Raw genomic sequence first — 72,089 nt, 5'->3', positions numbered from 1 at the left:
TTGGAACTCCCACATATGAGCTCTATTCGAAACATGGTATTGGCCCCATTGCCTTTAACGAGGCATGGACCCGATACACAAAGAAAGATGGTGTTCTAAAATGGCCAGAAAATGGTAGTTTTGATCCCGATGTGCTAGATAATTTAGAAACAGTTCTGTTCAAAAGAAAAGCCCGGCCGGCAATGTTTGACTCTTTCCGCCTTTGGCGTAAGGAAGCCAAACAGACAGAAATTAAGCAAGCAAAACGAGATAGAAAAGCACAAGGTATGACAATTATACAGGCTGCCCAACAATTCAAAGATGATGAAATTGATAATGCGACTGAAATTTCAGAAAGACAGCATCGCATGGCGATAGATAAATGCTATCCGGTGTTGCCTGATTCCCCTTCTGAAAACAAGAAAGAAATAGAAGAAGATCCCATAATGCCCCATTTATTGAGGTTGCCTCCGCCCTATGCACAAAGTGCCAATGCACCCCAATTGTTACAGCCTGTTCAGCCGCCAGCGATACCTCCGCCTGTTCCGGCTCTTCCGCATTTGCCTCCTCCAGTATTACCGCCTTTGCCGGTTTTACCGTTAACTTCAACTTCTTTGCCCTCATCTCCTGATCTTAGATCTCCTTTGCCTTCTGCTCCTCCTGTAATAATCAGTTCTCCTCCTGTCAGTTCTCCTGATACTTTGTCTCCAATTCTTATGTCCAATTCTCCGTCTGTGCGTAAGCGTCTCACAGACACTGTCACTGGTATTCTATCTTCTTTCTTTGGAGCTTTAAATGTGTCTCCGGCTTTTGTTCGAAGACAGTCTCGTAGTCAGTTCCCAGATTTTGAAGAACGAGAAAGGTTAGACTCTCTCGCACGTAAATGGATCAAAAAGGGTCCTCAATACAGTGTGCTTGATATTATGCCTACCTTCTCACAATGGAATGCGCCTACGCAAAGATATGTTTTTAATGCAATGTGCGATACTCTCATTAAAGAATGGGAAGACGTGAATTCGAGTCCGATCCCACAAGATCTGTTAGATGTTCAGACTGATTTTGATAAAGGTCTTATTGTGGGTTCTAAGGTTGAGAAAGATGTAAGGACACTTATTTCTTATAGATCCTTATTGCTCTCTCAGGCTTTCCTTGATTCTGATCCGTCGGTCAAATTGACACTGAAAAATAATCCCATGAGAGAGGTTCCTCCAGTATGGAAGGGAGAGGTTGCAGGAGTAGGTGCTAATCCAGCTAATTCTGCACATTTTCAACGTACCTGGGTACATGTCCCCTGGAAGAGATCTGAAGTTTTGGCCCTTAAGCAGACTCTACCAGATCCTCGTAAAAACCCTGCAGGTTATTATAAAGAATTATCACAAACAGTTGATGCTTGCATCATGAACCTAGCTGATATGTTAATGGGAAATGTAGTTCCACAGACAATATGGGCTAAGAAGATTCGTAAAGAGGATCACGCCCAGGAACTAGGTGCTACTTGGGATATTATAACTACCACAGACAGAGACCAAGTGGGTGGTGCAAAGCCTGAAGCATTGATTTCAGAACTCCCTGGCAGGATTATTACATTAATGAAAACTATGATGCTTGCATTGAGAGTTAATCGGGATAAATTAGCAGCATGCAAACAAAAGAAAGATGAAAGTGTCTCTGATTTCTTTACTCGTTTCGAGGAGACATTTATTGATCACAGTGGTCAAGATATGGCTACAGAAGGTGGACAGCGATTATTTGTGGACAAATTCGTATTTAATTTGCTTCCCGAGCTGTCATACAAATTGAAAGATTCTGAAAGTTCATGGGCTGTTTCTTCTTCTGCCCAGATATTGGCTACTGCACAATATTATGAAAACAGAGATAAAGAAGAAAAAGAGAAGCAAGAGAAAAAGAAAAAAGAACTAAAAACAAAGGTTATCTTGCAACAAGCTTATCCTCCTCGCTATGCTCAGCCTCAGTCACAGCAGCCTCCGCAGTTTCAGAGGTTGTATCAAAAACCTGAGCCATACATTCCGCGACCTTTGTTAGGACCTAATCAATGTGCCTATTGTAAAGAGGAAGGTCATTTTAAGAGTAGCTGTCCGGTTTTATTGCAGCGCAATGGAACATTATCTGCTCCACGAGGTCGTTCTGGCCTCCAGTCGGCAAATAGAGGCAGAGGTCGAGGTGTGTTGACTCAAGAACAGCGTGTCCTTCCTTCTCCTAATACCATGAACTACTTTGATCAGCAGAATGTTAGGTCTACTCAGTACTACAATGAAGACCATTATCTTGAAAACAGAAATGAAAGTCTTCATGCTAACTAGGACAGCCATGGACAAAGTAAGGGAGTTGTGTCGGTTCCAGTAGATCAGAATGGACCTTATGTTAACGTCACTACAATGGGTGTTTCAGAGCCATTTCTTCTAGATACTGGGGCGATGAGAAGTTCTATCATTCATTCTAAACTCCCTGGGGCACATTTGTCTGGCTTAACAAATGTTTCTGTAGGATTTTCTGGCGCCCCTGTTCGTAATCCGGTTTCTTGCCCTTTACCTATTTCAATTGGCCCTTACGATTTGGAAGCTTCACTTCTGTTGACGAATGGCTGTGGTGAGAATCTGTTGGGTCTAGACCTATTGAAAAGAATGCATGCTACGATATATTGTTCTTCTTCTGGTGTACATCTTACTTTAGGACAGAAATTGATTTCCCCAATGTATTTGTCCAAAGATCAGTTTCCCCCTGAATTGCTTTCTCTTCCAGCAACACTTTGGGCCACGGGTCCGAATGATGTGGGTTGTCTTGAGATTCCACCTTATGTTGTCACTCTCAAGCCCAATGTTGAATTGCCGCGCATCCCGCAGTATAGAATTTCCACTGAAGGTGAAAAAGCGCTTTTAGAAATCATTCATGATTTGATCCAGAAGGGTGTGGTTGAAGAAACAAGAGGTAACACATGCAATAGTCCTATTCTCCCTGTTCTTAAACGCACTGATCCTTCTCAGCCACCTGTATATCGTTTCATAATTGATCTGCGGGAGGTAAACAAAATTGTTGTACCACAATTTCCTGTTGTTCCAGATATCACTGCTCTGTTGACGATGATACCTTCCACAGCGACTTGGTTCTCTGTTATTGATCTAAAGAATGCCTTCTTTAGTATTCCCATTGCAGAAGAGAGTTGGGACATTTTTGGCTTTTCTCTTGGAGGCCGAAGCTTCCGGTTTAAGCGCATACCCCTCAGGGCTATTGTGAAAGTCACTCTATTTATAGTCAAGCTTTAAAAATGTCATCTTGATACTTTTCATTTGCCGTCTGGTGCAGCTCTTATCCAATACATGGATGACTTGTTAGTCGCCGCTGATTCAGAAGATATTTGCAAAAATGTCACTGTTGCATTGTTACGCCATTTGTTTAATCTGAATCATAAGGTTTCACCTTCCAAATTACAATATGTCTGTCGAGAGGTTACCTACTTGGGTCATCTCCTATCAAAGGAGGGGCGGCGATTAACACCAGAACGAATTCAGGCAATTACGCAAATGTCTGTGCCATCCACACAAAGGGAAGTACGTGCCTTTCTGGGTATTACTTCTTATTGTAGGCAGTGGATCCCTAACTTCTCTCTGTTGGCTAAGCCTTTGTTGGCACTCACTTTGAAAGATACGCCTCAGCCCCTTCCATGGACAGATGAGTGCCAAAAGAGTTTTACCGACTTACGTACTGCTCTGTGTTCTGCTCCTGTATTGGGTACTCCTGATTACAGTAAGCCTTTTACACTCTATGTTCACGAGAGAGAAGGTTGTGCGTTGTCAGTTTTAACACAGCAATTTGGGGACAAACAGCGGCCATGCGCCTATTTTTCGGCTACATTAGATCCTGTAGCTAAAGCATTGCCTAGTTGCCTCAAAGCGACAGCAGCAGCAGCAATTTCTATTCGACAGTCTGCTGGAATAGTGTTGGATAACACTCTCATTGTTATGGTACCACATGCAGTGGATACCTCACTAAATAGAACAAAAACACAGCATCTTACGTGTGCTCGTTTAACTGGATACGAGCTGACACTTTTGGCTAGTCATGTACACATCAAACGATGTAATACCCTGAATCCAGCCACTCTGTTGCCCCTTCCAGATGAGAAAAGTGTTGAGGAGCAACATGACTGTTTCTTCCGCACTGAGGAAGAGACAAAAGGAAGAATTGATTTGAAAGACACACCGCTAGAGAATCCGGATGGAACTCTATGGGTAGATGGTTCTTGTTTTAAAATGCCTAATGGAGACACTTTTTCAGCCTATGCTGTAACTACTTTGCATACAATTGTGGGAACAGCACGCATCAGACACAATTCAGCTCAAGCAGCAGAATTGATAGCTTTAACGAGAGCATGTGTATTGTCAAAAGGGAAGAGAGTGAACGTGTACACCGACAGTCAGTATGCTTTTGGTGTAGCGTTCAACTTTGGGCGTCTTTGGAAGGAATGGGGTTTTCTGACTTCACATGGCACCAAAATACAACATGGTCAGTTAGTGACGGATCTCCTTGAATCACTTGCCTTACCCACCCAAATAGCGATTGTGAAGTGTAGTGCACACAAAAGGATTACAGATGATGTTGGCCGAGGAAATGCATTTGCAGATGAAGTAGCGAAAAAGACAGCGAGAGATGTAACAAGTCGAATGTATGTGGCGGGTCCTGCGAATTGGGTTAGAGAGAAAGGAATGTATGAGGATACAGTGGAAAGTGTAAGAGTGATTCAGAAAGAGGCTTCAGAGAAAGAGTTAAGCAAGTGGAAAGAAAGTACCGGAATGTTGGATGAGATGGGTTGTTGGGTGGAATTATCTGAACACCAACGTTGGCTGTTACCAGATGCGTATGTACTTCCAGTGGTTACTATGGCGCATGGTCCAGCCCACTTAAGTTCAAAGGGTATATGCAAACTTCTGGCTCCAGTGTGGCAAAACGACCAAATCCCAAAATGCGCAGACAATATAGTGAAACATTGTATTGTTTGTATAATGTACAATCCGGGAAAGGGAACCCCAACTCCAGCAGGTCACTTTGCTCCTCCAACATATCCATTTGAGGTGTTGCAAATCGATTATATTCATATGGAGCGATGCAACAACCTTAAATATGTTCTGGTGGTAGTATGTGCCTTTTCAAGATGGATAGAAGCATACCCTTTAAAAGACAACACAGCCTTGTCCACAGCTAAAGCTCTATTAAAAGAGTTCTTCCCCAGGTTTGGTTTGCCGCGCATTGTCTGGAGTGACAATGGGAGTGAATTTGTTGGCCAAGTCATGCAAAAAGTGTGTGCAGGTCTTGGTATCAAACAAAAGTTCCATGCGGCAAATCATCCACAGTCAGCGGGTTTAGCAGAATGTTACAACGGTACATTAAAGTTAAAACTAGCGAAAGTTCAGGCTAGTACAGGACTCAATTGGCCGGATGCTTTGCCATTAGCTCTACTGTCCACCAGAACTGCAGTACACTCTCGTTTGGGACTTAGCCCTTACGAAGTGGTTTTTGGATGTCCGGCCAACGTATGGGGACTCCCTCGCCCTAAGAAATACTCAGACTTACCATATCCAATGTTGATTGACTACTTGTATGATCTTACGACTAAATTGCGTGGTCTCCATCAACAGGTTCAGAGTGCTTTACCAGAGGCTTCCACCGACCCAGGTCATTCCATCCGACCAGGTGACTGGGTCTGTACCAAGAATTTCCAAAGGACGAGAAATTTGGAACCGAGGTGGAGAGAGCCCCGAATGGTTTTGCTCACCACAAGAACAGCAGTTAAAGTCGAAGGAAAGAAACATTGGATTCACGGCTGTAGGATCCAAATTTTAGAATATGATTAGCACAGTGTAACTAAAACTAACTTATTCGACTCAGCCCTGTGAGAAGGCCCTTTTTGCATCCATTTAGTAAGTACGGCGGAAAGGGCCGAAAACAGAACCGCGGCCATCTTGGCCCTCAGCTCTCTCTATGTAAAGGAGCTACAATCACGTGGTTCCCTGAACCCATATTTTCCTCGTTCAGCAGACACTAGTTTTAGAAGACAGGCTGAATTGTATTTACGACCGAGAAGCAAGGTCACATCTGCCAAAAGGGAGTACCAAGCAAATTCCTTCTGAACCTGGGAAGAGAAGGGAGTCACCCGGTCGACCTTCTATTCTTAAAGATAGTAGCCCTTTTTGTAGCATTGAAACTAGATATAGGATGAGCTCATTAGGAGCGCCAAGACTGGCTGGTACTTTTCCACTTATAAGGCTTTGTATGTTGCGCTGTAATGTATAAAAGTATGAGTTTGACAAGGAGCCAGCAGTCTTCCTCGGCACACCCCTTGGGTGAGGATCGACGAGGCTCCTCTATGTAGAGTTTCCTGTTTGGCCAATAAATGCTTGAACCTTCTACGTTGCCAACTGCTCGTTATTTGACTTACATTGCGGGCCACCGGTAAGTGTGGCCCTTGGGACGAAAACTTGGATACAACAGTTGGCGACCACGAAGGGACCCCGTGATAGGGTCCGGCCTCCCCCGTAATCGGGCGGTAGGTCCGAGGGCGTTTCGGTCGGGTGGGCGGAGAACGAGCTCAAGGGTTCTGCTCTGCGCGCTCGAGCGGGAAGCCCTCTGCTGCTAGTCACCCTTCACCGGGGTCCTACGGGCTCAACTCAGGAAACGGACCGGGTTGGTCGAGAGGAGTTGGTAGCGAAGAACAGACATTCGTACCAGGGTGCACCCGGTGAGTAGAATTTTGATTTGAAGCACTGGCTGCAAGCAGTGCCCGTTTTGGTTTTGAAACACGCGAGGTGGAGCGTGGAGTGGTATTTGAAGCACAGGATCTAGGGCGGTGCACTGATTTTGAAGTAGGCACTGAGAAGCGGTGTCACTGTTGGTTTGAAGCCCGATTGGTATGGCTGGGCATTGATTTGAAAAGTACATGTACATATGGTATGGTTTGATGGGCCCCTTTTCTGACTCGATGAACCGCGCGCGGAATATAGCCTGATTGCACCTGGGAGACTCACGACCCAAGCCGGGTAGCCGCGAGACATTTCCTCGGTGAGGCACAGACCTCCCCGGGACAGGCCTCAGTGGTGAACCGGAAAGGCAGTGAGAGGATCCATGGTGTAGTCAGGGATGTCTATTGTTGGAGATGCTACCGATTAGTGTGGGACTGGCTCACTAACTAGGTGGAAAACGTTGTAACCTCTTGGTTGTGGTTTATGTCATTTGTGTTTGTATTGGACTAATTACCATGCCCTGTTTTAGTAAGTTGAATTGTTTCAGCTGTTGCTGTCGGACGGGTGACTCTCGGCTAGCTGAGAGTCAGCCCGCCCCGCCGGAAGGCAGTCCCAGCCACTATATGTATGTGAAGCATGGAATTACCCCTTTATTGTTTTGTACTCTGTGGCATAAATATACTAAAAGTAATGAAGAATTGCAATGGCCAAAGACTGGCTCGTTTGACGAGAAAAAGATTGCTTTCTTGCAGGAACAACTGTTCTCCAGACGCAGCCGCCAGGCTATGTTCGATGCCCTGGGTTCGTGGCTGAAAGAATCCAAGCAGCGCCGGATAAGGGAGGAGAAGAGATCTAGGGCTAAGGCAGGACAGAATGTGACCCAGAAGGCCATAGCTTATGATAGGTCTCGAGCAGAGAAGGGAATAGACTGTATGAACCGTGAATTTCGATTGAAGGTAGATAAGAGCTATGTGACTCGGCACAATGCTGAAGATGAGATAGAGGACTTATTGGATATACGGCCACCACCTCCTTATGTGCCGCAACGGCTGTATCCGGAGGTGACTGGAGTCTCGGCCCCAACCATGGCCACACCCTTAGGAACCTCGGGGGCCTCAGCCCCTCCGGCTCCCCCAGCCCCCCTCCTTCGACAGAGCTCTCCCGACTGTCCACATCTGTGTCGGAGGTGATTACTATGTTACCAGCCCTGTTAAATGCTGCAGCAGCTGGGACAACACAGCTGCCACCCAGGTCAATGACTTCCCCTTCTGCCTTGCCCTCCTCCTCCGCGAGTACTACGCCAGTAGCAGCTGTCACCACTCCGACACGTCCGGTTCCTTTGGCTGAGGGTAAGAGGTTGTTTACTCGTTCGGCCTTGGGAACCGAAGAAAAGGACGCTATTGCTGTGCAGGCATCCTAATGGATGCGGCAACCCATTTATTTATTATCAGATATTTGGAGCACCATGAGGGATTACGAGCCGGTAATGCAGCAGCATGCATTAGAACATATGGCAAACCGCCTTATATCATTATGGGAACAAACACACACGGAGGGAAGGGCCCCGGCCATATTATACGATATTGTCACACAAGCCCATAAATCCCGCCTTACCCCCGAAGAAGTGTATGGGAATGTGCAGACCCTGGTGGCGTATAGAACCCGCCTGCAGTCCACTAATCCTACGGGGCTATCCCAGTACCCTATGCGGGAAGTACACCCCATCTACCATCCCGAGATCACGGAAGTGGTAGATGCCCAGGGGGTAGTTACTCGTCCCAGAGTGGAGGCGCGTTTCCAGGAGCAATGGGTGTACACTCCCTGGAAACGTAGTGAGGTGTTGTCACTAAAAATTCAGCTACCAGATCCCAGGAAGAATCCCACCGCGTATTACAAAGAGCTTACTGAGGCAGCTTCCTCCGCAGTAATGACGTTGGCAGACATCGAGCTATTCTTCGCTCTACTAGTACCGGTGGACATTTGGCGCCAGGTGCATGATCAAGACCATGTAACCGAGTTTGGGGGGACCTGGGAACAGCTAAGGGGATGGGATAGAGACCGTAAACCAGGGAATAAGCCCCGGGCGGAAATATTGGCCCTTCCTGATAGGATAATAAATTATATGCATTCACTGATCCCTCCCCGAAAAGTGGACTGGGATAAGTTAACGGCCTGCAAGCAGAAGAAGGATGAGAGTGTATCTGATTTCTTTACGAGATTTGAGGGGGTTTTCATTGACTTCAGTGGACAGGACCTAGCCACTGAAGGGGGGGTACGGTTGTTCGTGAATCGATTCGTGACCAATCTGTTGCCAGAGGTGTCGGCTCGATTACAGGCTGCCGAAAGCACCTGGACAACAACCACCCCGTCGACAATATTGAGTATGGATCAATATTATGAACATCGGGAGAATGAAAGTAGGGACAAGACAGAAAAGAAGTCGAAGGACTTGAAGACTCGAGTATTGTTACAGCAAGTAGAGAGAGGACGGGGAAGAGGTAGAGGGTCACAGAATTTTGCTTCGAGAGGGGCGGGTCTGCCGCAGACGATGGGACGGACAGATTTGGGCATAAATCAATGTGCCTTCTGTAAACAGGAGGGGCATTGGCGAGCCCAGTGTCCGTTATTATATGAACAGAACAGCTCTCCGAGAGGACGGGGAAGGGGACGTTTCTATGGACAGTGAGGGGGATCTACGAGATCAGAGCATTCGGCGACAGGTGAGATAGGTCAGAACTGTTTTGATCACGGTCAGGGAAGACAGTATTTTAATGACGATTATGTGGTAGGCGAAGGATCAGGTTATTCTCAAGCATAGGACAGCCAAAGACAGAGTCAGGGGCAGGTGTCAATTCCAATTAATCAAGCTGGACCTTACGTTCATGCACGATTACTGAATGCATCAGGTAAGTTTCTAGTTGACACTGGGGCCATGAACAGTTCCGTTTCACGTGCCCTAGTCCCGGGGGCTGCTCTGTCTGGCCAGAATAATGTGTCTGTGGGGTTTTCTGGAACTCCGGTGGTAAGCCCCATCTCAGAACCACTTCCCCTTACCCTGGGGCCGGTATCGATAGACTCACCTTTTCTTTTGACCTCCCAGTGTGGAGAGAACCTTTTAGGCATGGACCTATTGAAAAGATTACATGCTCACATCTATTGTTCCCCAGAGGGGGTCTACCTGACCATAAAAGACCCTTCTCCCCTCTCTGCACAATGCTTCTCTAAAACAGAACCTTTACCACCAGAACTGGCGAACATTCCGGAAACCCTCTGGGCGACCGGAGACACTGATGTGGGCCATTTACGAATAACCCCAGTATCGATTACCTTAAAACAGGACGCCCAGTTGCCAAAGATTCCCCAGTATAAAATTGCCCCTGCTGGGGAACGGGCTCTAATGGCTATCATTCATGATTTGATAAAGACTGGAGTAGTGGAAGAAACGGCCTCTAATACATGTAATAGCCCGATTCTTCCGATTCTTAAACGAGCCCCGACACAACCGACTCCTGATTATGCTGATACCTATCGATTCGTGATTGACCTTCGAGAAATCAATAAGATCGTGGTACCCCAGTACCCTGTGGTACCTGATATTAACTCCGTCCTGACAATGATTCCTCCAACGGCACAATTTTTCTCAGTTATTGATTTAAAAAACGCTTTCTTTAGTATCCCTATAGATCCAGACAGCCGCTATCTTTTCGGCTTCTCATTGGGGGGCCGTAGCTTCAGATTCTGTCGCGCCCCCCAGGGGTTTACAGAAAGCCCCAGTATCTATAGTCAGGCACTGAAGAGGATACTGGACACCTTGAGTTTGCCGCCAGGTAATGTATTACTCCAGTATGTCGATGATCTCCTGGTGGCCTCTGATACTGAGGAAGGCTGCCGGACGGCAACAGTGGAGTTGCTGCAACATTTGGCAAAACATGGTAATAAGGTATCATTGTCGAAGTTCCAATATTGTCGACCGGAGGTGACCTATCTCGGTCATCTCCTGTCGAAGGAGGGAAGGCGATTGACCCCGGAACGTATTGCATCCATTACTAACATGTCTGTTCCTCGCACGCAACGTGATGTCCGTGCTTTGCTTGGCATAACCTCTTACTGTCGCCAGTGGATTCCTAACTACTCTGTCATCACTAAACCTTTCTTGTATTTAATCACCAAAGATGTGCATGAACCCCTACCTTGGACTGATGAGTGTCAAATGGCTTTCCTTTCTCTAAAGACTGCTTTATGTTCTGCTCCTGTGCTGGGCACCCCGGACTACCGGAAGCCTTTTGTGCTCTATGTGCATGAGGTGGACGGTTGTTCACTTTCAATGTTAACACAGGACTTTGGAGGTAAGCAAAGACCCTGTGCATATTTCTCAGCGGTTTTGGACAACGTCGCCAGAGCACTTCCCAGCTGCCTGAGAGCCACGGCCGCAGTAGCGATGGCGATCAGGCAATCGGAAGGGCTAGTCCTAAATACGGATCTCACAGTGATGGTACCACACGCTGTGGAGGTATTGTTAAACAGAACTCAGACGCAGCACTTAACCAGTGCGCGTCTTACGGGGTACGAATTGACCCTGTTTGCACCTCACATAATCATTAAAAGATGTATGACTTTGAATCCTGCCACGTTGCTACCCCTCCCCCCGGGAGAAAGTGGCCAGGATGTACACGATTGCATATTCCGGACTGAAGAAGAGACAAAGGGCCAGATAGATCTAACAGACACCCCCTTATCAGAACCCCAAGGAGAATTGTATGTTGATGGCTCATGTTTTAAATTGCCCAACGGTAATACGGTTGCGGCCTATGCAATTACCACCTTGCGGACCGTGGTAGAGGCGGCCAAAGTACCATATCTTTCCGCCCAAGCGGCTGAATTAATCGCACTACTTAGAGCGTGTGAGTTGGGAAAGGGACTGAGGTTGAATGTCTACACTGATAGCCAGTACGCCTTCGGCGTGGCCCATAGTTTTGGGAGGTTGTGGGCAGAACGAGGGTTTCTTACGTCTCATGGTGACAAGATAAAGAATGGACAATTGGTCGAACGACTGCTGGCCGCATTACCTTTGCCAGAAGCCCTCGCCATTGTAAAATGTAGTGCCCATAAGGCTGTAACTGATGATGTTGGGAGGGGTAACGCTTTTGCAGACAAGATTGCTAAGGAAATGGCCCAGTCAGATACCCCCTCCATGTTTGTAGTTAGTCAGTGCAGAAGGATGGTAGAAGCAGGCATTTTTCGAAACACTGTAGATAGTGTGAGAGAGTTGCAAAAGGAAGCCACCCCAGAGGAGCTGCAGTATTGGCAGGAGCAGGTGGGGCGGTTAGACGAGAATGGGTGTTGGACGGATTTATCAGAAAAATGCAGATGGCTGCTACCGAATGCATTCGTGAATGCGGTGGTGGCCATGGCACATGGTCCCGCTCACGTCGGGGTCCGAGGCATGTGTGCAATGTTGGACCCTGTATGGTACAACGTTAATATCCAGAAAACGGCTAGAAATCTGGTCCAGCATTGTATGATCTGCCTCCAGCATAACCCGGGGGGTAGTACCCCTGTGTTGTCAGGGAGTTTTGCCCCACCTACCTTGCCTTTCGAGGTACTCCAAATGGACTATATACAACTGGAACGGGTTAACAACCTTAAATATGTTCTGGTGGTAATCTGTACCTTCAGTAAAAGGGTGGAAGCATACCCCACTAGAGAAAACACAGCTATAGCAACTGCCAGAGCCCTAATAAAGGAGTTCTTTCCCCGATACGGGTTACCAGTAATCTGGAGTGATAATGGGACACATTTTAATGCCAACTTAGTTCAGCATGTATGTAAAGGTTTGGCAATTCGACAGAAGTTCCACGCCGCAAGGCACCCACAATCAGCAGGCCTAGTTGAGAAATATAATGGGATCCTGAAGCTAAAATTAGCTAAACTACAGGACACGACTGGCCTGAAATGGCCCGATCTTCTGCCCTTGGCCCTATTGTCTGTAAGAACCACCCCTCATTCTCGGAGTGGGATTTCCCCTTACGAGGTGGTTTTTGGGAGACCAGCCAATGTATGGGGGGTGCCCCGGCCTAAGTCGTTTAGGGATATTGAGTATCCTATGCTGGCCGATTACCTTTATGCTTTAACTAAAGATCTCCGTTCTATCCACCAACAGATTTCAGCAGTACTGCAGCCTCTGCCGGAGGGCCCCGGACACAGCATCGAACCAGGTCAGTGGGTCCTAATTCGGAACTTCCAGCGAAAGTCGAGCTTGGAACCCCGCTGGACCCAGCCACATCAAGTGCTTCTGGCCACGAGGACGGCGGTAAAGGTCAAAGGGAGGCAGCATTGGATTCATGTTTCCCATCTGAAGCGTGTCCCGCTTCCTTTGCCCGAGGATTGCCAGGACCAAGAGGAGAACGAACGGAACAGAGGTGAGCACGACGCCGAAGAGCCGCCCTCCCCCGAAGCCCACGGAGAAACAGAAGGGCAGGGGGACAGGGCCACGAGTTCGGGGTCAGCTGTGGCAACTAAGGCCCTGCCTGGGGATCAAATGCGTGACCAGGAGGGCCACACACCTTGTTCCTTCTCTGATCCCACTGTGCCCGTTTTGTTCATAAATCCTGAAACCCCTGGTCACACTCGATACCACCTGCGGCCCCGCAAACGGAATGAGATCCCCCGGTCCGGCTTACCATAAAAGGTGAAGTCCGAGTTAAGGGACCTAGGGGATCACATGAACACTGGACTGAACTCGTGGAGGGCGCGGAACTATAAGTGATAGCCCTGTTCAGAAAGAAGATAGAGACATTGATAGCAAGAGGGGCCCAGGTAATCCTCCTCTTCGACCAGAGTTGCGTCAAGTGCAGCTCCCACGCGAGAAGTTTTTTGCACCCTTGATTTTTCTTTTTTTTCTTTTGATACTTCTACTGTTTTGGAATGCTAAGAGTCTGCCTGTGAGGCTCTAACTTGGACACAGGAAGGAAGCACCCTCCGGCAGAATGGACTGCGTATAGTTTTTCTTCTTGTTTTCATTGTTTCCCAAGCTTAGAACTGGACTTTTAGTGCGAATGTATCCTTTTGCTCGCTTCGCCCTTGAAGCAGAACGTCCCATAATTCCCCGCCCTAGATATGTACATTTGCCAATGTTTTCCACATGGAGTTTGCGTGCCAAAATTGTGTTTATTTCTATAATAGCTGTGTCATTTCTATTATGTTTAGGGTTGTTCATTTATTTAGAATTCCGCCACCCAGTCCATACCTTGGTGTTAACTACCCCCACTCCTCAGGAACACCATTTTCAGACTTTGGCCCCCCACAAAGAAAGGCATCGCCAGACTTATGTACATAATGCCTTCATCGAAATGTTGCATCAGACTCACAGTTCCACGAATGTCACCGATTGCTGGGTATGTGGCCTCCTCCCTTCAGTAATGCATAAACATGATTTGTTTATATCAATGCCGTTGTCACATCTAGGGAGCTGTGAGGCTTGGTTTAGATTGTTGTCTATGATATATGAGCATTATACTGTAGATGCGCATAGATTCTCGGAGAAAGATTATGAATTAATCTTGGCCTACATAGAGAGGCATCAGGGATTCACTCCCAATGCAGAAGGCACTGATGGCACTTTAGATCCAACAGCCTGCATGAATGTGTACATGGACCATGAGAATGATACTTGGTTAAGGGATGAGGTATTAGATTTTGTATCCTTCAATTTCACCGAGTACTTTAGATATTTTAAGGAACGCAATGTCTCCGAAGACAAGATTATACCTGTCCCTGTATTAAATACGTCATCCTCTTTTTGTGTCCAGGGTTCCGGCCACTTGTTCGTAGGATTTAGCAGATGTAATTACACTTATCGATTGCGGACTTTTAGTAGTCCTCCCATTTTAACTCCCCCGAACATATATTTTGTATGTGGGGAGAATGCTTACACCTGGCTCCCCAGGGGATGGTCGGGCAGGTGTTATCTGTCCTTCCTCTATCCTCCTGTGTATATTGCCCCCTCAGATTACCATAAATCTCACTCATTGAATAAAAGAAGTCTGTTATCCCGATCCATTGATAATGATGTCACTGATCAAACAGATACCCCGGCCCAACATTTCGTAGACATTATGAAAGGGGTCCTACCTATATGGGGCCCTATCCTCACTAGAAGGCTGTCCAGGGTGGTGGAGGGAGTAGTCAATACCACGGCCGGGATATTGACTAATATCACTGTTGAGCTTCAGGCTTGTGACCCTTCAAAATCGTCTTGTTTTAGACGTCATACTGGCTGACCGCGGAGGAGCATGCCGGGTGATCGGGAGCTCCTGTTGCGTATATATACCTGACTCCGCCCCTTCGGTTCATTTAGCCATTCAGAAACTCCACCGACTGGCATCAGAAATCCATACCGAGACTGGTACCTGGTCCCTGTCAACTTGGTTCTGGGACCTTCTGACTACCTGGGGGTGGAAACTATTCATGGTTCTGTTGGGTATTGTGGGTTTCCTATTTACCTGCTGCATTTGTATCCAGTGCGGTCCTGCCTGTTGTTCCTATTGTGCCACCCAATTTCGCTCTGCACTACATAAATCCCCACCTACCCAAGCTCATGCCCAGATGACCCAGAAAGAAATTCATGATTTACTGCAGATAGATGAGGGTATCTTTGAGGATTAGTCATACTTATTTTTTATGTCATTTTAGGTACACTATGCTAAAAGGGCCGTTCTGTAGGATCCAAATTTTAGAATATGATTAGCACAGTGTAACTAAAACTAACTTATTCGACTCAGCCCTGTGAGAAGGCCCTTTTTGCATCCATTTAGTAAGTACGGCGGAAAGGGCCGAAAACAGAACCGCGGCCATCTTGGCCCTCAGCTCTCTCTATGTAAAGGAGCTACAATCACGTGGTTCCCTGAACCCATATTTTCCTCGTTCAGCAGACACTAGTTTTAGAAGACAGGCTGAATTGTATTTACGACCGAGAAGCAAGGTCACATCTGCCAAAAGGGAGTACCAAGCAAATTCCTTCTGAACCTGGGAAAAGAAGGGAGTCACCCGGTCGACCTTCTATTCTTAAAGATAGTAGCCCTTTTTGTATCATTGAAACTAGATATAGGATGAGCTCATTAGGAGCGCCAAGACTGGCTGGTACTTTTCCACTTATAAGGCTTTGTATGTTGCGCTGTAATGTATAAAAGTATGAGTTTGACAAGGAGCCAGCAGTCTTCCTCGGCACACCCCTTGGGTGAGGATCGACGAGGCTCCTCTATGTAGAGTTTCCTGTTTGGCCAATAAACGCTTGAACCTTCTACGTTGCCAACTGCTCGTTATTTGACTTACATTGCGGGCCACCGGTAAGTGTGGCCCTTGGGACGAAAACTTGGATACAACACGGCGTGCATTGTAAGAAAGTGCCTTTGCCTTTACCTTACGATCAATGGGTGCGCAGGGGCATTGGTGACTTTGAAAGTGAAAAGGTTCCACGATTCATGCCCTTTAGTGATGCACGCCTGAATGGGACACTGTCTGAGAAAGAGGACGACGACATTCTGCAGGAAGCAATACCAGCACATTGTCGCTTAAACACGACTAATCCTCGAACATTGTTCCAAAATCAGACCACACCTGGAAAAGAACACTACAATCTAAGACCTAGAACAAAGAACTCTTGAAATTTCTCTCTTGTGTAGTATTCTGTCCCGGTTGCAGGGTCACGGTAGGAGTCTTGATTGCGACCTGAGTAGTGGCAATAGGCCTGCAGGACTTGCAGTGTCATAGGACGGCAGACAATCGTGATTGAGCGATCGAGGAAGATTGCCGTGAGCATCCATTAGAAAGATGGAAACTACACTAGGGAAAAGAGAAAGAAAGGATGAAATAAAGAAAGAATCCTGTAAATTAATGTACAGTCGTTTTAATATAACCTTATGTATTACTATATTATTGTGTATTGTTTTGGCGTTTATAGGTTGGATTATTTATGCTCTGCAGCAAAAAGTTGTCTCTCCTTCTTCCTCTTCGTCTTCTTCTACTGTCTCTCCACATCTCTTTCATACCCTTCCTCAACATGAACTCATTAGAAGAACTGAATATTATAACAATTCCTTTGTCCAATTGTTACACCAGCACCAGTTAGTGGTCAATACGACTGACTGTTGGGTATGTGGACTTATGCCACATACCACAGAGAAAGGAATGCCATATTTAGTTCTTCTGTTTTCCTATGAGGGTTCTGCTTGGGCTTATTTTGTCATCTTCTCCAATGCCTACCAAAGCAAGTTCAAACGATCCATTAGTTCGTATATTGGTGGTCCAGATTTTAGTCATAGCTCATTAATTAAGGGAATGGTAGCTATGGCTAAAATCATGGAAAATAGTAAGATTTCCGTTGATGAAAGAAAAGCATATAAAAACTGGAATGTCACCCATTACGTCACTAGCCTTAATGATAAGGTCAAACAAAGAAAATCTCCACCAATTTGGACGATTCCTCATCAGGGAAATTTCTGTCTGCAAATTCACTATCACTCTTCTGACACTATACAAAGAAATAGCTGTTCCCACACGTATGTTTACTCCTCTCAAAACTCACCTCCTCTAGTGCCGTCTCAGGGCACATATTTCATTTGTTATAATAGGGCTTATACGTGGTTGCCAACAGGTTTCTCTGGTACTTGCTATATAGCTTTCCTTCTTCCCCCTACTTACACCGCTTCCGCAGATCATCATCGAAACAGATACGGCAGAGGGATTATTGATTCGAAGGACACAGCAGGACAAGAGGGAGGAGATTTCCTTAAAGGATTTCTTCCCTTCTGGGGTCCAATGGCTAACAGCAGAAATATAAGGCAACTGGTTCGTGTCGTAGAAACTACAATAGACATCACTGTAGGAGCCTTAAGTAATATCACGGCTCCGACAGTATACCAAGCTATCTCCAAGCTGCACATAATCTCTGAGTCTATTCATCAGGACGAAGGAGATTGGTCTTTTACGGAGTGGTTTTGGGGACTACTGTCCAAATGGGGTTGGAAAGCGTTGACATTTCTTGGAATAATTTTGACCATTATTTTCTCCTGTTGCCTTTGTATGCACTGTGGTCCCGCCATCTGTGACCTATGTGCTACTATGTGCATCCCTAAACCCAAACCACAAGTAACAGAAAATATAAGAATGATGTTACAGCAACAGCTCAATGACCTTATGGCTATCGACATTGACTCAGATTAACATGAGTCTATCTTGCCTGAGTTCTGGCAAAAGGAGGGTCTGAAGAATTTCGATTTCCGATCGCGATCGAATCGACCCGCCATTTTGTGCTCCGCCGCCATTTTGTGTTGCCATCACTCAGGCAGCACGGCGAACAAAGTCTATTCCGTTTTTTCTGCAGCTTCATGTTAAAAACAACCTTTCTGCCTCAATTTGCAAAGCCGTTGTTAGGACTAGCCGAGTACACTAATCCCCGTCTGGTTTTCTAATCCCCGTCTCAACTATCTGTTGGTTCACACTATTCTTTTCTGATTTTATCTTATCGTCAGGCCTTCACTGTCCTCTGCTAGCATTCTCTCGTTTCACAACTGTCCTCCAACACACACAAACGTATCTCGCCACCTGCAAGTTAGTTACGAATCCGTTAATAAATTAGTTTGAGGGAGGGGTGACAAACATAGTTGGAGGAGAGGTTTCTTCGAGTCATCTGACACTTTGTTTTCCAAACTCTCCTATTGGTGCTGTCCTGTTTTCCAACTTTCCTTATTGGCTCTTTCTTGTATACTCTGGGTGTATATTTGGTTAATGTATATGTTTCTATATGGTATATAAGATTGTGCGCCCCAGAGTGAAGTGGCAGTCTCCTGAGAACCTATCTTGTGTACTTCTGGGATAACTGTACTAGCTGCAGCTAATAAAACCTGATCTTCTAACGCCGACAGAGTGTCCCATGTCTCTGTGTAGCTAAGCAGGTGAATCCAGGAGATATAAGGCTGTAAGGCGTACCCTGCGCCGCCAGGTCCAAAAGGTTCTGGTTGTTCAGTGTTTGTGTGTCCTTACAAAACAAATATATGATAAATCTAAGATATTGATCATTAAACCATTGCTTCATTTGGGCTGCAAACATAACCCAAATATAGCCCTACACTTACCAAATATAGCCAGCAATCATAGAGGCTATGGATCATGGAAGAAAGTAACAATCAATGGGCTAAAAACACAGCCCAATACTACAAGACAGTAGCAGAAACCATACACATTGTGATGTCTTTAGGGAAATTAATGTAAGTTTATTTATGGATGAAAAAATGACATAAGTATTGATACCTTATCACATACATGTATACATGTGCATGTTTAAAAATTGTACATTACAATTTCACTAGATATTAATAATTGTGAATACAAATATGACCTACAATTTTGCAATTATGCTAATACATTTTTTAGACATAACATTTTTTTTTACTTTCATAAAAAAGCAAACTTTACAGCTTAGTTATGGTTAGGCGCGTTATTTATTATAAAAATACAAACATGGTAAAATGCGCAAACATTTGAAATTGCAAAGTTATAGTTATTACTCTACATTATATCTTCTACCACAGCAAAACAATGTTATCAGTCACTCACAGGACTACACACTAGTAATAAATATTTAGCAACACCACTTGTACCATCTTCATTTTTTACTTTCCTAAAACTCTTAGTACAGCTATCATGACATATTATTTGACACCACTGCGGATAGACGGCGGTAGGCTGTCTGAGATTACTGCTGGTGTATATCTAAACAGTGAGCCTGATTTTTCCCATATTTCCACATATTGTTATTAAGTTTTTAATGTTTTTAACCTTAAGTTATTTCTCATCCATTTTGCTTTAATTATCTTGCGGCAGTTTCTTCACTCTATAGAAGACTGTTTCTCCGCCTCATACCTTTCTCTTCTTTTCTTCTCCATGCCACTGCGGCATTCGTGCCATTTGTTGCAGAGGGAAGTCTCTCTCTTTGCAACACTTCCGGTGTCCTGCTTCCGGCAGGGTCAGCAGCCTAGTCTTTCCAGCATACTCTGTTTAAGAGTAGGCTGGGCCAGACGTCTAAGGCAAGCCGTCTGCGCCCGTCCACGCCTGGACCGGGCCCAGGGCATGAGTTCCTGGTCCTTCTACAGAAGAACACAAGATATGTTTTAAATTTTCAGGTGAGGCACTGTTAGATTAGGCCCGCTAATGCTTTCGTAATTTCGTGTCTTAGTTAGCATTCGCTAAGCCATTTTCTCTGCAGGCACCATTTTAGGCTGTTCGAAACTGATCTTGCCTATTTCTGAGAAATGGTCTTTGCTTAGTTTTGTTTCTAAAATGTTAGGTTTTGTTTCAGTAATGAATAGACTGTTCATATTAGCGCATACCTTTCTTGCTAGATAGAGGCCCTCTCCAACTTGTCTGATGGTGGGCCCATGGTGAATGACCTTGGATTCTATTAGGTTGTGTAAGATATGAGAACCAAAACCTTTTTTTTGTTTCTCACTGTACAGCTGCGTCTGCCAGGAAAATGTTACTGTGGGCGTGGCTTGCCCAGCTATGAAATGTACATAATGTATCTCTATGTTTGTTGTTTTTTAGTTCCCTATGTAGCACTCTCATGGAGTGTACAGATGGGGCTCCACTCTGAGTGTATAGGAAAAAACAGTTATTGGTTCATATTCTCCACTGTGTGACCGACTCTTCATTTGATGAGAAAGGCTTAGAGGTGGTCATCAGTAACCCAGATGGCCCGAGCGGGTCACTTTCTTCAGTTGGCCCCTGAATAGGGACTCCTTGGGTTATTAACCCATCCCTTTCCGCGGACGGAGGGGAGGACGAGGACATCATCAGGTCGGACTAACGTCTAAGGGATAACTGCACAAAAAGTTCTGTTTCCCACAGCTGCTGCCTTTGTCCCACCGGAGGATGCCTCGCCCAGCAGTCATCCCGACTGGAGTCCTGAATGGCGAAACCCTTGATCTGACTGGTCTGAAGAGTCGGCGGTGGAGAACTGATCTATCTGTGTGCCGCACATCAGGTGTGTCTGTTTTGGTTCTATGTGGATATGGTACCATTGTGGTTTGAGTTTGTTTCAGTCTCAGGACTGTTCTGGTGAAAAGTGTTTGCCAATACTTTGCCAGGTAAAATAACGATTCAATTTATGCTTTGCAATGCCTGGTTTTAGCAAAATTTGGAGTTTGGGTTGTTGTTGTTGCTCTGTAGATGCTCGGTTGGAAGAATCTCAGCCTGCGCCTCCTGAAGGCAGCCCTAACTTTGATATGTATGTGAAACATGGCCTAGGCCCTATTATGTTTAGTACTGTGGTAAATAATTTAATTACCGGTACTTAATTTGATGCGGAAAACTAATAAAAACAGCTCAGTAAAATAAGAGGCAGAATCCGTGGTATTAGAGGTTAAGAACGGGCTTTATTCCTATACAAAGGAACATAATTCGAATTATGGGCCTTCTATTCCATCACCACGAAAGTTCAGGAAGGAAGGGACATATATTATTGACAGATAGGCAGTTTTATAGAAAGTACATTACAGTGAAACAGATGCAGGAGGCGTAACAGTTGAAAACAGAGATAAAGGCATACATGCGTAACTAAAATGGGTGTAACTAGGCGTAACTAAAGAACGTCATTAGGTATGATGTCACAAATGGGTGGTTCCATGAAAGAATTTCGCAATGTCAGCAAAAATACTTGGCAGAGATGCGCGCGCAGCAGCATGACGTGTGATTTGACGTGCAACTAGGGGGAGAAAGGGACTTGACATTTAGCTCTACATGTGGAGACAAAAGTCTGGGGTTATGTCAACCTAATCCCAAATCATATCTAATATCCTATGTTTAAAGAACTGTGTTATCCAAAAAGAGAGGTCTCTTAGGATAGAATCTTATTCTATACTGACTATACTGATTGTTAGTGCGTGTACAAGCGTCTAAGTGTCTACACTAGATGCGAGGGGGTAGGAATATTCCATGGTAACAGGGCTATGAATTACTTGCATGAGGGCAGCGAGGCCTGGCCCTTTGCACGGTAGTTGGAGGAATGTTTACCTAAACTACTAGACAGGAATGCATCGGATGAGGAGCGGAGCAGAGCAGATAATCTTGAAGGTGAAATACAGTTTTTGGCAGGCTATGGGCTGGATCAGGCACCGTTAGCCGCGCAGGGAGTAAGACAAAGTTCATGGTCACAGAGGCAGGCTCAGACTGGAGCTTTCAGAGGCAGAAGGCAGGAAAAGGCTTGGTGGCAGATTCAGGGCCTACTCGCCTGGACTGTAAAATGGGATAAATGAACCATATAAAGCCGGTGGCCTTTCATACTTAGGAATAGAATATCCGGCCCATTCATGGCGGATCTGAAAGAGGACATGTTGACGGTGGACGCACATGTATTTGCGTCTTCATAACTGGAACTGGAGGGAACATACATGTACTTGTGACTTATACATGAAACCGTTGGGGTCCAAGATAGGGGACATAACTGACCATAAAAATCCATATTTCCACATTCCCTCCTTGTCCCCTACTTGCCCTTAGGAGATATCAATCTTCATCAATCCATCGATCTGTTCATATAACATCATTTGTTCTTCTTTCTTCTTCCGGGATCTCGAACGAAAACTTGGATGTGGGATACACGAGGTGGCACATAGACCACAAATCGCTGGCCCACATTGTAGACATAAGCAGCAACTGAATAGTATGAGAAAGCCAATACCTAGGAAGGATAGGACCCTCCATCCCCAGGCTGACAATACACTCCAAAACCAACCGGACCAAGTCCAGGTGCCTGGATTCTGGTGTATCTGGCTTACAATCTTATGAAGGCGAGTTATGGCTTTATATACTGACGGCGAATTTTCTGGTATGAAAATGCAACAACTTGATCCGATGACCCTACAAGCTCCGCCCCTATCGGCCGGGATGACGTCAAGGACAAGACGATTCTGAAGCACGACAATCCGCATAGCAGACTGCTCTTCTGTTAAATTGCCTAAGGCGGAAATAGTTTCGTTCACTACTGCTTCAAGGGTTCTGGTTAATCTACGTATCAACTTACTATTAGTGACTGTACCTATATAGGGGAAGAAACCTTTATTGAAATCTGTGTATTTTTCCCATGCTGTTTCAGTGTAATCAACGATTGGGAGATCTCTCTGCTGTCTATTGTGTACTAAATGAGTATTTCTATGATAATCAGGAGGAGCTAGGAAAACAGGTGGTAGGAGGAATGCTATGTAACAGGTACCATCCCAATCTAGAGGTAGGCGTATATATGCGGTCTGGCCACATATAAAGTAGGAATGACGAGAAGCTCTAAATGTAGACTTGCCTTGATCACTGAATTTTATCACAGTGGTGCATTTACTATGGCCCATGTGTATGGAGCCATTCTTTCTTATGCATAGTTCCCCTTTAACTGGGAATACGGACATGGCGGGCAATATTGGTGTAGCTTCAGATTCAACGTTCAGGATCATGAGGTTAAGTGTAAAATTACCTAATCCATATACTTCATTTTCTAGATCAGTTCCTGTTCTTTTGGGAAGTCCCTCCTTGTTAGGGTAGCAGACTTTAAGCAAAACTAAGTTCAGGTTTCCCCATACCCAGTTGTCTTGATAAGCTACTGAGTTTGAATCTAAGGAATTAATTAAACTAAACCATGCTCCACAGGAGCCATTGTGTGTGAATGGATATGGAAAGAGGGGCAAAACTCCCTTATAGTTCTGATAGGGAGGGAGTCGGCCACATATCCAACAATTTGTAGCATTGCTAGTCTGATGGGAATGATGTAACATACTAATAAAAGTGTTGTTGCGCAGCGCAAATCTATAGGACAACTCATGCGGAGGAAATTCACTAAAAGAATGTTCAGCAGTAACATTGTAAACATGTTTAGAAATAGGATAATATATGTGCAACAATATACTTGCAGCGATTATTAAAAGACATAAGAAAAACAAAATTAATAACGTCACTGTGCAATGACTACGCAGTGATTTACAGTACGCATGTTTCTTGAGCTGTATTTGATTATTTCTTTCTCTATTCCGGTCCAGAGGATACATGTCAGAGACAAATTCAACCGATTCACCTTGGAGAGGACTTAAACAATCAAATTGTCTGACTGACTGGACCTCAATTTTAGTCTATATAATTCTGAGTTCGATTGCTCCACCAAAGGGAGCTTTGAGTCTGTCTTTGAGGCAATACAGGGTTTAGTCTCTATATCGGATGGTAGTCCATAAAATTTCTTGATATGACTCGAGTGTATCCAACCTTTGCGACCTTCGATCTTCACGGCTGTCCTCGTGGTGAGCAGTACAAGTTGAGGCGATTTCCACCTAGGATCCAGCTGAGTCTTCCGGTCAAAATTCCGCACTAACACCAAGTCCCCGGGAACTACGTCATGGGGTTTCACCTCGGTGTTGTCGGGAAAGGCTGCAGCTACCTGTGAACGACAAGATTGTAGTGCAGACATCAAGGAAGCCAGGTAATCTGTCAGCATATTGCAGTCAACGTCAGTGATTTTACGAGGTATAGGCGTCCCCCACATATTTGGTGGTCTACCGAAGATCACCTCATACGGGGATAGCCCTGTTCGAGAGTGCGCTACCATTCTCATGTAAAAGAGTGCAACTGGTAAGGCTATTACCCAATCGACACCTTTCTGTCTACATATTTTGGACAATCTAATTTTCAGAGTTTGATTATGTCGTTCCACGAGACCTGCTGCCTCGGGGTGTCGGACACAGTGAAATCTCCATTGATAGCCTAACAAAAGTGAAACGTGTTTCATTAGTTCGGATGAGAACGGCTGGCCGTTATCTGAGTAGACAGCACGTGGTAAACCGTACCGTGGGAAGAATTCTCGGACTAACTGTTTGGCAGTAGTCGGGGCAGTGTAATCTGAGACCGGGTATGCTTCTGTCCAACGGGAAAGAGCACAAACAACTACAAGAACATATTTGAATCCTCGACATCGTTCCATCTGGATATAATCCATCTGGAGGACTTCAAAAGCGTGATCAGGAGGCTGAAATCCACCCTGTTCTACGGGAATGCTTTTACCTGGGTTAAACTGACAACATATCATACAGGTACGAACTTTTTGTTTAGCTGCTGCTCGTAAATGTTTGTTGAACCAAATGTGTTGAATGCTGTCTAGCATAGCCTTTTCTCCTAGGTGCGCTGGACTATGTATTGTATTAATGATAACTTGGACCATAGAGTCGGGAAGAAACCATATAGATTTTTCCTTCGTCATCCATCCCTGATCTGTTTGGATCCCTCCTAATTCAGTCCATTTCTTTATTTCATCTGGTGTAGCATGTGTCTGTATGTCAATTACGTCAAGAGCGGGATCCTTAACCGTCATGCAATGTGTTGGTGTCAGCACTATTGTCTTTGTCATGTCAGATGTGTAAGTTTGATTCTGAGCAGTCTGTTTAGCTGTTCTGTCAGCTAGGTCATTGCCTTGGGAAATGATATCAGTAACTTTCGTATGAGCTTTACATTTCATAATTGATATTGCAGTGGGTAGATGTATTGCATCTAATAAGGCATGAATGAGGGGTCCGTGCTGAATGTGGGCACCGTGAGAAGTTAAATAACCTCTCTCTCGCCACAGCACGCCGAAGTCATGGACGACTCCGAATGCATAACGTGAATCAGTGTATATGTTGACTTTCTTATTTGTGGCTTGAATACAGGCTTGTGTCAGAGCGATGAGCTCTGCTGCTTGGGCTGACAAAGTATTAATACGATTTGTTTCAATGACTTCAGTGTCTGTTGTGACTGCATACGCGGCCACTAGCTCTCCTGTACTTGTTCTCATACATGAACCATCTACATACAATGTCAGGTCTGGATCTGACAATGGGACGTCTGTCAAGTCTGGTCTGGGTTTCGTCGTGATAGTAATAACTTCAATACAATCATGTGCTAGTGGGTCTGTTCCGTTTACTGGCAAAAGTGTGGCAGGATTTAACGTATTACAACGTCTGATTTCTATATGTGGCTGAAACAATGTCAATTCGTAACCGGTGAGTCTTGCTATAGTCAAGTGTTGTGTTTGTGTGCGGTTCAAGAGAACTTCTACTGCGTGTGGTACTTGTACTGTCAATGGATGTCCTAACACTATGGCATCGCTTTGTCTGATTGCTAAAGCTGTCTCTGCCACTGATTTCAGGCACGCAGGCAGAGCCTGAGCTACGGGATCTAATGTACTAGAAAAATAAGCACATGGTTTGTGTGCTCCTGCTTATTCCTGTGTGAGTACTGACAAGGCAGTACCTTCGCGTTCTGTAACAAAGAGTGTAAACTGTTTACTGTAACATGGTGTTGCTAGGACAGGTGCTTGACATAAAGCTTTCTTTAGGCTTTCAAAGGCGTGTGTATGTTCTTGAGTCCAAGGGAGGACAGTCGATGTGGCCGCCTCCTGTGTTGTCAACTGAATGAGTGGTTTTGCTAGAAATGCATACTGAGGGATCCACTGCCTACAATATGAAGTGAGGCCTATAAAAGCCCGTACCTCCTTTTGTGTCTTGGGTATTGGCATGTTAGCAATTAACTGGATGCGATCGGGTGTAAGCTGCCTTCCCTCCTTGGACAGCGAGTGCCCTAAGTAAACAACTCGCTGGACACAGAATTGCAGCTTAGAAGGGGACACCTTGTGCCCCTTTTCGGCCAAAAATTGTAAAACCGTCAGTGAAGCTTTTTCACATTCAGGTTCGCTTCTAGCGGTGATCAGCAGATCATCGACATATTGAAGCAGGGCAGTGTTGACTGGCATGTGGATACTGTCAAGTTCTCGTTTCAGTGCTTGGCTATAGATGCTGGGGCTTTCTGTGAATCCTTGAGGTGCGCGTGTGAATTTAAAGCTTCGTCCATTTAAACTAAATCCGAACAAGTATTGGCTTTCCGGATCTATTGGGACGCTGAAAAAGGCATTCTTGAGATCAATTACAGTAAAGAATGTTGCTTCGGAATCAATAGCTGTCAGTAATGAAGAAATGTCTGGAACTACGGGGTATTGTGGTACAATACATTTATTTAATTCGCGCAGATCAATAACCAATCGATACACTGGCGGGGCTTTTGGATCAGTTCGTTTAAGAATCGGAATTATCGGGGAATTACATACATTGGAGTCAGTTTCCACAACCACTCCTTGGGTGATAAGCTCGTCAATGATTTGCAGTAAAGCCACTACAGCATCTGGTGGTAACTTGTATTGTCGCATACGTGGTAGTACCACTCCTGTCTTTAGTGTGACTCGATATGGTGTAATGTTCATGCAACCAACATCTGTAGGGCCTTGCGCCCATAAATGTGTGGGTAAAGTCTGCAGTCGGTGATCCATGTCTCGGGACACATAGTGCCCTTTGAAATCACGTAAAAACAATCTTACTCCTTCCGGAGAACAACATATTATAGCTCCTAGAGCTTTCAATGTTTTTATACCTAACAGGTTTTCTGGACATGATTTAGTAAGCAATAAATCTGTAGTTCGTGTCAAGGGACCAATCGTAAGTGGAAGAGGCTGTGATACTTCGTTAATGATAGGTTTTCCTGAAAAACCAAGGGAAATATTCTGTGAGCCTGAGAGGGGTGCCCCTGGAACTTCACTACGTTTTATGGTTGTTCGGCTTGCCCCTGTATCAAGTAAAAATTTTCTATCCTGGCCTAATAGTTCACTGTGTACATAAGGTCCTTCTTGATCTACAGGGACCTCGATAAGGGGTAAGCCAACTTCCCTCTCTAGGCTGTTTCATGAGTATCGTTGATAATCAGGGTAGTCATACTGTGCAGTCTGGTACATCTGTCGTGTCGTTGTTGGTGTGGCAGCAATAGGCTGCGGTGGTGGAGCTGGCATAGACTGTTGCGGAGCTGGCATGGCCTGTGCATGCTGCGGGGCTCCTTGTTGGTTCTGATCCTGTCTAAGTGGCCGTGGTCTTTCTTTTGTATTACCTATGGCGATATTATGTTTTAAAACTGGACAATCGTGTACATAATGACCTGGCTGTTTACAATAGTTGCATGTCCCTTTTACAGAAACTGCTGAAACACTGGACTGTGTCATACCCTTTTTATGACCGTCAGCTGGAACTGTCTGGGAAACTAGCATTTTCATTTTCGTGTCTTTCATGCGTCTTTGTTCATGTTCTTGTTCCTCTCTAATTCTATTGTGATGGTACTGTAGCATTTGTAACATTTGTGACGGAGTGTTACCTTGCCAGGTACTCTCGAATTTCAATACTCTATTCTTAACTTGGGGCAGGGCATTTTCAACTAATTTTGTCACAAACAGATGTGGATACGATTCGCTACTTGCTTTTATTCCACTATTTATACCAAAACATTTTTCGAATCGGGCATAAAAATCACTAGTGTCTTCATCTTGCTTTTGTTTACAGGCTGAGATTGCACCCCAGTCTTCCTTTTTCGTAGTTAATAAACGTGGCAGTACCTGTACTAATAAACCTGGTAGTATTTTGGTCTTTTCCCCAAGCCCTAAACCTGGACCTCGAGCTGTTTCTTCGTTTTCTAATGCTGTCCAATCTATCTTTTGGTCTCCCACCTCCCAATCCTTTTCTTTGAGTTTTTCATAAATGCCCGCAGGCATTAATACCTTTAATATTTTCATAATGTCGGGATAGGTATATTCTCCCATGAGCAACATGTCTTTAATTTCACGGTGGAAACCCGCTGGGTCTTTGTCATGACTGGGTACCACTTTCTTCATTTCTAATAGTTCCATTTTAGATATGGGTGTGTATACAAACACACGCTTAAACTGATTGTCATCACCTTTTATCGGGTGGACTTCGCGTAAGGGATTCTGTCTATCCATATAATACGTCGTTCTTTCCTTGATGGGCAGTGAGACATGTTCGGGGCATACAAAAAGAATGTACTGCTTTCTGGATTCTAGTATTTCTCTAATTAACTCAGTACCTGAACCTCTCCATTTATTCGTGAGTAATTCAGTTAACATATCAGGTAAGGGACCAGGATCGGAGTGTTGGCTTTTATATAATATAAGGAGTTGTTGAATCATGTAGATACCAGCTAAACGCTGTTCATCTGGGGTGAGATTCAAAAACGTGTGTGCTAGTGTATCATCACTATATTTTCCGGGACTGTCAACCCAGTGAACGGCTGACCTGGCTAATTCTTGTTCGTCCATAGAATCGAGTATATGATAACCCCTTCGTTCTCGGAGTAATTTGTCAGCAGCTTGGAACGAATGTTCGGGGGACCTTATATTTATTATAGGGTTTTGGAAGTTTCTGTTATTATCTGGACATATCGGACGTATCGGATCAGTAAAGCCTCTAATATTATTACAAGATCTTCCTCTACCTACATAGGCCATCGTTTCTAACTGTCCTGTGAGTAGTTCTAATTCTTCCTCCTCCTCGTTTTGTTCAGGCTGGTCTACCGCCAATCTTTCTTCGTGTATTCGTTGTACTTCTTTGCGGATCTTTCGGCACATAGCTACTATACTTAGTAGTTTATCATGTCTCCCCTCTGATATATTCCGACTCCATGTGGTAAGAATTCGCATTTCTTCCGGATTTACCCCTGGTCGGTCTTGATTTCTGACCACACAATTTATGAGGAAACGTAACAGTTCTCCCTGTATCTCCACTTTCTGGTACTCCATGGCTCTATTAATACTTTCAGAATCTCGCCCTGACTGGACAAAGTGATATATCTTTTCTAAATGTGTAGTCATTCCTGGTAGCCTCCCTAAATATATTGCAGCTCGTCGGATACGTAATGAGGCCAGCAGCATTTCATCCTTTTTGCCGGGGACAGGGTCATATCTACAATCTACTAGAAGTTCCTTAAGCATGTCGGGAGTTACTAGTTTGGGCGTACGTTGGTGGGCTAATTCTTGAAAGGAAAGTTTATTTACTCTGGGTGGCGTGGAAAAAATGTTTGTTGTACCTCCTGTAGCACCGCCTGGGGTGCTGGGTGTGAAAGGATTCGTTGAACGTGATATAGCAACCATAGGTGTGGGTACAGCTGTAGAAACAGATGTGCTTGTCGGAACTTGTGTCGGAGTTTGTTGTTGCGGAGGTACAGACGGAGGGTCTTGGCGTTGAACCCCCTCGGCAGGCGGTCTATGTGGTGCAGTATTAGCATACTCGGGAGCTGCGTCGTCTAAATAAGAGGAAAGGAAAACATCTTCTGCGGTTCTGGGATGCCCTTTGGGATGTACTTTTATCGGAAACAACGGAGGTGGCAAATCTTTTGGTATCTCCAGAGTAGCCTTAGGTAACCCTTCGGCCAGAAGAGGATACATACCATTCATAAGGGCATTTCTTTGTCTGTCTACTTGTTCTGCTTTTGCTCGGGTACCTTCTTCAATTAATAGATTTTCTCGGACTTTATTTGAATTCTCCTTACTCTTCTCTTCCTGTCTACGTGCTTTTTCTGTACGTCTATACGATTCTTTACGCCATAATTCAATGGCATCTTTCTGTGATTGTCTAGCTTTCTTTTTCCATAATTCTTCCTCCACTTTCATGATGCAATCTGCATCCCAGGTCCCAGTTGCGGGCCACCTCTGACTTTCTGGCAATTCCTTGGTGTAGTCTACCCATAAATCAAGAAATAATATGGCGTCTAGGCCATGTTTATGATACATGAAGTACCCTGGAGTGTCCCTAGGAGGAATGGGAACAGCTTCTTCGAGTACCCCTTTTCTAGTTTTGATCTGTCTTAATTTTGAAAAGAGCGGCATATTGAGAACTGATCTGATACCTAATTTTGAACACGTTTAATACAACAAAACACAATAATGAACAGTCATTCACACCACAATATGCAGAACGTATTTAAAACATTTAACATTTAATGAACAACAATGATGGCCATTTAGGGATCTCGTCACTAAGCATAATACTCGGCACTAACTGGGTAATTCTGAATTATATACTAGACATACTAGATATACTGCTAAACAGTACAGATACACTGCTGAAACAGTGCAGACCGGATTTGTGTACCCAAACCCGTCTTGACCGGCACAACCTATGTGCACGTCAGAACGCCTCCCCGGCAATGGTACTCACCGGGTAGCTCGGAACGGAAGGCCTCGGAACGGAACTGAACTGGACTCGAACCGGACTGGACTCGACTCGAAACTTCGGAACTTCGGAACCTCGGAACCTGGTGGGCCTCTGTATACCTCGGATCTTGCTCTCTCAGCTAGGCTCTGGTCGGGATACTTCGCACTTCTCACCGCCTCGTCTGGGTGTTGATCGCAGCCTCAGTTACCCCCGCTCGGCAGGAGGGAGATACAGGAAATCCTGTGGGTACGCGTTGTTGTCCGTCCAGCTGTGGCAGGAGACCGGGTCTGCAACGCACCTCCGGCGCGTGAGATGAGAAAGTGTCCCTGTTCGGGCGCCATATATGTGGTAAATAATTTAATTACCGGTACTTAATTTGATGCGGAAAACTAATAAAAACAGCTCAGTAAAATAAGAGGCAGAATCCGTGGTATTAGAGGTTCGGAACGGGCTTTATTCCTATACAAAGGAACATAATTCGAATTATGGGCCTTCTATTCCATCACCACGAAAGTTCAGGAAGGAAGGGACATATATTATTGACAGATAGGCAGTTTTATAGAAAGTACATTACAGTGAAACAGATGCAGGAGGCGTAACAGTTGAAAACAGAGATAAAGGCATACATGCGTAACTAAAATGGGTGTAACTAGGCGTAACTAAAGAACGTCATTAGGTATGATGTCACAAATGGGTGGTTCCATGAAAGAATTTCGCAATGTCATCAAAAATACTTGGCAGAGATGCGCGCGCAGCAGCATGACGTGTGATTTGACGTGCAACTAGGGGGAGAAAGGGACTTGACATTTAGCTCTACATGTGGAGACAAAAGTCTGGGGTTATGTCAACCTAATCCCAAATCATATCTAATATCCTATGTTTAAAGAACTGTGTTATCCAAAAAGAGAGGTCTCTTAGGATAGAATCTTATTCTATACTGACTATACTGATTGTTAGTGCGTGTACAAGCGTCTAAGTGTCTACACTAGATGCGAGGGGGTAGGAATATTCCATGGTAACAGGGCTATGAATTACTTGCATGAGGGCAGCGAGGCCTGGCCCTTTGCACGGTAGTTGGAGGAATGTTTACCTAAACTACTAGACAGGAATGCATCGGATGAGGAGCGGAGCAGAGCAGATAATCTTGAAGGTGAAATACAGTTTTTGGCAGGCTATGGGCTGGATCAGGCACCGTTAGCCGCGCAGGGAGTAAGACAAAGTTCATGGTCACAGAGGCAGGCTCAGACTGGAGCTTTCAGAGGCAGAAGGCAGGAAAAGGCTTGGTGGCAGAATCAGGGCCTACTCGCCTGGACTGTAAAATGGGATAAATGAACCATATAAAGCCGGTGGCCTTTCATACTTAGGAATAGAATATCCGGCCCATTCATGGCGGATCTGAAAGAGGACATGTTGACGGTGGACACACATGTATTTGCGTCTTCATAACTGGAACTGGAGGGAACATACATGTACTTGTGACTTATACATGAAACCGTTGGGGTCCAAGATAGGGGACATAACTGACCATAAAAATCCATATTTCCACAGTACAATGCCGAGTTGCAGTGGCCTTTGACAGGCACTTTTGATGAACAGAAGATTGAATTTCTCCAGGAGCACTTGTAGACAGTCTATGTTTGGCTCTCTTTGGACCTGGCTAAAGGAGGCCAGACAAAGGTGGTTAAAGATGGAGAGAGATGCACGGAAGGGTAGGATGCAAACACTTACGCAGAAGGCTGTACTGTATGACAAACAGAAACAGGAGACAGGAGTAGAATGTGAAGATAGGAGGTTTTGACTGCACATTGACAAGTCTTACGTGGCCAAGGAGGAAGATGATGCTTTCATGGAGGCTTTGTTAGATTCCCACCCTCCTCCCTTTTATGCTACACAAATAATATATCCTGTGGTTCCCCCCAGTTACAGCCGCTTGCCCAAAGTGTCCCTGTTTCTATGCCTGTTATACCCACCGCTCTGGTTACTGTGCCCACTAATCTTACTTCTCCTTCGTCATCTTTGATGATGATGACATCTGTTACACCCACTGTTCCAGTTTCCGTGTCTTCTATTTCTTCTTCTCCAGCATAATCTCTGACCAGAGCCCTGCCTACTACTCCCGCTTCGGTTATTTATCCACCATTGTCTTTGGGTACTGACACACCTGTACGTGGTTTTGAAGACAGAGATTTGATGAGATTTAGGGAACGAACAGGTACGTTAGTGTGATCTGAAGTGGGGGAGAGGATGAGAAGAGGGTGTTAGCGAGTCAGGCAATGAAATGGGCTCGTAATGCGATCTATAGTCTTGAAGATATCTGGCAGGTTGTACGTGATTTTGAACCTTTTATACAGCAACTTGCCCTTAAGCACATGTCTGTCACACTGATTGATCTCTGGCATACGCATATGGAAACAGAAGCTCCTCAAATATATTTGATATTAGAGATTGCGTTTATGTTACTAACCTGGCGCGGGAACAAGTGTTTGGTAATATCGCCTCTATACTTTCTTATAGAAGCAGGGTCCTACTCAAATAACTCAGTTCCCTGTGCATGAAGTCCACCCAATGTATCATCTGGAAATACCTGTATTAACGGATCAGCACAGAACGGTCACTGTGCCGTCCTTGGCCGCCTGCTTTCAGGAGCAATGGGTTTATACTCCATGGAAAAGGAGTGAGGTTTTAGCCCTTAAGACTACTTTGCCGGATCCTTGAAAAAATCCTACTGCCTATTATAAAGAATTGACAGAGGCTGCCTCTTCTACTATAATGACTCTTGCTGACATTGAGATGTTCTTTGGTCTCCTTGTTACGGTTGACATTGGGCGGCAGGTACATACTCAGGATCCTGTTGCCGAGTTGGGCGGATCACGGGATGTGATTCGGGGATGGGCACGAGATAGGAAGCCAGTAGATAAACCACGTGCTGAGATACTTGCCTTGCCCAGTCATATTATTACATATATGCATTCACCTTTTCTACCTAAGAAGGTAAGCTGGGATAGATTGACTGCCTGTCAACAGAAGAAGGATGAGAGTGTATCGGATTTCTTTACTAGGTTTGAAGATACGTTTTTGTATTACAGTGGGCAGGATATGTCCACGGAAGGGGGAGTTTGTTTGTTTGTTGACAGGTTTGTCACTAACCTCCTTCCCGAAATAATGTCTAGTTTGCAGGCGTCTCAAAGCACTTGGTATACATCTTCTCCCTCTGTTATTTTAAATATGGTCCAATAATATGAGCACCGAGATTAGGAGGAGAAAGATAAAAATTATAAAAAGCATAACGATTTAAAGACGAAGGTGTTGTTGCAGCAGGCATATCGGGGTAATACCAGAGGACGGGGAGGTCCTTTGAGACAACTCCCACGTACTAGGCAGCCTTCAACAACACCTTTGGGTCAGAATCAGTGTGCCCACTGTAAGGAAGAGGGACATTGGCTTAGCCATTGTCCCATACTTTTGCAGAAGGTTTTGTCCCCTAGAGAATGAGGTTCTGGAGGTAGGGGCCATAGGACTTATAGATTCCAGAACACTGCAGCTCCCGTGGGTCATTCTGATAACAATTATTTTGACACCCCTAGAGAGGGACAGTACTACAATGATGATTATGATTTTGATGATGTGACAAGTATGTCCTATAGCTAGGACAGCCAGAGACAGGATGAGAGACCAATTCAGATACCTGTAGATCACTGTGGTCCTTGTGTCAAAGCAGGTTTGCAAGGTTCGACTAAGGAGTTTGGTGGATACAGGTGCGACAAAGAGTTCTGTCTCCCGACATATGGTCCCTAGGGTTGCCCTGTCTGGCCATAATAATGTTTTGGTGGGTTTTTCAGGAGTACAGGTTGTAAGCCTCATTTCACAATCCCTTGTACTTACTGTCGGTCCTTTTACTGTGGAATCTTATGGGTCTGAATTTATTGAAAAAATTACATGCTACCATCTATTGTCCTCCTGTTGGTGTTTATATTACTATGGGTCCAGATGTGGGTACTAGACTGTGTTTGTCCAAAGATGCGCCTCGTCCAGCTGAGTTTGATCAGGTACCACCCACGTTTTAGGCCACTGGTGATAATGATATGGGCCTATTGCTCATCTCCCCAGTTTCTATACAAGTCAAAGACAATGCCATTTTGCCTCACATTCCTCAGTATAAAATACCACAGGCGGGAGAATGGGCCCTTCTCCAGATTGTTCAGCATTTGATACATAAGGGAGTGATTGATGAAACGTCTGGTAACATTTGTAATAGTCCTATTCTTCTGATTCTTAAAAGGGTACCTTTGGGTTCTTCTGATGCTACTGATGACATTTATCGTTTTGTGATTGAACTGTGAGAGGTCATGAAAATAGTGGTTCTGCAATTTCCGGTGGTTCCTGGCATCACTACACTTTTGACAATGATTACATCTACCGCTTTCTTTAGTATTCCTATACAACCAGATAGTAGATATTTGTTTGGATTTACACTGGCAGGCAGGAGTTTTAGATTCTATCGCCCTCCTCAGGGCTATACTGAGAGTCCTAGTATTTATAGTCAGGCATTAAAGAGTCAGTTGGATTCACTCTCGCTTTCCCAAGGTAATGTATTGGTGCAGCATGTTGATGATCTGTTGATTGAGTTTGATACGGAACAAGATTGTAAAGATAGTACAGTGAAATTGCTGTTGCATTTGGCACATCATGGCCTTAGGTATCTCTTTCGAAGTTTTAGTGTTGTCGACAGGAGGTTACCTATTTAGGTCACCTTCTGTCTAAGGAGGGTAGGAGGTTAACTCCTCTGCACATTAGTACTATTGTTAAAATGCCCATTCCACAAACTTAAAAAGATGTACGTGCTTTCATAAGTATTACTTGCTACTGTCGCCAGTGGATCCCAAACTATTCTTTACTAATTAAACCTTTGCTTGCATTAACAACGAAAACAGTGCATGAACCTTTGCCTTGGACGCCAGAATGCCAGCAATCTTTTGAGCAATTAAAACTGTGTTTTGCTCGGCTCCAGTGCCTGGCACACCTAACTTTAGGAAACTGTTTGTGCTTTATGTGCACGAGATGGCTGGCCATGCACTTTCTGTTCTGACCCAGAAATGTAGGGATAGACAGAGACCTTGCTAGGGCCCTACCAAGTTGTCTGAGAGCAGTCGCGGCTGTGGCCACTTCTATCAGACAATTGGCTGTACTCGTACTTGATACAGACCTCACAGTTATGGTACCCCATTCTGTGGATACACTTTTGAATAAGAAAAAGACACAGCACCTCACCAGTGCACGTCTTACAGGTTATGAATTGACATTGTTTGCTAAGCATATCACGATCAAAAGATGTGCCACTCTGAATCTGAACCCGTTACTATCCCTCCCTTTTGAGGATGATGCAGTTGATAAACATGACTGTATTTTCCGCACAGAAGAAGAGACATAGGGATGGGTAGACTTGACTGATGTTCTCTTATCTGACCCTCAAGGAGAACTATATGTCGATGGCTCTTGTTTCAAATTACCAGATGACACCACCACTGCAGCTTATGCTATCACAATAGTAAGGAAGGTGGTAGAGACATCACAAGTCCCCTATCAGACGGCTCAAGCCGCTGAACTTGTTGCTTTCATTCGAGCTTGTGAATTGAGTGAAGGGTTGGTTGTTAATGTTTATACGGCTAGTCAGTATGCATTGGGGGTGGCCAATAATTTTGGTTGCTTATGGGCAGGGAGAGAGTTCCTTACTTGTCATGGCACTAGAATACAGCATGGACACCTCATATTTCAACTGTTATCTGCACTAACGCTCCCTAAGAAGTTGGAAATAATCAAGTGTAGTGCCCACAAAAAGATCACTGACAAAGCTGGTAGAGGGAATGCATTCGCAGATCAGGTAGCCCGAAGTAAAATGAAGAGAAGGTTTGTTGCAGGTCCAGCTAGATGGGTTCCAGAGATTGCTATCTTTGAGGATACAGTTGAGAGTGTAAAGGAGATACAGAGTGAAGCCACAACAGAGAAATTAACGAAGTGTCAGGAAAGTACAGCACAGTTAAATGAGGAAGGATGCTGGATTGATAAATACGGGGAGCAGAAATGGATGTTACCTGATGCATATGTACTACCTGTGGTTACTATGGCATATAGTCCATCTCATATTAGTGCAAAAGGCATTTGTAAAGGTTTAGCTTCAGTCTGGCACAATGATACATTTCTAAAACAGCTGCACATTTTGTGAAACATTGCATGATTTGCATGAAGCATAATCCAGGGAAAGATGCCCATATACCACCTGGTAATTTTGCACCACCTACTTTTCGGTTTGAGTTTCTTCAAATGGATTTGATTGAATTGGAGGGATGCAGTAATCTCAAGTATGTTTTAGTGATTATATGTACGTTCAGTAAATGGGTGAAGGCTTACCCTACTAAAGACAACACAGCCAATACAACTGTGAAAGTGCTCCTTTTTTTGTTGGATTGTTTTTTTTAGTTTTCAGGATAAAAGGAAAGGAAGAAAAAATGCATACAATGTCATTTCATTGTATCACATTGACAACTAACCAATAGTGAATCGCATATATAAAGCATAAGAAAAAGCAGATACAATGTTGATGGGGTGTCAAGTAACCATAATACTGATAACATTTATGCGGTATTTACGTATTTTATCTCTAAAATCTTGTCTCCAACTTTATTAACCATAACTTGATGCACTTACTCAGCACATCAGTACCATACTCACTGCACATGTTCTACTATCCTTCCCACCATTATGCGGATATACAAACTGGTGCATATGTGATAGCGCTGTGTGTACCCAGGAAGGGGTCGGCCTCACATGTTGCTATATATGGTATCACTTGCGCTGGACGCAGTCTTGTAAGTAGGAGTAAAGTGTGCATATCAACTGGGCTGTTATATATTCCAGTCATCCCTATGGGGGCGCCACTTGATGTGCTATTGGTGCAGATGTCCTCGATTGGGTGATGTGTAGCTTGGTCTCTATGGCAGTTAAGTAGTCATTCTATTGCGTAGGATTAGAATGTGATGGGTGTCTCCCTGTGTTAAGTGTTTGATTCACCTGTTCACACACTAGCGCCCTCTGAAGATCTGGAAGCCACACTTGTTTGCATGGGCCGTGGATGACTTCCAAGAAATGACCAGGCATTTCTTGGTCAGTCCCAATGCAAACTCCCTTCCGAAGAGCACTGCGCCTTGGGGCAGCAAGCACAAAATGTAGTGCCTGAGGGTCACCTGGGTCCCCGATGCCTCCGTCAGAGTCTCAGCTATACCATTCCAGTATGTTCCTAATTGGGGGCTCACCCAAACCATGTGGGGTTATGTAGCGTCTGTAGACCTGCACCTGGGGCATATGTTCGAAGAGGTAGGGTACATGCAAGCTAGCCTTTGTGGGGTTAGGTAAGTATAATGAAGGTAGTTACACTGCATATATTTCAGTCTAGCATGGCACAATATACCCTTAGAATAACCTACACATTGGGCCCACTGTTTGTCTGTTAGACTAATTGCTAGGGTGGGATCCCAGCATTCACTTAGAGGTGCCAGTAGGGTTGTAGAGTCGGGCCTGAGAGAGCCATACAACGCAGTGACGGCTTTTCTGCTTCAGCCGTGTGTCAGTAGCGTTTGTGGTAGCTGAGATACAGTAGGCTCCGTACTTACATTCCCCCACGCCTGGTGGAGCCATTGCAAAAAAGCTGTGTGAAGTAGAAAAGTGCCTGGTGGCACACCACAGTCCCGTATAAGGGGATTAAACTCACATAGGTTCGAATCAATGAACAGATCACCCCATGTGTTCAATCCAGCGTTATGCCACACCTCCAGCTCTGCTCTCCCATGACAGGCGTGAGTACCAGGCAGAAACTCGAGGGGGAGGTCGGGAGCATATGGCGATGCCTGTTGAGCAGAGAAGACATAACTTAACCAATTTTGCCTTGCTGCCGTCATTAAAAGATTGCCCTGTGTCAGTTGCAATCTGGTTTTGGTACCGGAGAGCCATTCTAGTAGCTCAGGTCTATAGAGTCGCACCGCCCAGGTGTCTAACTCCAATAGATTGCCATCTGCCAACTACCTCATTGGCCATTGGAGTTGTGCCGCGGCGTAATATCGCTCATAGTTAAGAGCACCCAATCCTCCCTCTGAGAGGGGGAGATACAATTTTTGAAGGGCTACCCTAGCCCTGGTGCCGCCCCAAATCAACAATACCAGGAGTGATTCAAGCTCTTTGAAGAGTCTGTGCGAGGGTTTGTGTGGGATGGCAGTAAAATGATAGAGGAGTCTGTGGAGTAATAGCATATTTGCGATTGCCACAAGTCCCATAGGGGACAGTCGGAGCCCAGTCCAGAAAAGGAGCGTGGCTCAGGCCTTGGCAACAACTTTGCCGATATTTCCCTTCAACACATCTGCCTGTGAATGATAAATTTGAACTCCTACGAACTTGAAGGAGTCGAAGACCCACGTGAGGGGAATGACAGGGAGAGTGCATCTCTGTACCATTGAGAGGGGCTTCATTGGGAACACCACCGAGGCATGTTCATCTAGTACTTGTATTAGACCCTGTAGGGCCTCTTCTCTACATAGTAAGTACACCAATGTGTCACGTGCATAAAGAGAGACTATATGCCATTGTGCATATGCCCGAATGCCCCAATCCAGAACACGGCCGCGAAGCACCCACGCCAGGGGCTCCATGGCGAGTGCAAAAATAACAGGTGATAGCAGGCATCTCTGTCTCGTCTTTGCTCGATAGTGAAAGAGGGAGAGATATTGCGTCCTGTCTTTAACCCTGGCCTGGGGCTTTGCAGACAAAACCCTTACCCTGCGGAGAAAATTAGGTCCAAGCTGAATTTTCCTAAAACTGCAATTAAATACTCCCATCCCAGAGTATCAAACGCCTTTTCAATGTCCAGGGAGGCAATCCACGGTGTCACTGCCTCAGAACATGCCCACTCTAATAAATTAAAAAGCTGACGCAAATTGAAGCCAGTGTTTCTCCCTGGTATGAACCCGTTTTAATCGCTATGAACTAGCAGTATCGCTCAGACGATCAGCTAATATCTTGCTCAGAATCCTATGTTCGGTATTCAGCAATGACAATGGGTGGGATGAGCTCATCAATAATGGGTCCATCCCCGGTTTAAGCAGTACCACCAGTATTGCCTCCTTGAGGGATGGTGGGAGTGCACTGCGATCCAACACCTCCTGATGCACACTACACAGGCGAAGTGCAATCAGATCTGTAAATGTCGTATAGAATTCCGATGGCCAACCATCTGCCCCTGGTGATTTATTTCTTGCCAGCAGTTTTATTGTGTCTGCAATCTCCGCTACAGTTATTGGGGCCTCAAGGTATTCGTATTGTTGTTGGGCTATGTGTGGCAGGGTAGTACATGCCAGAAATTGTAGGGCATCACCTGGTGTGTTAGTTATTGATGCTTTGTAGAAGGCAGCATAATATTAATAGAATGAGTCGTTAATCTGCTCTTGTGTATTAACCAAGGTACCCCCAGTGTGCGTATAGCCGTGATTGGCCGCTGTGTAAATTTGGTCTTTAGGAGCCATGCCAGTGTCCTGCCTGCCTTATTGTCGTCAGCATGTTGCGGGGCAAGATAGTGTTTGTAGTCTAAGACACATAGCTTATCTGTGTCTCTTTGTAGGCCAAGCGGACCTTGGATAACGCCGGTGCAATTTGTGGATCAGGCGGGGTGCTTAGTTCGCAATGCTGTGTTTCGGTCTCTTGGTCCCGGAGTGCGTTCAAAAGAGTCATGCGAGAACAGTATACAGCTTTAATCGTCAAGCCGTGTAATACGACCTTGAATGCTTCCCATTCTATGCCCTCGTGTGTGGCTGTGCCTGTGTTAGTTTGAATGTATGTGGTGAGGTGTTGTGACATAGAGGTGCGTAATGGTATATCTTGGAGTGCCTCCAAGATGCAATCAACACTTTGGAATATTAGCCTTAGGCGCACCCCAGGCTAGGTGTATTTGCAGGGGATTACGATCCAACAGCATTCGGACCAGGTACTCTGCTTCGGCTATTCTGGATAATGCTGTCGCTGAGCAGAAGATTGTGTCGATTCTGATGCCTAAATCATGCATCGGTGAGTAATGGGAGTAGACACGTGCTGTGGGGTATTTACTACGCCAGGCTTCGCGTAGCTGCATTTCTCTGGCCCAGTTCACAATATGTAGTGTCAGGCCAATGGATTGTGCACCTGGGACCCAGGAAAGGAGGACGTGATCTATCAAGGTTGAGGTCTTGTACACAGTTATGGTCGCCCCCCAGTACGTCGGGGCTGTTGGATCCCTTAGCAAAATCAGGGACAGAGTTTGCAAAAAATTAGCTAGTCCAGAGTTTGGTGTGTACACTGAAATAAGTGCTATCAGAGAGCCATCCAGAAGGCCCTCTGAGGTCACAAAATGGCCCTGTGGATCTGCCCTGGTATGTATTAATTGTAGTGGGGTCCCGGGTGCCAACCACATCAAAGTGCGACTGGCATACCCCGAATATGTCGTACTGACCGTTGTGCCCCTCCAACGTTTATGCAGGGATGTAAGAGTTTGCTGGGTTAAGTGTGTCTCCTGGAGCAGAGCCACTGAGATCTTATGTCTCCGTAAGTATTGATACACCTTATGCCTCTTGGTACAGTCGGCTGTTCCCCGGACATTCCAAATACGTAGTAAATAGTTATTATCAAGCATCTGTTTCTTTAACAAAAATTGAGGAGCCCCTTCTAGTGGGGATATACTGTCATTGAGGTAATGCGGCCATTCCGAGTAGGTTCCCCCTTGTGTGGCGTGTGATTTATGTGGTATCAAGGTAGTGCTATACATGCGTAGTATACTGTGTGTAATAGCGGAACGGACAAACGATAAAAACCAATTACCATGCCCAGGGCCAGTTTGCCAATGAGCAAAAGGCCATCTGCACTGAATTGCAAGATACCAATACGTCAAACGATCAAACATATGAAAAAATAAAAATTTCCGGCAAAGAAATTACAAGGAAAAGTATAAAAAAGGAGAAAGATAAAAGGGAGACATATCAATGCTATATCAGCCACTAATCATCTACGTGGGGGGGCGTAGCTGTAATGTTCGGATCGCAGGATGGCTGCCTTAATTTCAAATGCGACACATATGAGTGGTACCAACAAATATTTGTCGCTTCAGAGTGACCTGCGTTGCATCAAGTTACAGTAGTAAGAGTTGTATTGAGTATTGTCTAGGTACCTTGAGGTCATTTATGAGGAGGTCATCTAAGCTCATCTGCTGTTTGGGGTGTTACCGTAGGGCCACACCACAGTAATGCCAATTGTTGAGACTCTGTAAGTTGATGCATATGATATGGCGTGGTATTGACTTCAGATCCTGAGCCAGCGGGTGAGTTTGGTTTGCTGTGTCGTTCCGTCTGCCTAATAGCCTGTTGCCTTTCGATGGCCTCCTGGGACCCAGTGGGGCACTGTGACTTTGATTTATTTTGGTTTCTATATATAGTTGTGATGTTTTGTTGGCGACGGGAAGTCGGTGATGATTTCCTCGGAGCTCCAGAAAATCCATTTTGCTCCACCCATGTCCAAGCCTCGTCAGGAGAATAGCAAAGTGCAGTGTTATCTTTATGATGAATGAGTGACATGGCGGGGTAGTGCAGCGCATATTGGACTTCATTGCTGCGCAGGCACTGTTTGACATCCATGTTAGAAGATCTGTGGTGTTGCACTGATAGCGTATAGTCCGTATATATATGGACTGTAGCATTTTCTATCTGCCATGGGCCCCTGGTTCTTGTTACTTGCAAAATGTGGTCCCTGTCCCGGTAGTTGTACAGGCGCGTGACCACAGGTTGAGGGGAGTTGGCAGGTTGAGGAGGGCCTCCCAGTACTCATTGAGCGCGTTCAACAGAGAAGAATTTAGAGTACTTCCCATTGAGTACGTCCTTGGAGAACCATTCCTCCAGGTACAGTTCTATATTGTGGCCTTCAGTGCATTTCGGGAGTCCCACTATGCGTATAATTATTCCTGCAGGATCTACCCTTCTGATCTTCAAGCCTATCCCTCAGATGTTCCACTTCTTTTTGCAGTGATTTGACTTGCTCCAATGTTGCAGCCACCGTGGGGAGCAGAGGTCATCATCGATTCAGTCTCTTCCACTTGGCCCTTTAACTTCTTATGATCTTCTTGCAGGTAAACCATGTCCACACAGAGTGTATATATCTTAGGGCCCAAGTTGGATTTAATGTCTAGGACTCCTGCCATTTATTAATCAAATTGATGTGCTAGGTCTGTGTGATCCGTGGGTTTCAGAGTCGCTGTCTATGAGTCCGCCACTGTGTCTTGTCCAGGCTGGTTCGAGTTAGCAATGCCAATCACATCTAAGGGGTTCGATGTCCAGAATCAGGGAGAGGCGAGAAGGTCCAGACCCCCACACATTGCTGCCACTCGTCTTGTTCCCTGGGCCTACGATGCGGCTCCCAGCCTCACAGTGTACAGTTTCACAAAGCCTCATGGGCGTGACTTTTCCACCTCCGGGCGGCGGGGCCAGGCCTGTCCCACTCAACGTGGATGTTCGTGGGGTATGTAATTGGTGCTCGCCATCCACAAATCAGCCAAGCCCACAGCATGGCGACAGCACCCAGTCAAGGGTAAAGAGGAGGGGGTCACTCACTTCAACATGGGCATAAAGGGCACCCTCTACATGGCCTTCGCCGGGCCCGAAATCCACCGAGGTCTATCGGGTAGCTCTGGGGCATCGGCACCGGAGGCACATCGGCCATATGCGGCAGTCGAGAGTCTCGCACCTCCCAGACCAGTCAACCAGCTGTCCGCCTAGCATAGAGAGGCGCTGCCCACCACTCAGCCCTCGTCCGGTGTAATTCCAGGGAGCCGGGCCAATCAGCCCGGTCTGCGGGTTCCAGTCAAGTACGCGGTGTCGCGCCAGCTCCTGCCAGGCCGCATCGCTGTAAATCACCTCACTCCCAGTCAGACATCGGCATCGGGACAACAAACAGGCACCGTGCTGTTCGGCGGTGTTATACACATCTCCACCGCCGGTCTGCAAGCATAAGCCTATGTATGCCAGGATTTCTGTGGTGGCCCGTTGCGGAGCTCTGAATTAGGCGTCCGCACTCGTCACCATCTTGGCCACGCCGCCCAGCTGCGAAAGTGCTCATTAAAGTGTATTTTCCTTGATTTGGAATGCCCCGAATTATCTGGAGTGACAACGGGTCTCATTTTAATGGGAAAGTGATTAAATTAATTTGTGAAGGTTTGCACATTAAACAGAAATGTCATGCTGCCAATCACCCGCAGTCAGCGGGCCTTGTTGAGAAGTACAATGGTATGCTCAAATTGAAATTGGCAAAAATTCACGAGACGACAGGGTTGCAATGGTCAGATGCTCTTCCATAAGCTCTTTTGTCAACCTGAACCACAGCACACTCTAGGATTGGTTTGTTTCCGTTTGAGGTGGTTTCTGGGCACCCAGCAAATGTCTGGGGTGTCCCTAGACTGAAACGGTTTTCAGAAAATGAATATCCTGTGTTGCTTGGTTATCTTGACCAGTTAACAGATGTTTGTGTTCTATTTGCCAACAGGTTCACTACTCCCTACATCCGAAACCTGAGGGACCTAGTCACGACATACAGCCTGGGGATTTTGTATTACTCAGAAACTTCCAGAGGAAGAAAAGTCTGGAACCCAGATGGAAAGGTCCTGAGCAGGTTCTACTGGTCACTCGAATGGCTGTGAAGGTTGCAGGTCGAAAGAATTGGGTGCTTGCCACCCACTGCAATGAGGTACCTCTGCCGCTACCTTACGACCAGTGGGTCAAGGAAGGAGTAGGGGATGTCGAATGTGAACAAGTGCCTAGGTTTGTGCCTTTTAGCGATGCCCAACTGATATGGACCAGAACAGATGAGGAAAATTATGATGCTGTTCCACCTAAAATACGAGATATCCAAGAGCCTCTGTTTTCAAATCATACTGTGCCTGGGGCTGTCAGGTATAATCTACGTCCTCGGACGAGGACCACAAGAGAAAAAAGATTAGGGATGAAGCTAAAAATACATTCCGGGCCAGCTTTCATTCACTGTTAGAACTAGGTCTCCAATCCAATCATTTTACAATACTTGGAGATGTCAATTTTCATTTAGAATCGGCTACTGAGAATGATACACAAAACCTCTAAGATATGACATCGGAAATAGGTCTCAAACAACTTATAAATATCCCAATGCGCCTAACTGGTTACACGTTGGATGGACTCTTTTCCAATAACCCTGCCATTACCAATCTTAAAACACTTCCATTAGTCTTGTCCGATCACCGAGCGATACTCTTCAATTATAAGTTTCCCCCATCTTGTCAGATTATTACTTAATCAGAAATTAAGGTCTCTAGCAGACCATGACATAAAATAGACCCTGCAGTTTTAATACGTCAGTTGGCACAGAGTCAACCTGAAATAGGTATGGATGCTAACTCCTCAGCCATGAGCTATACATAGCTTGAATCCAATTTTGCTAAATTAGCTCCCGCTATCTCTGCAAATAGGCACAATGGGGTACCTTCGGCTCCATGGTGCTCTGAGGCTTTAAGACTTGAAAAACAAACATGCAGGAGGCAAAAGAGGAACTTGCGTAAACATTATGATAAATCCGAAAAAACAACGATATACAGCTATACTTGCAAATTATAAAAAAGATAGTCCTCAATGAAAAAAGTAATTATTATACCCACCAAATTTAAAAAGCTGGTAACTCCAACAAAGAACTGTTTCAGGTCATAATGAAACTTACTTCAGTTACAAAAAATAATTCTACTATGCATAATCAAGAATTTTGTGATACGCTTGCCCGGACGTTTAGAAATAAGGATGATCAAATCTTTGACCTATTCGACAAATCTAATGCCAACATAGATTTTAAAGACCAGGAAGTGACTAATGACTTTTTACTTACTGAATTTACTCCAACATCTCCAAATCAAGTTCTTCTGCTCTTCTTTTAGCTGCCAAATCTGGTTCTCCTGAAGACCCATGCCCCCCTAAGATTTTAAAGCCTGCATATCGCCTCCCATCTTTCATCAGTGTATAATCAATGTTTTTGCAAGGGTCATTTCCAATACTTTGGAAGCAAACCTGTATCCTTCCTCTTGTTAAAAAAACAACTCTTGATATTAGCGATCCTGCTAATTGTCGTCCCATCTCAAGACTTCCTTTGCCAGCTAAAGTTGTAGAAACAATAATCAATGCCGAGCTATCCAATTCTTATTTTTGAGAATCAGCCTTTAGACCCCAGTCAGTTTTGGTTTAGAGTGAATCATAGTACAGAGACTACACTGTTAAAAAACCACTGAGAAATAAGAAACTGGATGGCGGAGGGTCAGCAGCTTTTATTTTACTGGACCTGTTCCCAGCGTTTGACACAGTGGACCATGGTTATTGGTCCACCGTCTGAACGCCATAGGAGTTAAAGGTGAGGCTCTTACTTTATTAACATCCTTTCTATCAGAGAGATCTCAAACTCTGAACCTTGGTCAGTTTAAATCCTCACCCTTTACTCTACCATGTGGGGTTCCTCAGGGCTCCTCACTGAGCCTGACGCTTTTCAATATTTACGTCTTAGAACTTGCCCCTTTAATCAAAAGTTACAATCTAAATCCAACATCCTATGCTGATGACACCCAATTGTTTGTATCAGCTATGGACAATGATGTCAACTACTCTTAAAGATTACATGATTGCATGACTGCTCTGAGTAGCTGTATGAGCACACACTGTCTAATACTGAACTCGAGTAAAACAGAAGTCTTACTATTTGGCAATCTCTCTCCAGCATGGTTTCCTGCCTGGAGGCCGGACAGCCTAGGCTCACCTCTGCTCCTGGTGATCAAAGCCAAAAACCTTGGCTCTATCATGGATGACAAGCTCAGATATGAGGCCCAGGTGTCTAAGGTAGTGTCCTCCTCTTGTTATACCATTAGAACCTTGTGGAATTCCTCCCTTTTATCCCTAGAAATACAAGGAAGACTGATGTTTCCTCGCTAATCATGTCAAAGCTGGACTAATGTAACGGCTTAAATATGGACCTCCAGGTTAAATTACTTTGGAAGCTCTAGGTGGTGCAAAATGCAGCCGCTATATTGATTTTGGATACTACCAAATATCAGCCGATATCCGCAGGCATTCAGGAACTTCATTGGCTCCCGGTGTGACAGCAAATTAAATTTAAGGCTCTCTGTGACTCATAAGGCCTTGCACAGAGAAGGACCGAAATTTCTATGGAAGGCTTTTAACTGGTACACTCCAAGAAGAACTCTTTGATGAGCTAAGGATAGATTGATTACCACCACAAGAGTCAGGAAAGAGAGTTGCGGAGGAAGGAGTTTCATTAACAGCACAGCCAAGCTGTGGAACTCCCTTCCGTTGCATCTTAGGACCACACATACCCACCCTCCTTGCTTTTAGAAAGGAAATTAAGACTTGGCTATTTAGCAATTAGCTATACTCCTGCTCAGTAGGCTCAGGTTTCTGTAAGCGCAAAGACACCTATGGGTATACACAAGCTATACAAGTTTCTATTACATAACACTGTGCATGCAATGCCGGCTTTCACACCGTGCTAGGGAAAGTTGCAGCCTCCATTTTGTTTCCCATTTGGGCCGGGAGAGGCCAAAATAAAACATACAAGGGATGACAATACAGATATCCTGACCCCCTAGGACATATGGAGGGGTCACTGAGGGACCCTCTCACGGGCATCAAATTGCCCAATTTTTTTGCTGGCTGAACCGCAGATCCTCCGTGGGACTCAGTGTGACTCCCAGTGTGAATCCACGATGGATCTGGGATCCAAAACACACACAAAAATACAAAACCCACTCACACACCAAACCCCTGTTACGCACGACAAAAGGCCTTTAAAAAAAACATAGAAATTCACTGACAAAACCAAAGGTTATAGGGACGTTATAGTTAGGTTGATGTTTTGCCCACACAAAGCCATGAAAATGTAGCAGTTATAGTTATACTTATTTTTATACTTATCTGAAGAAACTATAACTCGTGCCGTTAAATAAGTTTAGGCCATAAGTCATAGGGCCAGATGTATCAAGCGTTTTCCAGTTCCCAAATGGGCTGATTCGCAGAAACGTCCCGTATATGCACGGGAAAACACCTTTTGGGATGTAGCATCCCAAAAGGCAATTGCAAAAAAAGGAATCACAATTTTTGCGATTACCTATTTTGTGAATGCCTTTAGAGAATCGCAATATGCTATTCTCTAAAGCAATGCAGGAAGTGCTTTTTAAATTGCGACCCTGCTTTAAGGAATTGCAATTTACCACCAACTTCAAGTTGGTGGTTAATTGCAAATCCTTAGAAAAATGCACAATTTCGCATTTTTCCAAGTGAAATGTGGTGAAGGGCATGTATGTGCGCCACATGTGCACACATGCATATTTCAGGGGTGCAACAGGGTGTCCTTTTGGCACCCTTGCACCCTTGAAATTGCATGCCCAATTTGCGAGTACCTATTGGGTAATCACAAATTGTGCATGAAATTCCCATTCATTCCTATGGGCCTTTTGGCCCATAGGAATTAATGTGAAGGCATTCCTTAATAGCGGATCGCAATTTGCGACTCGCTATTAAGGATTATGTAGGAATCGTAAAATATTTCCAGAAACCTACATACATTGCATTTTGCAAGTCTATAATAGCGAATCGGTAAAATTCGCTATTATAGACTCACAAAATGTATTCTGGCCCATAGTTTCTTAACATAAGTATAACTATAACTGCTGAATTTCTATGATTATTCGTGGTAAAACGTTAACCTAGCCATAACGTCCCTGTAATCTTTTCTGTGCTTTTGTCAGTGAATTATATATATATATATATATATATATATATATATATATATATATAGAGAGAGAGAGAGAGAGAGAAAGAGAGAGAGAGAGAGAGAGAGAGAACAGACTCATCACATGATGGCAGTCATGGTGGGCCATGATTTGTCACAAAGAGAGGGAGACTGATCCTCAAACTTAACAGCATGCTTTGGAATACTCTGAAAGGGGGTGGTCCCAAGGAGAGGGGACTTCAGCCATACGGCTTGGAAAGGCTGATAGAAGGGGGTTCGCCATACGCAAAACTGTTGTGTCAAAAATTAATGCTATGCAAATATAACATCAGTAGTCTTTACAAACAATTTTAGTACATAGAAACCTCCAAATAAAATCCATACCATTCGTTGTGTCCTTGTGAACGTGTGGCTAGTTGAGAAAGATATCTGTGATTCTGCAGTGTGCTCTGCAACAGTGCAAGTCACAAAAGCAAAAAGATCATTTTTTGCTGGCTTTGTTATCCGATTCCTGTCCAACAATTTAGTAGAAGCCCATTAATCAAAACGGTGGCTTCTACTTCTAAAACGCTTTAGCATTTAAAAGCTTTTCACTGAAATATAATGTATTAATAGGAGTAATGATGGCAAAGGCCTCTGCTGACCTTCCAGACGCCGAATCTGCTTACTTTGCCCAATTCATTTGCCACTTATTCATCCGTCAAAGTATAGGGCGATTTTAAAGGTCATAAACCAAACGGCTAATAAAAATGATTAAGGTATATGAAAATAAATTATCATTGCATAATGTTATTCCTTCCCCCTGCCTGGCCACAGAAGGCTGTTCGGTGGCTTGATTAACGTCCTGTTCACCCACTGTGCATTATTACGTTTTGGACTTGGGACAGGGTGTTGTTGTTTTCTGTGTGTGGTAAGCACTTTGTACCAACTTCATTGGCACAGTTTCTAAAGACTCCTCTCTACAAGCTGTGTAACTGGAATTGTTAAAATATATCATAGGGCAGCAGGGGAGCTATGTCTCTGTTCATTTACCAGATTTTCATTTGTGTGCCTTGAAGAGGAATAATGTTTAAGGCAGGGGGCATTTGTAATAGCTGGTTTCTGTTTTAGGTTTGTCATTAAGTACATTTTGAGATCTATTAAGTTGGTTCGGGGCTCTTTTTTAAATCAATTTCTTCCATGTCTAGCAGCTGAGCCTTGTCATTCTAATGATGCACAGTGTCCCACTGCACCGTGCGCTGCAGGACTCACAAATAATTAACTGTGCACTGAACTGCTGCTAGTGCATGTTCCACAGTGAACTTACAGCGCCCTCCGAATCCTGCTAACGCGCCGCTGTGAAGGCCTCCCATCCTGGGCTCGGGGGGGAGCGAGATCAGGAAGAAATCCAGGCAGGGGAATCATTATTAGTGGCTAAATGTATGAGCCCGTCCTGTAATGGCCGCGCTTGCCGGCTCTGAGAAAAGTTGGGTTGGAAGATATAATGAATGACAACATAATATGGTTGTTGTGTTTTATGACCGGCTATTGAGAAGGCCTAACACACAAGAGCTAAATAAAAACATGACCTACTTGTGTGGAGCACTGTCCAAAAAAAGAGATTAAAAAAATGGAATATAAACTAAATATAGTGTCAGTAAGTAAAATACTAATATGTGGAAAATTGGTGTTACCTTGTTAGAAAAGGCCTACTCAGCCCTGCAATCGATAAGGTTCCGATTTAAACAGGGTATTCAGTTGCAAAAGCAACCTATTGCCCTGCCCGCCAAACTCTCGGTCCATCCACCTCATTTAGCGATGGAAAGACTTCAACTATTACGGTGGTAGAGCTCCCATTGGGTCCATCTAAAGAATACATTATCCAACAGAACAATAGAGTAGGGGGCCATCAGAGGATGAGAGTTGCACAGACCTCCCTATTTAGGGTGGATGCTATAATGTATTTTTTTTCCCTGTCTGTCATCACCAGAGAAAATCTTCTATGAGAGACAGAAAAATCGAATGATCCCCACATCCTGGTAGAACACTCCCACAGCGAGGGGTAGCAAATATTTAATACAAGCAGTCTATGGCCAGAATAAAGGACATTTGACATTCAAAAACAAAATGGAAATAGAAAAGGAAAACACAGACATCTTGCATCCATACCACTCCCTAATTATATGTTGGAGTTGGCATGCCAGTGGAAACCTTTCCATGCACTAAACTTCCTTTGCTAAATGCTAAGAGACGTGCACCCTCGGGTGGAGAATGATAGAATAGGTGATGTCAAGTCCTTTCCTCTATGCTTCTTGTATCTCATGGGCATTGTTGACCCATGAAGGTAGCAGAACCGGATGGAGTGCCACACAGCACTGGCGAGAAGGTGACGTGCATTGCCTAGTCTTAGTCCACAGCGATGTTATCACAGGAGGCTATTCTTCAACAGTATCCATAAAGTGAAAGAAGCTCATCTTTTCTGAGGATGACTCAGAGTTAGATTCAAAGTCTTGCTGCTACATGGTCTGTGGAGTTGAGCCGAGGACCAGAGACCAACGGAATGGCACCTCGTTTGGTTTGCCATCATGAGGAACATGACTTCAATATGGACCTCATTTTAGGCTACCTTAATCCTATCTTTCATGGATGAATGCGTACATTCATAAACGGTACCAACCGACTCTATCCCCAGCTTGGTCTCAGTGACCATCCTCCTCTTCAACCGAACTATCCTCCCTCACAATCCCAGCCACCACGCAGGCTGCCAGCCCACCGCAGATGCCATATACAGTTTTAGATCCCTTCATGTTATCATATGATTAAGTGGCAGCCATCGCGATGTTGTTGTGAGGGAAAGCCTGGATAAGGGTGTGCACATCTTGGTGTGGGCTGCCTCTGCACTTCTAAGTAGAAGCTGGAAAGATCATCACAACCACACTGATGCTGAGCAGGTCTAGATGGTGAAAGATGACCACGCTAGCAGAGGAGTATGACCAGAAAAGTGAATCTGGGGTGGTGAAGACGTGCCAGACTCTAGTGAGTGTAGCACCACACCATTGTAGACTCAGAGACCTCGAATCACCTAAGGAAGCTGTATAAACTCCTTACTAGTTTCCTCCTCCAGTTATGCTAGTCTGCCTTGTGTACTTCCAGAGCTTAAGAGTTTGTTCATCTGAGGCCCAAGAGAGTTAGTTCCTTCTTGCTCCATTTTGTTCACTTTAGTACTTCCTACTGTTCTTTATTATTACCGACATGTTGGTTTATGCTGTCAGGCATTTTAATATGTCCTTCTGTTGTGCAATTCTGTCCAGGCGTGAACCGTGCACCATTGCTGAGGAAAGACTGAGAACTATTACTCCCACCCTGGCTGTGTACTGATGAAGTGGGTAAAACTTGGCTGCAAGGGGAGGTTTGGAAAGCAATTCCCTCATAGCGGGCTCTGCCATCCCTCTCTCACTCCTGGACCTCACTGTTCAGGAGCGTTTCTTTGGGCTGTCTAGTTGTGCAATTCCATTGCTTTCCTGAAAACAAAAGTAACTGACTGACCCTTGCAAAGCATGGCATGGTAAGGACAAAACAGTTCTTGTTGCACGGTGTGACTTCATGGTTCAACGCAGCGGAATTCAGAGGGGGCAGAAGAAAGCTTGACAAGCACTGGCAACTACTTCCAACAGCACACAATGCCTTCCCTACTTACATGGCTTATCTACTTCTTCATCCACAGCCTATCACCTACCATCTTTTTAAATGTGTAATGTAATGTAAATAGAATTCTTACAGTGCTGCTGTAGACTAAAAAGGGGCTTAAGATGGGGCCAACTGAGGACAGCGGCACAGGAAGCGCTACAGAAGAAAGATAAAACTGGTCGAGTTACTAGTGCAACTGGGGGGGGGGGAGGGGGATAATGACCTGATGGGCTTGGGAAGGACATTGTGGGGTCACAATCGCTGGCCTCACAAACACTGCCAGATTAACTCGCACAGTGGAAGTGATATGATCAGAGTTTATAGCGGATCGCGAATGGTGGGGGGCGCAGGACCATGGGGATATGGGTAGGTCCAGGTGGAAGAACATCTCCAGGGGGAAAAACCTGATGGGAAAACAGCTGGGGATCCGTGAGATATTGCTTGATTAACTCCAGGATGCCAAGCTTCTGCACGGCAGAAGGGGTACACCTGAACAGGGTAGGCATGGATAGGTTCCTTATCAATATGGTTTGGGGTTAGAGCAGCTAGGGTTCTCGTGGACTAATGGGCGAAAGGGGGAGCCGCTGACAATCGGGGAACCACCAGCAGCGTGGCAGAGAAAGCACACAAATACGAACACAAAAGATCAGTAGCCCAATAGAAAGAGGGGCTCAAACAGCGTCCTTGGGATGCCTCATGGCAGGGGCACTAGGAGCAGGCGATTGATCAGCAAGGGTCAGGTTTAAGAGGAAATGGCACTTGCAGCCCAGGCTTGACCTGATGGCCACCCACACAAATTGCGGTAGCAAGGGAAGCCGTAAACACTAGACACCTGCTAAGGGGCCATTGCGAATGGCTAAGACAAGTCTTTCTGTCAAAATATTAGTAAGGACAAAGACTATGCAAATACTGTCCATTTGTGCTTTGTATTACAATAACCAAGTAATGTGTTTTGATAAACCACGTGTTACACAAGATTTAATAAACTGTGGCCTGTTTGCACCATAAGTGGTTCCCAGTGTATTCAATAAAATGTAAGGTGTGCAGGTCACACAGGAGTGACAAAGACCACTCGCACGTTTGGGAGGGGTTTATTAGTGGGCTGGGAAGGCGAAGACAGACCACTTAACGGCCCACGATAAACGCTTACCGAGGGGGGAGTCTAAAGAGCGCGGGAGAGCAAAATCCTGGGAAAGTGCGCGTCAACAATTGGCTGGCGTGCTTTGAATCTCCCAATGCAAGAGCAAGGGCGGGGATGACAGAGAAGTCATAAGCGAGGGCACAGAGACCCTCTGCATGACTTGACCTCTCCACACATGAAAGCCCATCCACCCACACCAGAATGCGGGCATAGCAGCTGCAAGAGCATTGAGGAGAAAGGGCAACAGAGAAAGCATGTATATATGAGCACAAAAGATTAGTAGGCTAGTAGAAGAAAGGGCTCAAACAGCATCCTTGGGATGCCTCACAGCAGGGACAATGGGATCAGGCATTTGGTCAGCAAGGGTCAAAGAGTGGCTCAAACAGTGTCCTTGGAATGCCTCACAGCTGGGGCACTGGGAGCAGGCAATTGGTCAGCAAGGGTCAGGTTTGAACGGAAACGGCACTTGCAGCCCGGGCTGGACCCGATGGCCACGCACACAGATCGCTGTAGCACGGGAAGCCTAGAAGCCGCAAATACTAGACACCTGCTAAGGGGCCATTGTGCATGGTTGGGACAAGTCTTTCTGTCAAAATATTAGTAAGGACAAAGACTATACAAATACTGTCCATTTGTGCCTTGTATTACAATAACCAAGTAATGTGTTTTGATAAACCGTGTGTTACACAAGATTTAATAAACTGTGGCCAGTTTGCACCAGAGGTGGTTCCCAGTGTACTCAATAAAGTGGAAGGTGCGCATGTCAGACAGGAGGGACAAAGACCACTCGCGCGTCTGGGAGGGGTTTGACCCTTGCAAAGCATGGCATGGTAAGGACAAAACAGTTCATGACTTCATGTTTCAACGCAGCAGAATTCAGAGGGGGCCAGAAGAAAGCTTGACAAGCACTGGCAACTACTTCCAACAGCACACAATGCCTTCCCAACTTACTTGGCTCATCTGCTTCTTCATCCACAGCCTATCACCTACCATCTTTTCAAATATGTAATGTAAACAGCATTCTTACAGTGCCGCTGCTACCTAAAAAGGTGTCTTAGCGCTATGGCACACAGGAAGCAAAATGTAGTCACTAATTAGTATACAATCATGTTTTTAAAGATTTGTGAAAAGTTTACAGCTGTTCCTGCTCACTTATGGGGAGAGGCAACGAATTCCAGAGCTTGGATTCTTTCGCAGAAAAAGCAGGATCGTCAACTGCAGGCAGTGGAATCGAGGAATCTACAATAACCAAGAATCTCAACCTGCTAGGGGGAAGCAATGACAGAACATATTTTGAAGAAAAACAGGCCCGCAGCCGTAAAAGGCACAGTGGATAGTATATAATGAATTGAACGATCATGCTTGGGGAGAGGCCGCATTCAATGCCTCTGAGGCAAACGTCAGTCGAGGTCTCAGTAAAGATAATTTTGAATTCACTGCAAGCTCGTGAATAAACCTGCAGAGCATCCAAGAAATAAGAAGTTACCGTAGTCCATGTGAATCATAATTGTTGCCTGAACCACTAATGGACGTGAAAGCACGGGGAGAAATAGCAATATTTTCACACTAACCTCATTAACCCCTTCGCTGCTGCGGACATTCCGCTGCAGCGCTGGGGGGGGCAGGGGGGCAGCGCGGTGGGCCTGTGCTCATGACGGAGCCGCTCCGTCATGAGCCACAGTTGAGCTGTGCTCATGACGGAACGGTTCCGTCATGACTCCGCCCATTTGCGTTGTCGCCCCGCACAGGCGGGGAAACAGCGCCGCGCAGGCGGAGCGGCCGCCAACAGGATTGTCATGACGGAACCGTTCCGTCATGAGCACACGCCAACCGTGGCTCATGACGGAACGGTTCCGTCATGAGCGGGGAAGGGGTTAAAAAAGCAAGTAGCCAAAAGATGATTTACTTGGTTGTCCTAACACAACTTGGGCCCAGATTTACTAAATTATCATGCAGTGCAGTGCAACAACTGCAAATGCTGAGCTGCCCTGCGTCAGAAGGAAAGAGCAGGAGAGCAGTGGCGTAGCAGGGGGAGCGGGGGGCGATCCGCCCCGGATGGCACGAGTTTTGGGGGCGGCGGCATCCTCCCAGCTCTTACCTGCCAGCTTGGAGCGGCAGTCGCCAATACCTGCCCCCCTGGCTCTTCAATACGGCCGCTGCGGAGCGGCAAATGCAGGGACCACCCTGGGTGGTCTACGGTCTAGCTACTCCACTGCAGGAGAATGGCATATTTATAGAATTACTGCATTCTTTTCGCCTCTCAATAGCGCCGGCGCAGAAATGTGCTGATGTGCACTACACTCACATCTTTGTACCATTGTGCAAGGGTGTCCGTGTGAGTCTAGCATAGGTTTTGTACTGGTAGGATACCCTGCCAGTACAAAATACTATCCTTAGACTAACTTTAAAACTTTTACCACCTTGTATTTGTGCTGTACAGTGCACCACACATGCAAAGTCAGAAAACAAAAAAATAACAGTATTTCTCTGTGGCAGCACCTGGTTGAAGTGGACGCATTTGTTTAAAGCAAAACCCTGTCTACATTTTTTTAGTAAATAGGGTTTTGCATCATAAACCTTGGCTGGTTGCATAGGAATGCCCATGCACCACCCATGGAACGCCTCCTTGGTGCTAAGTAATGCAAAGCGTGCTACTTTCATGTGATTTTCCAGCGTGAGTTTTGCACTGGTAAAGTAAATTGGTAAAAAAAAGATTTATGGGGATATTTTCAAAAAGTCTGCGCAACGCAGTGCAGCCTTCCGCGAGGCTGTGCAGCGTTGCGCAACAGGGAGTGAGCAGGATAGCGCCATATCTTCAGAGATATGGCTCTCTCTTCTCCTTTCCCTGGCGCCGCCGCTGATTTCAGCTGCCGTGTACCAGTCACACACCTTAGCGCCATAGCCCTAAGGTGTGTGCATGAGTCTAGCAAAGGTTTTGTACAGGAAGGGTACCGTTCCTGTACAAAATACTATGCCTAGACATGATGCAAAGCTTTCCCCACTTTGTAAAGCGTGCTGCACAGTGCAGGATGCATGCAAAATTGGAAAAGCACGGAGAAATGAAAGCATTTTTCCTGTTAGCGCCTCCTATGAAGGGGCGTTAACGTTTGGCGCAAACCATGTCTACAAAAGCTTGTAAATATGGTTTAGCATCAAAAGGAATGGGTGGTTGCATGGGAATGCCGATGTACCATCCATGTAAAGCCCCCTCGGTGCTAAGCAATGCAAGGCAGTGCTTCACGCTGCTTTGAGCTACTTTGAGGGTGTTCTCCAGCGCAAAACAAGTTTTTCACTGGAAAATAAATAGCAAAAGAAAAATTTGCGCTGGTTAGCATCAGTTTTGTGGTGCTAACCCAGCGCAAAATGTTTGTAAATCTTCCCCAAGTGCCACTTTTATGACGCAAACACAGTGGTAAATCTTAGTAAATACACCTCTTTGAGTGAAAATGAAAGCCCAAGTTCTCAATCGCCACAGAAGATGATGATGATGATGCACCTAAGGAAGGAAGCCAAAGATTCTGTGATAGAGACCGTAGGAGTTGTGGGATGGACACCAGGACCTCGGATTGGTCAGAAGTAGACTTCAAAGCTTTATCTGACAACCAAGCAGCTACTACCAGCATGAATTGCTGGAATGTCCTGAAATAATCAAGGTCAGGGTTCTCGAAGGAAATGGAAATTTGTGTATCGTCAGCATAATTTATGATATTAGCCTCAAATGAACGAATCAGCTGTGTCGGAGTAGATGCACATTACGAAGTGTCTGGGTCAATGATGAGTCCTGAGGGATCCCCCAAGATAAGTATCTAATCACTTCAAAGCTGACCCGTGAATACCGGCTTCCATCAATATTGACAGCAGTCGCATATGATACTCTATATCAAGTGCTTTGGGCAGAACAAGTGCCACCAAGGCTACTGTATGACCTCGATCTGCCCTTCTGCGAAGGTCACCAAAAATCAAGGTCAATGCAGTTTCTGTTCCATGTGAAGGGTGAAAGCCAGATTGAGCCTCATCAAGTACCTTATTTTCTTACAGAAAACTGGACAGCTGTTTTTTAATGCTTTTTTTCCAGGGCTTGTACTGGGACAGATAAAGTGAAATAGGGCGATAAATGGCCAGATAATCACTGCCTTCTTCAAAGCTTCGGGGACTGATGCCTGTTCAATCGATTTATTGCAAATATCTAGCTTGGGTTTTCCAAAGACGAAGGGCAGCCATTTGCAAACGGAAGCAGGTAATGGATCAAGGGGGGAACCAGACGAGATGGAATTTACTGTGTCCATAAATGTTTCCTTTGTAAAGAGATCAAAATTGTGAGGCACAGTTGTCATTTTGTCCTGAGTGGACAGCAACAGCTTCAAACAGCCTGAAAAGACTCATAGCAGGGTCAAAAGTGGCACATATGTGTTGAATGTGTAAGTAGACAGACTGGCACACTAATATTGAGTTTGATTCACTGAAAGCACAATCTGGAGCGATCACTCAAGCAATAAACAACGCCTTACTTGTAGCTTGCGAGCAGAGAGGATGTTATCCGTGTAATATTTGGCTTAAGTTGACTGCGCCGGTTTCTTGTACTCATGTAAAGCCACCCTTCATTCCGCTCTGGCTTCTGCTGGCGTTAGAAGCCTGACATATCCTGTCAATTTTTTTGCAGCTTCTTTTGGCTTCACTCAGCCTGCATCAAAACAAGAGGCTGATGGAGGAGTGCGGTGAGACTGACTGGAAGATACTGCAATGACCAAGTCAGTAATCCAGTCAGGGAAGCTCCCATAATCAACATCAATTGGACCCTATTTTCCTCCAATAAACAAGATAGCTAATTTATTGACAATTTAGTCCATGAGCTAGAGGGAGGTGTGGCTTTTTATTTATTTTTTAAATCAAACTTACCTTTGGCATCTTCTACAATAACTATGATTTTGAAATAAACCACAAAGTGGTTTGACCAGATTACTAGATGAACCTGACCATAATCCACAAGATGCTCTGGGGCAAAAAAGTAGGTCAAGCCTAATGACCATCAACATGGATAATGTCCTGTATTACTTGAATGAGACGGAAATATAAAACTAAGTGTATGCTTTTAATGTTTTGTACGCCTGTAGAGGCTGAGTTGGATACCTTCACCCACCATAATTTATTAAAAGGACAGAGGACCTGTGATGAAGAGCATCTCAAGCTGGCCCTTGTATGAACTCAGAATCTTTGTCTTCAGAAGCCCCAAGTCCAAATGGTCCACTTTCTCTGAATGTCTGGAATAATAATGTACCAACGACATTGTTCTCATATTGATCATAATACAAAGGAAGATTCTGTGGGCACCCCCACCTGTACAAATAGCAATTGGCTTTATGACTGTGCTTTGCTATGTCCCAACTGTGTGTTGTGGCATGCCTACTCCAGTTACATTTTAGGATTAGGACCTACTGTAGGATGTATTTTTATGAGCCCAGTGCCTCCTTCCAATCCAGATATGTGTCACTTCTGTAATACTTCGCACCGGATTTAAAGAAGAAATTAAAATAAAAAGGTGTAAGGAAAGGATTATGGACAAACTTAAAGTTCATATGAAGAATCCAATCCATGCTATTTCATCTTATAGCAAAGGACAAACGATGAAGAGACAGAGGGCCAGCTTCCTGCACCCTACAAATTGCCTTTTACCTCTGCTGTTTCCATTCTTCTTATCTTTGAGTTAGCAAATATCATTCATGCTGATAATTTTCTGACTTTGAGTTATTCACTTTAAGTTATTCTTCAATAGGGAAAACCTACTTGTGTATGAGGTTAATTCTACTGTTCCTTTCCATGATGCTCTGCCCTTTCCCAAAATATGCATTTGCATCCCATTCGTTGTGTCATTTTTCCAAACAGGCAATATTCGTATTGATTGAAATACAAAATTGAAACTGATTTTGAATACTTTATCCCTGCTGCCTGAAATAGATTGGTTCCAATTATATTCTATAAATTTGATGCAGGTATTCGAGTAGTTGGTTGTGATTGGTTTGCTGTCAAAGCCATTTGTACATATTGATTTTTAGATTGAGCCTAGAGGCAGCGCGCATGCGCCTCTCTGCGACGCATTCTGTAATCTCTCTGTGGGGTTAAACCATGTCCACTGCTTTCCATTTGTTGTTTCATGTGCCTTTCAAAAATGCTTTAATGTTATTGGTGAAATGCTGGACTTTGTCCCGCCTTTGGGTGTGTTTTCGCTTTCCTGGTAGCTGGCCCTGTTACATATGCACGTACTTTTTGATGTATTTAATCGATTAGTCAGCGCACTCTTGTTTTAAATTGAGTGGTCCCATGATGTTTCTTAATGCTTCTCTGACATGCACTTGTTAATGTGCGCGTGCCGATGTGACCACCAGCTGGACATCCACTGCTTGCACGCAAACTCTTGCATAAGTTGTTCCCTGCACGCTTGCGGGCAAGCCCTTTTACATTATACTAATGTTTTTCACCTTACTCGTAACCCTTTACTATATCTATGTTGCTGCTCTTATCTCCATGCGTGAGTGCTACCATTATTCGGCGTGTTACCTTTGCTCCTGTCCCCTCCTGTTGTCCATTTTACTTATGTTGCCGAAAGACAAGCAGAGGCGGTAGGGCCAGAGGAAGGCAGGCAGCTCTTCTCTCCTTAGATGGGGGCTCACACAGTCTCAATGTCTGTCCTATAAACCAGCCCCTTCCAGTAGTCTTGTGAAGTCCCCCAGCGAAGAGCAGCTTCTGGTCCGAAACTCATTCTTAGTTCTCTAAGCAATGCTGCTAGCTGCTTCTCTGGTCCCATTGATAATTCCTCATTCTAAGTCCTCTACGCAGTGCTGCAGCTGCTTACCTGGTCCTGTCGGTAATTCCCACATTTTAAGACCTATAGGGAGTGCTGCACCTGCTTCTTTTGTCCTGTCAGTAATTACTCATTCTAAGTCCTCTAAACAATGCTACTTCTCTGGTTCCGTTGGTAATTCCTCATTCTAAGTCTTATAGACAGTGTTGCTACCTGCTTCTCTGGTCTCATCTGTAGTTCCTCATTTACCTTCTCTAGACAGTACTGGAGGTGCTTCTGTAGTCCCAGTGGTAATTCCTCATTATAAGTCCTCTTGGCAGTGCTGTAGCTGTCTCTCTCTTCCCAGTGGTAATTCTTCATTCATAGTCCTCTAGACTCCTCCAGTAAAAAAATATCCTTTACAACGCAAATAGCTCTAACTTTCACAAATGAGAGACCGATTGCATTGCAAATCCTTTAGGTAGCGCCTAGAAAATAATGTCTTATTAGTTATATATAAGGTAAAAAAAAATGCTTATAACACTTTTTGTTTATAACTTTTCAATATTCTACACAGCACCCACATTGCTCTGCAACAAGGCTTAAACACATTGGCAAAGCCAATAGCTTTGGCTAAACACTTATAAGGTCCCAAAAGCTAGACCTATTGGCTATGCCAATGCTTGTTTAGTTGAAAGTCTGCTCAATATCAGCATGATGCTGGATATTGGGCTCAGGTGAAATGTGTGTTTCGCTGGGGTAATTAGTGTAATTTTATAAAATTTTACATTACTCCTGTTATTCAAGTATTCCACAATGACACAATCACTCCACACTACGTAATTACTAGGCGTGGGCGCAAAATTTCGTTCCGCTTGCGGAATATTCGAAAATTCGGCATTTTTGCGTTCCGCGCGGACTGCGGAAATGCCGAAACTTCCGCGATCCGCGGCGGAACGGAATTCGGGGGCATGAGGTATTAATTAAACCTCACCAGGAAGCACTTACAGGTATAAATAAAGCAGGTGCCCTAGTTGAAGCTCAAATTTGGTAACGCATTAATCAGCCCTGAAAATTCCTGAGCACGATGGAGGCTGGGCAGGTGTGCTTTCTCTCCAGATCTACCGGCGAAAATTAGCTGTGATCCTTGATGGAGGTCTTTGCATCCATGACTTTCTCGAGTGCAATCCCCGTGTAGTTCCTGTGACCAGGAGGTTCTTTCTCCTCATCTGCTGCTCTGATCGGTCTCTGGCCTTTTATAAACAAGAGGCATGTGAACTCGTCGCATAGAAGCCCCGCACTTTTGGCCCCGCCATACAAACACTACTAGCGGTATGCTACTTCCTCCCGCCCTTTTCCCACTATGATGGACAGCTCACTCAAGGGACCCCGGCGCCTTTCGGCGCGGTGGCAAAGTTACAGACACACATGGTCACTGGAGACAACTCTTCTGGCCCTGTACGCAGCTGTAGTGTAGGGAAAAGCACTATACATTTACCCAACGAGGTAGCACTTACTGATTAGCCAGTAGAAAGTACTCTAGTTGAGTAGAGGTATTGTGCAAAACGGCGGCATCTTCTTGGGATACATATATGCAGGGCAGGATTCATTCTCGGGTGCAATCCCGGTGTAGTTCCTGTGACCAGGAGGTTCTTTCTCCTCATCTGCTGCTCTGATCGGTGTCTGGCCTTTTATAAACAAGAGGCATGTGAACTCGCATAGAAGCCCCGCCAGTTTGGCGCCACCCCACAAACACTTCTAGCTGTATGCAACTTCTTCCAGCCCTTTTCCCACTATGATGGACAGCTCACTCAAGGGACCCCGGCGCCTTTCGAAGAGGTGGCAAAGTTACAGACACACATGGTCACTGGAGACAACTCTTCTGACCCTGTATGCAGCTGTAGTGTAGGGAAAAAGAACTATACCTCTACCCAACGAGGTAGCACTTACTGATTAGCCAGTAGATTAGCCTGCATAGATTACAATAACGGGCGCAGCAAAATCTCTGCTAGCACGCAAAATTTCGCGTGTTTGCGGAGATTTTGTGCCGTTTCGCGGAAGTTTGCGAAAGGCACTTCCGCAAATTCCACCCACCCCTAGTAATTACATGCCTCTTGCTGTAAATATTTACTGCAAATATTCTATTCACTATAAAAATTTACCACGAGTGCACAGGAACATCATGAAGAAACCTGGGCCGGGGAAGACACAGTCGGAGCCGATGAGGCCCGGGGCAAACGCCTCCTGGAGGCGGGAAGCCCTCCCCCCACCGTAGCGGAAGCCCACGAAAGAGGGGGTGACCAGGATTGGTCGCCCCAAGGTAGCTGATGGCCCCCCAATCAGGGGGCAAGGGGGCAAGCGGCTGGGGGGCTTAAATAGGGGCACAAGACCCAGAGTTAGCATGCAACACCTCCCTGCAAGAAGAAGAAGGAACCTCGCCTCATCGCCTTGGAATCGCCTACCTTGATCTACCATCATTGGATTGTCGTCGTCGCCATCAGCAGAGGGATCGTAGGACAGCCAGCTGCAGGGTTGAGCTATCCAGAAATCCAGCTGCGGTGAGTGGAGGGCAGCTGCGAGAAGCATCGTTGAGCCTGCAACCGCTACCACTATCTCCAGAAGAGAAGGGTACATCATTACCCTTTACCGGCAGCCAGGACGGCGTTGCCTAGAAGAAGGCCTACAACGCCCAGTAGCTTAATCTGCGGGCTGATTAATTGTAGGTCATTAGTAAAACACCACACGGAAATTGCTCTGCTGATTGACAATATGAAGCTCGATGCCCTGTTCCTCACGGAAACATGGATCAGGGCAGAGTCGATTGTAGAGATAGGCCTCGCCTGCCCCGAGGGTTTCAAAATCTTACATAACCCTAGGAAAGGAGGCAGAGGGGGAGGGGTGGGAGTGATTTTTAGGGAAGAATTTAAATTCACTCTTCTACAGGTGGACGAGGTAGACGGCATTGAACTGATGGGATTCTCGCTGCAGGAAGCCAAGGGCAATCTCTTTTCAGGTTTGATCTGTTATCGTCCTCCAGGGAGTACCACTATGTATCAGTCCTTCCTGGATACCATTACCAACCTATCCCTAACACACTCTAATCTAATCATTCTGGGCGATTTCAACTTGTGGGAGACTGCAAATATGGGTAGCTATTTGAGAGATCTGAAATGCACCTGTACCAATTTTAATCTCCAACAGTTAGTCACCTCCCCGACCCACCAGGGAGGGCACATTCTCGATCTCCTGTTTGCAAATGAGTTGAAAGTTGAAATACTAAACATTGTACCTCAAAATTGGACAGATCATTACCTAATTCATTTTAAAATGTTGCTAGCTGGCCGACGGGACCAAGTTAAAACTTCTGCGACTTCTCGAAGAGGTAGAAACTGGGCTCAGTTGGCCAAGACCGGTGCCCTCCTGATACCTCCTACAGGGAACCTCTTCCGTGCATCTAGCACAGTGGAGGAAAACTATACTATTTATCAGGAGTTCATTACGGATGCCCTGGACCAATTAATCCCTCTGAGGAAAATAAAAACCAGAAATAAAATTTCTGCGCCCTGGTACAATGAGGAACTGAAACAGTTACGCCTCTTGTGCAAGCAGGCAGAAAGGAAATGGAGGAAGGGGTACTTGGAGGAGGATAAGTTAGTGCTAAAGACGGCACAGACAAAGTACAAGACGCTTATTCTAGAAAGTAAAGCCACATTCTACGCCAAAACTATTGTACAAGCAACAAATGGAACCAGAGAACTCTTTAAGATTGTTAGAGACCTCTCAGCTCCAACTTGCCTAGAAAACAAAGTGGAGGCTTCACAGAAGTTATGCGATGAGATCGCCACCCACTGGAAAAAGTGGCAAAGATCGTGGGCTCCTTCAAGGATAACGAAACTGCCACTCAGGTCCATGGGTTAGAGGTAACAGAAGGGGTCCCGGGTCAGCAATGCACCTTGGATAGGTTTCCTACCCTTTCAGACCCTGTCTTTAATTCTACGGTGCAAAGCATATCCTCGGGCTCACCACTCGACCCCCTGCCCCAGAAGGTGTGGAGATCATATGGCCGCCTGACCTTTCCTTGGTTGCGACAGATATGTAACCACTCTCTGGAAGAAGGTATAGTCCCAAAGGGTTGGAAGAAGGCGGTGGTGTCACCTCTGATTAAGAAGCCCTCTTTGGACCCGAATAACCCGGCCAACTTTCGGCCAATCTCCCTCCTTCCTTTTCCAAGTAAAATTTTGGAAAGGGCCGTGAGCAGATCGCTCTCAGATTATTTGGAAGAGCATAACTTGTTGGATAGGGACCAGTTTGGCTTCCGACCCGGACATGGGACAGAGTCAGCCCTGACAACTATGATGGATAATTTACGGATGCGGGCGGACAACGGGAGCACAGCGGTCTTGGTGCTCCTGGATATGTCAGCCGCATTCGATACAGTGAGTCATCCAATTCTGCTTGAGAGACTGGAGGGCATTGGGATAAAGGGACGGGCACTGCAGTGGTTCCGTTCCTATTTGACAGGGAGACAGCAGATGGTAACCTTGGGACCATTTACATCTAGGACTTCTTCCATAGCCCATGGAGTACCGCAGGGTTCCAGTATCAGCCCCATTCTTTTCAACATTTACTTACAACCACTCTTCTCTATTATTAAAGCATTTGGGGTTGAACTGGTCAACTATGCTGATGACACGCAATTGGTATTCTCCATGGAGGGTAAACATGCTGTCCCCATGGAACGATTCCATGAGTGCATGCGGCTGACCACAAACTGGCTGCAGCGTAATTCTCTACAGTTCAATGGAGGGAAGACTGAGATACTGTATTACTCACCAGCAAGAGCGCCTCTACTTTCACCGGTGGAGTTCAGGCTTGCCCCAGAGGAAGATTCGTTGACCCCGACTAAGACAATACGCAACCTGGGGGTCCTTATAGATAACAACCTCCAAATGGAATCTCAGGCAGGCAAGACAGCCAGTGTGTGCTTTGGGCTACTGCGCTTGTTGCGCCAGATCTTACCGATTCTACCGAATGAGATGCGCTCCCTGGTCGTGAGCAGCACAGTGATGAGTAGGATGGACTACTGTAACTCCCTGTATTTGGGGGCCCCTCAATATATCATCCAGGGGCTGCAAAGAGTCCAATCAGCTGCAGCCAAATTAGTGCTAAACCGCAGACGTGCTTCATCCTCTACTCAGGCTCTGAGAGAGCTTCACTGGCTGCCAATCAAAGAACGGGTCCATTTTAAATCCCTCTGTTTGGTATATAGAGCAACACACGGGATGGGCCCAATACCCCTCCAGGAAAAGTTCACCTGGTACCTCCCGCAGAGACAGCTTCGCTCTTCCAGCGCTAACCTGCTGGTAGTTCCTAGATTCAAACGGTCTAGGATGGGCGGGAGGGCTTTCAGCGTGGCAGGTGCCTTGCTGTGGAATGAGCTACCACAGAAGATTAGACAACTTGACTCATTTACCGACTTCAGAAAGAGCCTTAAAACATGGCTGTTTCCGAAAGCCTAATCCCTCATCTGTTTATTATCTCGAACCGGTAATAGTTGTGCTATATCAGAGCGCCAGGATACCCGTAGGGTCACAGCAGCGCTATACAAGAATCAATACAATACAATACAAGGCCTGGCGGACTTCAGCGACAACGAGAACATGACAAGAAATGCAGACCTCCCCGGCGGCGCCTAAGGGGGCAGCCCAGGGTCAATTAGGAGGATGGCTCAGTGAGCAGAAGGCTCGAGTCTAGCAAGGTCAGTGATTTGGAGGTTTCAGTGGCAAACGCCCATTGATGCCGGCTTTGGGCGCCGAGGAGCGGCTAGCTATCACTAGGAGAGCTGACTCTGTCAGGCCTTGCACTGCACAGAGGGTCAGTGTGGGCAGCGGTGCCCTCGAAGTTGGATCAGGGATCAGAGAATTAATCTGTAAGGCACCATTTACAAAAATTGTGGGAGAAGGGAGCATTATATCTGCTGTCAATTTCGCTCAGGGCTGAGCTTAGTTTATTTTGGGGCCACGGATATGCTAGGTGCACAGGACGGATAGTATGAGGCTCCGGATTTCATGTCCATGCTCAGGTGAAACGATTGTTTCACTCTTACATTTTCTTTACTGTGGCTCAGAGTAGCATAAAATGTATAGCGTTTAGGCGAGAACAGCCATGAAGGCATGTAAGCGCCAACTAGAGACAACAAAGTTAATTTGGTGGTGAGAATTGCCATGGGGTCACAATGGCACATGGTTTAGGGGCATCGATAATTTGTGCCCTTTGTTGGTGGTTCGAGTCCCGACCAAGGCTAGATTATATCTTGCAAGGAAATCCCCCTCCACCAAGCAGGTGAAATCTCTGACTAGTAAGCTGGGGGAAATGGTAGATCGCAGAGGTGTGGAAGTGTACATACCCCCAGAAATTCCTCTTTTCAAAGTGCACCACCCAAAAATCTCAGGCTGTCAGAATGAGGTCTCAAGTCACACACTCTGGGAGTTTGTAAATATTTGAAAAGCCTCCTTCTCACTTTACCGCATGTCTAAAGCAGGGCTAAAGTCGCGGATACACGCGGGTGGACAGCGTACACCCACTTTTTTCACAGGGTGGACGCCGTCCACCTTGCCATGAAGTTGGGCCCCACTGAAGAAGATGCTGAATTCCTCCCAGGTGTAATTTCTAAACACCAGGACACATTCAGCAGCGCCTGCACGTTATCTGCTTTCCATTTCGCAACAACGTGCAGGTGGGGACGGGGCTCTCTTATTTCTGACTCCTGCTGGGCACGTGACAAAGGTCGAATCTGAGAGGTCATCAGGCCTCCTTTTGTTCGAGTCTCCTGGCTGGGAGCAGCCAGGAGCCTCACACCTGATGGAAATGCAGCAGCGGGGAAACAAAGGCTCACACCTTGTTAGCTCTTTACACGTACTTTAAAGAGGCAGCTTTTCACTTTGTCAGTCCCTGGTTACAAGATATGCATGCACTGTAAGAATATCAGATGTGCTGGTCTTACACAGTATTTGCACAAAATAAATGGCATTTATAAAGTGCTTACTACCCCTGAGGAGGAGTTGTAATAATTTAAATATCACTATTTCTTTTAAAGCACTATGGCTAGAGGAAGCTTTAAGCTGACAAAAGGCAATATTGTTGTATGTGTAGTCTACAGAAGTGTGAATCTACTGCCTAAATCAGGAGGGTTTGCAAGTATATTCGAAATGTGCTCAAATGTACTCATGATATACCTGCTAAACATATATGTGAGGGTTTAAGATCTGATGACACTTCTTGTGATGCAAATTCCTGTGATGTTAACGCGCCGGATGTCATGCGTCTCACATGCCGCAATGTCACGCGCTGTGATGTCACTTGCACAGCGATTAACTAGGTTAGTCCCCTGACTTCTGGTTTTTTAGGACTTGTGCCCTGGTCTAAAGTAACAACTAATCAAGCAAGTGTAAGTGGTGCATTAAGTGTGATGTTGTGCATCCCTATTTTTGCATAGTGGGTTGAGGAGAGAAATCTCCCATGTTAAGACAAATAAAAGAAAAAGTAACAGTGAAAGTATGAAACAAACCTAACCACAAAGTTTTCAGATGTTTATTCCGCAGGGAGTCAATCTGCAAAAGAGAGCTTTGGACACCGAGACGTGGACCAGACAATCTTTGAATATCGCAGTGTTCGCTGGTACAAGTCTTGTGTTTTGTTCTAGAAAGAACGGAAATCCCTGAAAACAAGGTATAATCCTGAGCTCCTGATCACCCTCTTCTCCTTTCATCCGATTTCTTTGGGACCGCTTCAAAACAAATTGTCTAGATATTTTTCTAAAAGAATGTATACAGCATCTCCAAATTGCATATTTAATACAGTTTTAAAATATACCCATAGAATAACCACATGTAGCTTCCCTGCCGAAATAGATGGGCTTTGAGATGATTGTTTCAAGTGGTTTTTCTCAAATTGATTGTATCAAAGGGCGCTTGATAACTCTGCCATAATGTTCTCGTTCAGTTATGAGGCTCAATCAACCTGAGTACCATCGCCTAGATGTAAAATATGCAGCCATGTTGGCAGGACAGGAAGGAAAGTCTGCCTGGAGCTGCCAGCTTTCTTAGCCAACACAGTGTCTTCGAAAAAAAATACACGTCTCAATTATTGCAATACAAGACAAACGAGTCTGCGTGCAAAATACACAGTAGAGTTGAACTAAGCAGTTGGCCAATGGGCATGCAAGAGTGATGGGAGTTTAGCCTGGAAATCAAAGGTCTCAGGCAGGGGCCAACAAAACAGATGTAGATGGCAGAGAATTCCAATAGAAGCCCATGTTGACACCAGAACATGGGCTTCTATGGGAATTCTCAAGGGCATATTATCAAGCCCATTATCGCTGCTTTAGCGGCAGTTATCTGCCGCTAAAGTGGCGATAATTTTAATCTTGATAATATGCCCCATAATGCTTGCCAACAGACCTGGCCTGATATATGGTTGGCAGCAGGATAATGCCTTACCCATTACCATTGCAAGATCTGTATGTTACACAATGTGCTCTGCAAGCAGGCACATGCACATTCTATGCTACTGTATTTGGACAAAACACAGAACTCTCCCAGCCAGACCTGCATTAACCACTAGAGTTATCTCACTGCTATTGTAATCCCCTCACATTCAATAGTCACACAAATATCTCTTGTAAGCTATTTTGAAATGCAGCCTTTATGTGACCAATCGAGTAAACCAGAACAGATCATCTGTCCCGTTTGTCCTTGTTGCTTTGCAGCAGTTTAAACAAGCATTTTCAGTGCAATAGGTCTTGCATTTATGCAAGTTTAAGCTATTGGCATTGTAAATGACAATGCCTTTTATTTATGTTTTAAAAACGAAAAACAAAGATAAAAGACATTTTTATTTGCAATGTCAATAGCACAAACTCGCGCAAATGCGAGACCTATTGCATTGCAAATGCTTGTCTATTCAGGGGGATAAGATCAGTTGGCACTGTTCATGAGTGACACGGTGTACCTGCACGTGTCGATACTGTAGTTTAGATGCTTCTAGACCATGCATGGGAAAATGGGATCTGTAAGAATAGTAATTATTAAGGAACTCTTAAAAAGCTACTCTGGAATTTTACTCGACTCCCGGTTTTAGGTGACGGGTTACAAATCAATAAAAAAAATAAAGACGGGGTTACAGCTGGTTTTATTTGCTTCATTTGTTATACTCTTTATTAAAAGCAAACGTTTCCCAGATCAACTCTTGAGTTTGCCTGCTTCATACAATCTCTAGTGCCAGGCTTCTCAGTATAATAATGATACTAGCGTTGGTTTTATTGCACGAATCCTGTAGCATCCTTTCGATTGAATATTTTTCAAATTGATCTGTGCACATTTCTTGCATGCTTGCTGCGTATAGATTTTTTATGTAGCATGTTTTGCACGTATCTGTGAATAGGGTTTCTTGCATGTGTTGTTCAGAATTCCCCGCATACATGCAGTGCACTCGTTTTATTGCATGCAACCTGGTTTACATTTTCTTGCTCCTTCACATGTGTAGATCTTTCTTGCACGAGTCACCCTAACCCCTGAACTACAACACACGCCTTTTTGAGTCGATATTTGGGGGTAGAAACCTCTGTTTAGGCCATACACGCTTCAGTAAAACATACACTGCCCACTCACACCGACGCACTGGCCCTTGCACATGCTGACTCATTCAGGTGACCTACCCGCGCACTCTGCGGGGACTGGTCTAGCTCGCATTAGCAAAGAACCTCATCCATGCTCGCTCTTGCACAAACATTTTATCACTTTAACGCGTGCCTATCGCCTTACTGCTCACGCCTGTACAAATGCTTCTGCAATTTCACTGTTGAAGGAACCCTCTTGCACGTCCACTGGTGTTGACCCTATACACTGTTACTTTTGCATAGTAATTGTTGCACCCACACACTCAAAACCCGTCTAACACAAACCCTCAGCATTCACTTTGCGCGGACCTTCTGGCACAGTCACTCATGCACTGACCCATTTGCACGCTTAGTGTGTAGCGATTATATTTGCGCAGGAATTCTTTCTGGGTTTCTCTTGCCCGTTTATTCGTGCACAGATATTTTTCAGCCATTATTGTAGAGTTCCGGGTGCACATTCACTAGCACACAGACTCTTTTGCACTCTCACTCATAGTGCACACATCCTTGTGCACAGTCCTTCCCAGAGTTTCTCTGGCAGGCTAACTTTTCTCAGACGTCCTTAGGTAGAGCCTCACTCACACTCATTCTTGCAGAATTGCACTAACACATGAGCCATACGCGTGCACATGACCTGTCCTGTCCGACGCGTGCACATGTCCTGCCCCCCCTTCGGCCAAGAAACTGACAACAATAGGTCTCGCCAAGGAGTGCAGCGCATGGGCTGAGTCGCTAGGCGAGACCTAAAAACAATGCATATGTAGACTGTCTCACTCTGCTTTTCAAGCTCCCACCTTGTGACTGCACCACGTTTCCTCTGTCACACCTTGACCCCCAATTTATCGGTTACCTGAGCAAGCTACTTCCGAGTTCAGCACTGAGTGGTATACATTATTAGCACATAATGCCCCATTCTGAGATGTGCTAATCACAATGGGGTGAACATTGTACACCAGATAAATACCACGCACATTCACAATATACCAGATGTGTAATTTTCTTTCAGGCTTTTGGCAAAAATGGGTGGAAGTATCTTGTCTATGACTGTGCAGTGGTATGCAAAGAGTGACTGATTCATCCCCTGGATTTTATTTCCTACTGGTCAATGAGCCCAGCCCTCTTTTTCAATGTATTGCAAAAATGAAAGCTATTATCTTGGTCATGTTTACAGTGCTTAATTTGTAAAAAGAAGAATGAGCGTTAGTGCCCAGCACTCTGCCGGGAAGCCCAAGGTAGGTGCAATTAAATGCTGTTGCGCTGCATACTATGTCTGTCCAGACTAGACTCCCCCTTATGCTTCTTTAGTCCACTACCAGACACTCCCTGCCCCTTTAGCTCATTCTTGCTGGTTCCTTCTTTCTCCCTTTGTGACGTTTTTTCCGTCTTTCTCTTCCTCTGTCTTTCTGCTTTGTGTGTTTTTCACTATATTGCACTCAGTAAATGTCTGATGCGGAAAAAAAGAGCTGATCCCCAAAAATGAGTACTGGTGGGAACCACCTAAACCACCAGCTCGCCATTTAAGACCACAAATAAAACACCACAACTACACATGTGCAACTTAACGAATAAACATTTTTATATACAGGAAAGGATTTCTTTAGGGATATGCCAATGATTAGATACATTGGGAACAAAACCCAAGGCCACGCTTTACTTCCTTAAGTACTGCATTTAACATTAATTAGCACACCTTGGAGCATTGCTAAAGAGCTGGTTCCCAAATGTACAATATTCTTTGTAGACACCTCCTGACCACCAAGTGATATGCACTGTACTGAAGTCCCCTGCTTTGAAAGACAGATTTGCAGTGTTGTCAATTAATATCAGGCCACCATGCGCTGCGCAGCAGATTCCTAATCATTTATATCCCAATTGCCTCATTAGAGATTGTGTTACAACTGTTGAGAATGAGCTGTATAGCGTGTAGCAGCTAATTGTCTTGCTCTTCAGAGGTGGAACAACAGCGCTCCTTGAAATGCAGCCTCCCTGTAGTGTAGTTCGGGGATTTGCTAATTAGGAAGAAAAATGCAAGGGTATTTTTTTTCTCTTTTTGGAAGTATATTATGAAGACAAATTACAGGAAAAGAGGCATCCTCAAAGATGATCCCAGCCCTTTTTTGCCTGAATTTTGTTTTGA

The sequence above is a fragment of the Triturus cristatus genome, chromosome 7 (assembly GCF_964204655.1).
Source record: "Triturus cristatus chromosome 7, aTriCri1.1, whole genome shotgun sequence".
NCBI classification, from domain to species: Eukaryota; Metazoa; Chordata; class Amphibia; order Caudata; family Salamandridae; genus Triturus; species Triturus cristatus.
Note: the sequence above shows the minus strand (reverse complement) of the source record.